This window comes from Opisthocomus hoazin, chromosome 7, assembly GCF_030867145.1.
Source record: "Opisthocomus hoazin isolate bOpiHoa1 chromosome 7, bOpiHoa1.hap1, whole genome shotgun sequence".
Lineage (NCBI taxonomy): Eukaryota > Metazoa > Chordata > Aves > Opisthocomiformes > Opisthocomidae > Opisthocomus > Opisthocomus hoazin.
The window spans coordinates 67,555,812-67,625,373 of NC_134420.1; the positions used below are offsets into that span (position 1 = coordinate 67,555,812).

A 69,562-nucleotide genomic window follows, 5' to 3' on the forward strand; every position below is an offset into this window, starting at 1 on the left:
GTCCTGGCCACAAAGAGCTCTGGAGCGGGCATTTTGACAATAAACCGTTCTCACCATTGTTCTGGCTCCCCCTTTGCGAGAGCAATGACTCAACTCCACCCGGACTGGCAGGGAGCCTCCAGCTTCTCAAAAACTGGGTAATGAGATTACGGGAGCAGCTTGCAAGGCGTTTGCTCTTCGCTGAAGAAGAAACCTCCGTGCTGTAAGAAAGAACTTCGTGTGCCTCGTTGGGGCCTTCTGATTCAGAGCATCTCCTGAGGGATGGGTTGGAGAGCATCCCGTAGGAAGCCTGGGGTGTATCAGGTGAAAAACCACAGAGGGACAAAATACAAATCCAAGAGGCACACATACAATTTTAAACCCCTCTTGGATATTATTCTTCAGATACAAAGTAACGATAAATGAAAGGCAAAAAGCTTGCATTTCACCATTTTATGGTGGCTCCACAAGCAGAGAAGTAACACATTACGTATTTGCTCTTAGTAAATACGGAGATTGTAATATTCAAGAATGTGTTTGCTCCAAGCTGTTTCTAGTCAGAAATCATTTTCATTGAGAAAACCCATGTATGGCATTTAATCCTGTAAAGACTTTGGTTAGGATGTGCCCCTTCTCGGAGAGGAGAGGACACTTCTCTGCAGCTTTCACTCCTTCTTGCAGAGAAGATGGTCCAACAAGGGCATGTGGTCCTAGAGGGGCATCAAAATTTGTCTCTGCTCATGCAGTAGCGGTTGACGAGGGAGGAGTAGGGATGAGGAAAAATACATGCAAATCCCTTGAGTTTAAAAGTAAATTTAAAAGATTGTACTGACGGGGACTCCAGGGCCTGTCAAAGTGAGGGCTGCCACCCCTACACCAACACCACCAGTTCCCTTGAGAAGAGGAGCCTCACGGCTCCCCCAGGTATTTATGCAGAGATTTATTAACTGCAGTTACACAACACAAACTTCAGGATTCATCTCCTTGAGATATTTATTGTAATTAAAAACAAACTGATTGGGAAACACAACACACATTCCCCACTACATTTCCCTCCATCTAGTTTCAGAAGAGCAATTCTACAGGATACAAACAGTCCTAGGCACCGCGCAGCGTATTAGATGATGTTCAAACCTCACACCCAGCCATACATTCTTCACCGCAGTAAAGCAGAGCAGGAGTAATTTTACATTTACGAAAAATAGAACTGAGTTACACGGAGGCTTCCAAGAAGGACTTAGATGGGAATCGGATTAAAAGTTAGAGAAGTAAAAAAGCAAGTACACGAATCGAAGTAGGCAGTTCTTCACAGTTAGAGGTGACAGGAATGGTGGTTGAAGAAAATCAGCTCCAGAGAGCAGCTGCTCACTAGGTGGAAAAGGCCAAAATACCCAGTTTCAGCATCTAAAGGCTACACAGGGAGAGAGCTACTCGACCAGGATCGTATCCACGCTTTCTTGGATGAGATCCGACTCCAGTATACATTCATCCAAGTGGTCTTGGGACAAACCAGAGCTTTTCCTCACGCTCTCACTGTCACAGTAAGGACGAAACCTGGGGGTTGCAGGGCCCTCCAGCCGCTGGCAGCGGCCATATTTGTGCTGTTTCCCCCTGTGCGAGTACATGTGCTCGAGCAGCTGGCTCTTCCGGAAGAACATGCGGCCACAGACGGTGCAACTGATTTTTCTCTTTCTCGAGAAAGAAAAGTTGCAGTTCAACTCCACCGGTTCGTGGTCCTTGGAGATCAGGGAGAGCTGGCCGATCTGCAGAGGCTCCAGGTCGCCGCAGCTCAGGTGCTCCAGCTGATGCTCATCCTCCTTGAGGAGGAAGGCCCCGAGTCGGTGGACATCCCCAGCCTCCCTGTCCTCGGCCAGAGGCTGCACCTCGCCCAGGTCACTGCTCTCCAGGATGGAGGCCGGCACGCCAAAGGGCAGCGAGCCCGAGACGTGGGTGTGCAAGTGCTGCCGCAGCCCGCCCCGGGAGTCGAAACGCTCCCCGCAGTAGTGACACAAGTGCACCCTGAGGCTGGCCTTGGCAAAGACGGGGCCTGCGACCTCCGGAGAAGGAGGGGTGCAGCGCTGGGACACCGCGGGCTCCGAGTCGCACCTCTCCTGCTTGACGGAGACTGAGAGCTTTGGATGGTCTTCTGCTGGCTTGGCGAGAGCAGTGGGCTGAGTGGAGGGGCGAGCGACCTGCTGGTCCAGGGAGCTGTCGTCCAGGCCGATGGCCAGAGAGAGCTGCAGCTGCGGGTGATCGCCCTGGGCAGCAGACCCGCTGCCCGCCTTGGGCAGGCTCTCCTTCGCTCCCAGGCGTTCCTTCGCCGGTTTGTGTGTGGTCGAGATCTGGATGCCGTACAGGTTTGAAGACTGGACCGGCTCTGGGGAGAACACTTGGTTCATCTCGATGGCGATATGGGAGAGGTGGTCTGCGTGGAGAAAGCGGATGCCCTCCTCCAGCCGGCTCTGGCTGACGGTCTGCTTCGGCCCCTTCCCGGTGTACATGATGTGCAGCAAGTAACTAAAGACGTCAGGCTGGATGTCTGTAGGTTGAATCTTTATGCATTCACTGAAACAAAGACAGATTAGTGAGTACATACAAGGCTCCAAACTACGGTCCTGATCCATCGCCTGCCCGTTCAGGCGCTCCACCGCTTGCTGTCCGAGCGTGCGCGCGGCTGCCTGCCTCCCGGCTCACAGCGGGCAGCGCTCCCCGCCGGGACCCGCACAAACCCACGTGCCCTGTTTGCGCAGCAGAGTGCCCGAGCGTGTGTTTGTCCCTGCGATTACCAGGGCCATGCGCACAACCGCAGCCAGGGACGGCGGCGAGAGCGGCCAGCCCCGGTCGCGCCGTCACTCGCACGCAGAGCCCGCCGCCGCACGGCACCGCGGCGATGCCATGCAAGCTACACGGTGCCGGTGTGTGCCACTCCAGTAACGCCAGGCACAGAATATTTGTGTGTTTAAGCAATAAATTCAGCCGCCGCCACTGTGTAATCTTTATGAGCTTTGCACTTGAGTGTCAGTAAACAGCATCTATCAGAAAGGAAGTTCACCGATCTCCTCACTTCCAGCCGAAGGGCTACGCTGCCGACGGCTAACGACCGTCCCGCAAAGGTGCTGGGGCCAGGACCCTTGAAAAGGAAGGAAAGTGAAGAAGGGTTTAATTGATGACAAGCAGCAAGCTCCAGCTCAGAGGCGAGATTAGACCTCGGCACCGCCGTCATTACACCTGCAGAACCGCTCCTGACCCGGCCGGGTGAAGCATCTGAACAGCAGCTTGAAATAAATCGATGATCTCAGCCCCTTATCTGCAAGAGCCTGAAGTGCAGAACTGTGATAAGGCTACAGCTTCTTGATTGCTCCAAGCCCACGGTCCCACCAGAAGGACAGCCCCACCCAGCAAGCTCACCTACAAGCTAAGGCAAAGCCATGGACAGGCTGCGTACGGGCGGGAGGTACCTGGCGATCCCCACACTGCAAACCTGCGAGGTCCTCACTGCAGGAGGACGCGGGATGTTTATTTTCTCTGGTCACGCAAACATCTCAGCCTCCAAACACAGGGCCTGATGCTGGCGTGTGCTGACTAAGAGGGTGGTTTTAAAGGACGGCACATTCTGGACTGGGAACGTTTAGAGAGCCGAGGCGTTGTTGGGTTAGGAAAATACCCTGAGGCCCTCTAACACCCCCACTCACGCTCCTTTAGGCTGCAACCCCTTCAGAAAGGGGAAAACGCAGGAAGCTGAGCAGAGCAGTTAACGGGCAGGAGGAGAGCTGCGCGTCCTTACCTCGTCTGGTGAATAAATATCATCTTGAAGTAGTTGGAGAAAGCAGCGAGCACCGCTCTGTGGGCTTTGAAGTAAACATCTCCAATGGCAACCGTGCAGTCGCAGAGGAAGCCGAACTCCCGCTGCATGTTGAGCTGCTGCAGGAGCAGGACGCTGTGGCCGGCCGCGTCCATGGCGTGCCTGCGAGCAGAGCCCGGCGCTCACCGCACCGGGAGCGGAACCCCGAGAACCCCGGAGCTCCCGACGCCTCGCACGGCGGCTGCCCACCGCCGAACCGCGACGGGCTCCCCGTGAGTTAATAATTCCTCCCGCCGGTACCGCCGCCGGCCTCCAAACCCGAGCCCCGAAACCCGCCCGGGACCTGTCCACGCTCACCCGTGCGCCGGCGCGGACCTCGACCCCCCGCCCGCCTCCGCAGCTCCGGCCTCGGGCCGTGCGTCCCCCCGCTCACGCAGCCAGCCCCGCGCCGCCCAGCAGAGCCCCCGCTGCGCGGGGCCCGGGCCGCCTGGCGAAGAAACGCCGATATTCGCCGTTTCGGATGAAAATTACGGCGCGGGGTTGGGGGGAGCGGCAGCGCGGACCGTCGGGAGCGTCCTGTCCCGTCCCCAACCCCCCCGGCCCGGCCCCCGCGGCTCCCCTGCGCCCGGAAGCGCCGCGCTGAGGCCGGCTGGGCCCCGCCGCCCGCCCGGCGATGGGGGGGGCGCTGCCGCCCCGCGCTTCCTCCCGCCGCCCCCGCGCCGTGTGCGGGGGGGGGGCCGGGGGGGGCCGCGCTCAGCCGCGGGACGGCGGTTGGTCTGAGGGGGGGGAGGGCTGCTGAGGCGCCTGCAGAGAGCTCACCCCAGGCTTGGGGGGGTTTGGCTGCTCGGGTCGCCCGGTGCGATCCTGGGGGGATCTGCCGAGCCCCCTCGGTTGTGGAGTCTCCTGCTCTGGGGATCTTCAGACCCCGCCTGGACGCGGACCTGTGCAGCCTGCTGTGGGTGACCCTGCTTCGGCGGGGGGGGGTTGGACCGGGTGACCCACAGAGGTCCCTTCCCGCCCCTGCCACGCTGGGACTCTGTGAGGTGGAGGCAGGGTGGGGCTGCCTCGCCGACGCCCGCGGCCCAAGCGCGTCCCTCAGCCGCCGGTGGGCCCTGCAGACGCGCCGCTTCTCCCCCAGGCCACCCTCGGTCCCTGACCGGTGGTTGAACCGGGGGTGACGGGGGGCGAGGGCGGCTGCCCCCCCCCCAGCGCTCCGCAGCCAGCCCTTCACTGGGCACTTCCCGTGGGTTTTACCGCTTTGCTGTCCGAACACAGAATAGAATCATAGAAACATAGAAAGGTTTGGGTTGGAAGGGACCTTAAAGATCACCTAGTTCCAACCCCCCTGCCGTGAGCAGGGACATCTTCCTCTAGACCAAGCTGCTCCCCCAGTCCCCGCGGCCTCCCGCTGCCGCCAGGTCCATCTGGTGCCCGCGGGTGGTTTTTTGGCAGGAAAAGGCAGTGGAAACGGCCGTTTGGTGTGCTTTCGCCCCGTTTTTGGTGCGGTTTCACAGATCTGTGACGCCCGCCTCCTCGGCGGCGTCTCTCCTGGCTCTGCGGAAGGCATGCGGCGCCTTGGAGCATCCCTCTCGCTTTTCTCGTGTCCCTCGCTACTTTCCAGTTCGCTTTCCTGCTGCATATTCACGTCGCTGCAGATTTTAACCGGGCTGTTCCCCAATCTTTAAGACAAAGAATGCCCCTGTCCCACCGGCATCCAGCAGCGTACGCGGCCCAGGCCGGGGCGGAGGATGGAGATGGGCCCGGAGAACATGAACCGTAGGCCCCGAAGCGTTGTGCTCCGTGCAGGGTTTGTCCCACTGACGAGTACAGCTTTCTATTTTTGTTTTTCTTTCCGTCAGCCTGTGTTTTATTTCTTCTGTTTTAAATAAGAAGCTCGCTGGGCTCGGGGACCCTCTTTCCCTCCCGTGCTTGCGCCGCAGCGGGTCGACGGAGCTGCAGTCCTGCGGCTGCTACCGGTGTTGGTCGCCGCTTGTCTTCCCCAGGAAGGTCAGCACCAGGCGGCTCCAGGCTTCGTACTCCGTCCTGCGTTATTTAACATATTTATTAACCCATGTACAGAGCGAGTCGCTATTTGCAGATGGCATGTTATTTATTTAAATGATTAATTATTTACACGTTATTTAGGTTGACTCCAGTCCAAAGAGGACTTTGAAGAGCTTCAGAGAAGCTGGAGACAAAACGGCGGCAGCGACGGTGAGAAACGAAGCTTGGTGTTTCGCCGCAGCGCACGGGCAGCGATGCCGCGCGCCCTGGCAGATGCCGACGGGTACAGCCCACGCTGATGGCTCAGACGAGAGGCCGGGCCACCATCCCGGCTATCTTCATGATGCCGATTACGCTCACTCCTCCTCTCTGGCTAGAAAATAATACTAGTAAAAAAATTAATTAGAGAGGCGTGGGAGGGGGGCGCTGGCCTGTGCCGAAGGGGGGCTGCCCTGTGCCCCATCCCGCTCCCCGCGTGACGCGTGTGGGAGGGCTGGGACGCGGCGAGGGGCTGCCTGGGACCCGCACGGGTGCTCTTGGCTTCTGTTGCCCCGAGGTGAGCAAGGGGCTCCAGAGAAAAAGACCCTTGGACCGCGAGAAAAAAAGCCTTTTCTGTGTGATTTGAAAGCCACGGCTGTGTCGGCCAAGGAGGCTGTTTATTCAACTTCCGATAAAACAGGAAAACCCGCGACGAAGGAGCTGCACGGCGGGGGTCCCTCCGCCTTCCGCGGGCGCTGGTGCCTCGCAGCCGCGGAGGGTTTATTTTTTACCCTTGGGACTGCTGCGGGCGCCGCACCTCTGAGCCAAGGCTGCCGCGCAGCGAGGGGGAGAGCGAGGGGCTTTCTGAGGCACAGTTTGAAAGCTCCGCTTTGGTTCAGCAGCGTCAGAAAATCCCCAGGCAGGCCCGGGAGGAAGGGGCCACATCCCACTGGGAAACTGGGGTTCTGTTAACTGGGGCTGTCCCTTTGCTTTCGCAGCGGAGGGGTGCCGAGGAGAACCTCGGGGGTCACTGGGGCAGGGGCCACCGCCGGCACATTTCAACATCGTGGCATTGGGTTTTGATTCTTTTAATTTGCGTTAACTTCTCCCGTCTTCGGATTTGCAGTCAAATCTTTTAACTTCGCTGCAGCTACATTTTTCCCTTTGGCTTGTCTGGAGCCAGGAGGGTTGGACGTGATGTTCTTGGAGGTCTTTTCCGACCTTAACGGTTTGAAGCGGGGTCTTGAACGGTTGCGGCGAACATAAAACCGATGGCGTCTCCGGAAACAGCGTCCGAAGGAAGGAGCTGTGCGGATCAAACGCTCCCGATGCCGGCGCCCAGCGACAAGTGTCACTTTGGGGGTGGAAAAGTCGAGCGGCGGGAGCGGGAGGAAAGCGTCGCCCGGCCGATGCCTGCTCGCAGCCCCGTGGCCAGTGGCGAGGGGCAGCCGTGGCGTCGGGGAACCCCACCGGCCGGTTCAGGGGAGCCGGGTGCTGTCGGGCCAGGAGAGGCCCGGCGAGCGGTGGGAAGCGGGCCTGGGAAAGCTGCTAGGGAGGGAAAAAAGAAAAGAGGGGGGAAAAACAGAGGCTCGGTCGCCGGGATCTGTGCCGAAGCGTGGCGGCGGCCGCGGCGTGCGGCTCCGGGAGGGAAGGCAATAGTTTCTGGTGCAGCTGGCAGTCGTTTTTCTCGCGATTCGAAATCAAACTGTCACGGGCGGGAGGCAGCGCTCGGCCGCCGGGCACCGGCGCGGGTAAGCGGACTTCCTCGTCACCGCCGGTCGCGGCCGGTCGGGGGGGACAAGGCGAGGAGGAGGGGAGCGGAGCGGAGCGGGACGGGACAGCCGGGACCCCCCCGGGCTTCGGGGGGCTTCGGCGGGGGGGGGGGCGGAGGGGCCGGGCTTGCGGCAGACGGGGAGGGGGCGGCGGCAGCGGCAGCCCGGTCCCGGCGCGGCGGGCGCGCCGCCTCCCCGGCGGCATGGGAGGAGAGGGGAGCGCGGCAGGGAGCCGCCCGCCGGGCCCGGCATTGGCGGCGGCGCAGCAGCGCTGGCAGCGGCGGGGCCGGGAGCCGCCGGCCGCCGAGGGGAGGGGTCCGGCTCGGTGCGGTGGCGGCGGAGCCGGCGCTGCGGCGGCGGCAGGCGCGGCGGGGCGGAAGTCCTTTGTTGCAGCCGCGGCGGCAGCAGCAGCAGCAGCGGCGGGAGCGGCGCGGGCAGCTCCCCCTCAGCGGCCGCCGGCTCTCCCCGCGCCGCGGGTAAGCGGGGCTGCGCGCCCCTCCGCGCCCTTCCCCGGGGGCCGCCGGCGGGCGCTGGGGAGGGGGGAGGCGGGAGGCGGCGCGGCGGCCGCAGCTCCGCCGGCGGCGGGAGGTGGGAAGTGCCGGGCGGAGGCGGAGGCGGCATGGCCCGGCGCGGCGCGGCGCGGCCCGCCATAGTGGCGCGGGGGAGAGCGGCGCTGCCAGGTAGGGGCTTTCCAGCCGCGGCCGGTCCCTGGCGAGCGGCCGACGCGGTGACCTTGCGCCCGGCGGCCTGGCGCGGCGCGGCGCCTCCCGGGCTGCGCGGGGGCCGGGCGGCGGCGGGCCCGGCGCGGCTCTCGCGGGGCGCTGCGCGGGGGCCGCGGCGGTTGCGCTCCACCTGCGGGGGGGACGGGGGGGGGGGGGGTGCGGCGGCGGGGCCCTGCGGAAGCGGGCGGGGAGATGCCGAGGCGCTCGGCGGGGCGCCGGCGCGGGAGGACGAGACGCGGCCTAGGGAGGTGCAGGGGCGTGAGGGTACACACACACTGACACCGCTGCCCACCCTGCTGCGGGGCCGCGACCCGCGCCGAACGTCCCTAGCGCCGCTGTCGCCGCCCAGCCCCGTCCCCCCGCCGGCCCATCCGAGCGCCGCCGTCTCTTTCTTTATTTTATTCTTCTTTTAATGAAAGCCAAACCCGCCCTCCGAACTTGGAGCGAGTTGCGGTCGCTGGGCGGGGAGCCGAGCGGGGCCGCGGGCGGGAGGCCTGCGTGCGGCGGGGAGGGGGAGTCGTTTTGTCACGTAAAAGCCAGCCCCGCGTCGCTCCGGGACCCGCGTCGGGAGTCCCGCTCCTCGGAGGACTGCTCCTTCCCTCTCGGACAGAAAGGTAGTTAAAAGAGCGGAGGAAAGGGGACTGAAGACGCTGTGGGTTTGGGCTGGGGTTTTATTCCTTTTTTTTTTTGTTCAGGGTTTTTTTTTTGTAACTCTGATTCCCGAGCTGGGCCTGTTTGTGGGCTGACGGGCCGGTGAGCGCGGGCTCCTCTTGACACGTAGGCACGGGTGAGCGGGTGGCCCGGGCGGGACGCGGTGCAGTGCTGGGACGCTGGCTGCCGGATGCTGCGGTTCGCTTGCGTTGGTTCCCTTGCGCCGGAGGATCGCGAGGCACAGCGCTTACTGTGAAACTATCCAGGGCTGCAACGGTGTGGTGTTCCTTAGGCGTTTAATTACATTAAACAAACATGCCTTTAATTAAAGGTGTTTGTTTAACATTCCTCGTTACAGCCCTTGGAAAAAACCCACACGGCGGCCATGAGCAGGGGGGGACGCGGGCTTCTCGTTTTCACCGAATTACAGCTCGAGCTTTCATGGCGAGCGGGGGAGAGGCGTTGAGGCCATATGGCCGTGGGGAAAACCGGCCAGGCGCGAGCGGTTGCAGCGCTGGCAGAGGTTTTCCCGGGCAGCAGTGTAGCGAGTTGACAAGATTGCGGGAGAGATTTTTGGGTGACTGGCCAGAAAACTCGGGGAGTAACGAGCCGTGTGACTGCACTCTGCTGCTGTTGGAGGTAGCAGGGAGCGGTTGGGCCCCGGGCGGGTTTGAATGGGCGAGGGGTGGCTGCAGGGGGATGTGGGCGATGAAGACGTGGGCTGGTGCTCCGTGGGGAGCTCGGGGAAGTAACAGAAGCCCCTTCTTCCTGGTAGCTGGAAAGTTTTGTGTGGAATGAGATCGCAGCCTTCGGCTCTGCTTGCGCCAGTCTTTTCTTCGTGCCATGTTGTCACTGGCACAGGAATTTGCAGCAGTTATGTTCAGAGTGCTCATATCAACCAGTAGCTTGGGTTTTCAGATGCTTTCTCACTGGAATGTGTCAGGTTAATTGCTTCTTTTACAGATTTCCATTGCTGCTGACAGTGGAGAGCCCTGGAAATCTGTGATGGACAAAGCCATAGGAGTTACTTATCTGCTGTATGCAAACAAAATAGCTGCTCGAAATTGGGATGATGACAGTTTCCTGATAAAAATCCTGGTGTCCTTTCTCTTGGTTGTTGCAGCTGGACCTCTCACTAGAGCCCTTCCGGACCTCAGGCGCACGTGGTGTGAGAAGCCCCGTGTGCATCTTTCGGTCTGGCCAGTGGTTGCCCGGCGGTTGGGTTGTCCTGCCCTGCCTCTGCTTGTGCACGGTCGACACCGTCACCCGGAGGGTTCTGCTGCAGACACAGCGTGTGGGCACAGCCGCTGACATAATTTGCATGAAGACCGTTTACATCCTTAAATTTGTCTGGTAATTTTTGATTCGTGAATGCTGTGCCATTGCAAAACTCTCTAGAATCAGCTGGCTGATGCCCTTTTTTCTCCCCCATATTAAACATTGTTGGATGGAGGCCTTAGCAGCTTTATTTTATTTTTTTAATGTGCTGCAAGTAAAATGTGAAGCATTTAAGACCAGAAAGAGTCAACCAGATCTGTAGTCTGCCCTGTGTGTTGCAAGTTGCTGTGCTTCATTTGTGTGTATCCAGCAAGTTGTTACGCCAAAGTAGGACTTGTATTTAGCCAAGGGTGCTTTCCTGGAAGGCAGAGATGTATCTTCATTCGAGGGTCTTAAGAGATGGCTAAACTGCCAAGGTGGCTCATGGAGTTGAAAGTTAGGGTAAATCAGAGAGCTGAGATAAAAAGGCTCATCTTCCAGCTGCAAGGCAAAAGTGGGGTGTCATAATTTTTTTCCCCACTAATTGATTCTTTTAAATGTATCATTACCGTGTTGCCTGACAGCTTTTTACAACTGTAAAAGTGTCAGATAAGAGATAACTCTGACTTTCTAGAGTAATCCTTGGTGGCTAGCAAGTTACTTTAAAAGACTGCATAAGCTCTCTCCCATACTTTTGCTCCATCGATCTGATCTGCAGTTGTTTGAAGTTGAGATGGGGCTTTAGTGCAAACTCCCTTTTCCTAATTTATTCACTCATGCTTTTCTGCCAGCTTATTCCTTGTCTTCTGAGGAGTGTTCTTACCTAAGAACTTAATAACTAATTCTCACTTAGCAGCGGAGAACCATAACTTGCTAAATTTTGATGGCTGTTGCTTGTTTGTGGACACGGATGCTGAATCAGCAGAGAACTGCCTGCTGAGGAGGGATGGAGAGGCTCCGACAGCTCGTGGGTGGGGGCTTTGTGGAGCATCTGACCTTTCCCGGGTTCAGCTCTAGCCCAAGTCTCTCTGTACGTTGGCCACAGGTCTGTTTAAAATGAGTTGATTCAGCCATCAGGATGTGTCTGGAGATGAGTATCTACATCATTGGAAACGGCTTCATATCTAGCGCGCCCGAAGGCAGCGGGTTGGAAGGGCTACGGGAGGAGGATAAATTACAGCTTCGGTCCTTCGGAGCCTGAATAATGGAGCTTAATTAGATTTTCCCAGGCAGTACGTGGAATTCCCATAATTGTTTTAATTTATGATCAAGGCTGTGCTTGCAATGCAAACTGCATCTTATCCATACCTGCTGTTGAGGTGGACGGTGGTCTCCTGGCCCCAAGTTCTTTGCTGTTTTTGCAATGTTTGTGTGAACTGAGGCACTTTCTTGGACTCTACAGTATCAGAGCAATCTCGGTGGCTTCCTCTTGAGTGTGTCTAGATAGAAGTTCTAGCCCGTCGACAGCTCCGTGGTCGATGTGCTAGCTGAACGCCGAAGAATTTAGAATCACGTGGAGAATTTCTCCACGTGATTCTAAATTGAGATTGCTCTGGACACGTCGTGTAGGGTTTTCTCCTGAGCATCCAGATGCTGTCATTTCGGAATCCGGATTCTTTGGTGGATCTGACCCACAGAGGCAAATCAGCTCTTTAGGGAGGAGAGTTCCTGGGAACCTGTGCCAGGGTGGGATGCGGTGTCAGGCTGTGATGGGGAGTTTGCTTTCTGCTGCCCACGCGCTTGTTTCTTTGGGTAACTGGGTGTTGTTTTCTTGAGGTTTTCCAGTCTCGTTTTCTATTAGCACCAAATTCTCCACTCATTTGTTGTACTTTTGTCCAGCCTGCTCTTGGTTTCCAAAGAAAAGCAGCCAGTAACTCAGCATGTAAGCACTCCATTTTTGCCTGCTCAGCAGTGGAAATGCTGGGTTTTGAAAACCACCTACTAATTTTAGGAGCCGAAAGACTCCTAAATTCTGAACCTTGTGGTATGGCTTTTTTAAAGACAGAGAAGTTAGCAAAAGAACTTTGCCAGTTCTTTGCTTGAGGACTTTTTTTACTTCTTTAGTTTTAAAACATCTCAGAAAATTTTAAATGTGAGGAAATGGCAAAAAACTTGGAGCTATAGTAAATATCTGTTCTTTCTTGTTAGCAGACTTATAAACAGTGTATTTGGTTAGTGTAATAGTGCAGCTTACCTTGTCATGGTCACATCAGAATAATAATAGTATCTGAGTGGTGACTCAGAAGAAACGAAAAAATCTGGTGGCTGACAAACAAAGCTTGAATCAAAGCATGTCAGTGTGAAAACAAACATTTACCGGGGAAAAAAAAATGCGTACGGAGACTCTGAGTTTGCACTGAGTGAAATTCACTCTGAGTGAAAATTACCTGACTCAAGTATCTTCACTTTTCATTTTCGGATCAGATGCTTTTATAGCACATTTTTTCAGAACACCTCGGCATTGTTCACTGTTGCTTGCGGAGTGGCCCGTTGCTGTGCTTACTGCAGAAACCGATCATTGCTGGAGTTACTTGCGTTCGTCATGGACTTTGCTGTGGTGTTTGTGACAGCAGTATTTGGGTGTTTCCCAAAGGCAGTGTGCTAGTCCGTCGGGCAAGTGGCTGGCATTTCTTCTCTTTCTGAAGTAGAAAAGAGTCAGAGAGGATCAGGAACACTTAAAAATTTTGGATTGACAAACTTGCCTGTGTAAAGCTTTAATTTTCCAAGATAAGTCAGTGATTAATACATACAGAGGATTGCTCCCGTTGGCCTCAGTTGCTGCCGATGGGGTTTCCCTGTATGAATAAATTGGGCATCCAAAAAATGCAAGCCAGACTTGGGAAAGAAAAAATAAAAGGTTGAAATGACCTGTGCTGGCACTGACAGTGGTGGGATGCTGTTCTCCAAGGCGGCGTTCGTTGCCCTGAGATTTTCCTTTTTGTCCCCCTGTCTCGTTCACTCCACGTCCTCCGAACGCTGTGCCAAGTGAGCAGGGGTCTTGTGTTGTTGCTGCTCAGATCCATCCCCGTAGAGATCCAGAGGATGTGCTGAGTGAGGAAGGGAGCCTCTGCTAAGAGGAGGGCTAGAGGACTGTTACAGTGTATATACACATCAATGGCAGCTGAATTAAGCCTGCATTAGTTACAGCATTTCTTGTGTATACACTTTGAAACATTGGGTTTTCTGTAAAAAGGACCTGTTTTTATTCCAATGCCTGCTTTTTTTCCAAAGCACATGTCAAAAATAGTTTGCAGCATTGAACCACCCACTTGGGTGATAAATGCAGATCTCTGCCATTTTAGTAATTAAAGTAACAAAATAATGGTAGATGATCATTTTCTGAGAGCTTGCTCTAGAAGGGAGTGAGTTTGTCAGCAAGCCCATGGTATTTGCAGATGGCAAAGGGATGGCAGAATTGGGAATTCAGGGTTCAGTTCCAGCTCTGACAGGGTGAAGGCTGTAATTGTTTTCCCCTCATTCCGCAGCAAAAGCATGTCTGGTTTTTTACCCCTTCTGCCCTGGCCCCTGCAGCTTGGCTCTTCCCAGCCCCTTGCCCAGGCAACTTCCCTCCACCGTTTAGACCCTCACTGCACCCAGTTTTAATTCCCACTGGTGCTTCTTAATCCCAGTCCCCTCCTCTCGGCTCAGCACTCCACTCCCAGCCTGCCTCTCGCCACCCTCCCAGTTTCCAGAGGTTTTCCCTCCCTTACAGTTCCCAGCCTCCCTGCATTTCACTAAGTCCGCTCCTGGGTCTGGCGCTCATCAGCCAGAACCGGGCGTCTTTTCCACCCAGGTGGCAGGAGGGATGCTAAAACCCAGCGGCAAGCTGTGGTGGGGAGCAGTCTGCAGCACGCCCTGCTGCCGGTCCCTGACTTTGTGAGGGTGGCACAAGGAATCATGGAATGCCTCGGGCTGGAGGGGGCCTTTAAAGGCCATCTAGCCCAGCACCCCTGCAGTGATCAGGGACATCTTCAGCTAGACCAGGTTGCTCAGAGCCCTGTCCAACCTGACCTTGAATGTTTCCAGGGATGGGGCATCGACCACCTCTCTGGGCAACCAGTGCCAGTGTGTCACCACCCCCATCGTAACAAAGGTCTTCCTTGTATGGGGCCTGAACTTACCCTCTTGTAGTTTAAGACCATGGCAGAGCCCTGCGCCAAAGGGCGACTTCATCCCGGGTGGGATGGTGCAGGCAGGCCCCTGTGTGCGAAGGAGCTGCAGGAGGATGAAATGGTCTCAGCAAGGCTGCAATCTGAGATTCCAGTAACTAACAAAAGTCTCAAGGGTGAACAAACTGATAATTTTTATCTTCTCCCCCTGATGCTTATAGCTTAGCCAAATTCAGGCAGATATTTATCTTGTGACAACATATCCCAGACCTAGCACCTTCTCCCATATGAAGTCTCTCTAAAAAGATTTTGGAAGAGAAACTTTTTTTATGTTTAAAGTAAAAAATAATAATCTCCTTATATGAAACCTTTTTCTTAGCCTCATTTATGGAACTGTTTTGGCTGAAATTTTCTGTGGAGAGGAAAAAGAAGATAGCAGCCCAAAGCAGACAATTCAGAAGGAAGGTTTTGCCTTTGCTGGTTGAAATGTGTCAAAGTTTTAAATAGCCCAACACCGGCTCTCACAGTGGGAAGTGTTGGCAGCTGTAAATACGTAGCTACGTACAGCAGGTTAATACAGCACCCAGAGGGAGGATGCCAGTGCTTTCATTGCCATAAATAACTTCAAACACTCTGTATTTTAATACCTACCTGTAGTAGTGCTGCGATAGAGGCCAGGTGCGTATCTGAGCACCTTGCCATCCTGGTCCGGTGGCCTCATGCTCGGGCTGTTTTTTTTCCGGAGCGGTGGTAGGAGGTAGGCACTGCCAGTGGGTTGTTGTCATCGTGTGTCAGGATAGTGCTGAAAGCTCTGCAAGAGTTCCCGTGTCAGGACGGGAAATACATTTCACCTTTTGCAAAGAAGAAGGAAACTTAGAAACGATGAGTTTGTGTGCCATCGCTGCAGTGGCTGCCGGCTTGTTCCAGCCGTGGGGAAGTGTCCCGGTCTGCGGGTGTGTGCGGATAGTTTGTGACCTTCTTTTTTTGCTACAGGCTTGTACTGCTGTTCTGCTGTTGGAAGATACTTCGAAAAGCAGCTGTCCTGAGCCTGTTCTTATTTTGATAGCAGTTACACCAAGAGGCCACTGGTGCCGCAGACTGCATCTTCTCACTTTCTTGTTGGTTTTCACTCTTCTGATACGGAAGTTGAAGTCAATTCTCTGTCATTATGCAGCTGTTGTTCTTAATACTTGATACAGTATGCTGAAGGATATTTAAGTATCTAATGAATTACCTCAAATCCAAAACACGTTAGCACTTGGAAGAATATGAAGTGCCCTTTTATTATTACTTGATGTTGAGAGCTTTGCTGTTTTTCACACAAACACCTGAAGTCACAGTGACTTAGTAATGAATCGTCTGCAGAAAAGACATGAAGTTGTCTTGGAGGTTCTCTCTCTGATTCAGAGACTCAAAGCCACCCTTTTGCGAGTTAGTAAGAAAGCCATTACATTAATTTCATGCGACAAGTTGTATTTCTGCAGTGGACATTGCTGGGCCAAACTGGGCAGAGAATTACTATGGCAGGGTGCTCACCTGGAGTTTTGGGTGTGGAGGATTGGGCGGAGAGGAGAGGAGCAGCTGCCATTCAGATGCTCGTTGTCGGTGTAGTTCAACCCAAATCTCAAGGTTCCTGTTGCCAGACAGGGTCTTGTGCTGGTGGTGGTCCATCAGTACTGCTGTGTGAATGGGCAGTAGGGAATGTTGCTGGGCACGGTGAGCTTGCTTTCGTCTAGAGAGCCTGAGTGCGTTTCTTCCGTGGCACTCCTTCGCGGAATGAAGAAGAACGGTGACTTAATGTTAGGTTTGCTACTGAACAAGCCCAGAAACGCCTACGACTTGCAAATTCAACACTAATTGTGGAATTTAATTTCTCCACCTGTTTCCCAGCCTCTAGGAGATGTAAGCTGTCGGGGGAAGAAGAAGAAATGGGGAGCATTATTGTGTGTATTTTGTCTAAATCTTGGACAGTTGAAAGAATGGTTGCAAATCAATCCGTGTATTTTACTGAGTCATGAAATGCTATTTAATATATGTTGTTTGCTAGCCCGTGCTGTATTTGTACAAATCTCTCATAGTTACTTACATTGCAATAACCTTTCAAAATGTTAAGAACGCTCGTTATTGCTTTAGGTTTTTCAGTTAGGCCATTCTTTGTGCCTTCTTTTGGTTTCCCCCCCTGCCCTGTGCAGTTAGTACGCGTTACGTGTATCCGTAAAGGTTTCCCAAAGTGAGTCATGACTAGCGCTGGATCAGGCCATGCTTGGTGAAGTTTATCTTCTGCAAATCAAATGGCCACCTCCTGTGTACAATACATTTTCCTGGACGTTTTTGCTAACGTAAACCATTATGTTTTCTCTTGAGGACAAATCAGTCCTTTCACTCAAAGCAGCTCTCGCCACTCGCAGACCTTTCCCTCTCGTCTTTGTCGAGGCTTCGTTTCGCCGCGGCTCCGGCTCGCTGGCTTTCGCAGTTCTCCATTGCTGGGTTCTTCTCTGTCTGGTCTCCCGTGTGCGTGTGTGGGTTGCCTTGCTGGGCGCGTGGGCTGGGAGCCGTTGGCGGCGCGGCGGTGCGCACCACTTCCTGCGCAGCTCGCCTGGTCGCCCTCCGCGGCGGGCTCATACGTGGGGTGTGCCATGGCAGCCGGGCTGCCCGCTGCTCCCGAGAACACGCTCGCAGTTCCTCATTTGCCGGATGCCTCGCAGAGAAGGTTGAGACTGTCCCGGAGCTGCCCTGAAGAGTGAAAAGCGTGTGGATGTAGCTGGTGTGGATGCTCCACTGATAGGTCTTCTCGGTTGCCTTTAATGGGGAGGGAAAGACCAGTTTGACTTGGCCTGGTTTCCAGTATGTGTTGCATCATATGTCCGTTGGACTGACAGGTGAAGAAGGCAAGTTGAGACTGAGGAGTGGTTTCTTGCAGTCAGCTTACGTGGTATAGGTGTTGTCCTAGGGCCATCTCACAGAAGTCTGCCCGGTGAAGCTTTTGAAGTTCTGCGTTCAGAATTCGTATCTGAAAATCTTGGCTGTAGGACTTTAAAATACATTTGCTAAATTATATTCCAGCAGCGTTGCTCTGATTGACATGTGTGGTGGTTATGTTGATTAGTTTACTGGTCTTGTGAGTCTAGTGGTGAGGACGTGGAACTATGGATGTTTTCACTGGCATCAATACTGGTAGCAGTTACCAGGAAAGATCTCCAGACGGGAAGCTGTACCACCAACAGTGTGAGAATAGGAAGATGGAGAGAAGAAAAAGATGGCAGTTCCTCCCTACATTTAAGGACGTTTTGCTTTTTGTGCTCATGGTTTAACAGATGTCTTCTTCTTTGTGCAGGGCTGTAATTGAAGTACAAGATGGCAAGAACCAGCCACAGCAACTACGTCCTTCAGCAGCTAAACAACCAAAGAGAGTGGGGCTTTCTGTGCGACTGCTGCATCGCTATCGATGATATTTATTTTCAAGCACATAAAGCAGTTCTTGCTGCGTGCAGCTCCTATTTTAGGATGTTTTTTATGAACCATCAACACACTACAGCCCAGCTGAATCTAAGCAACATGAAGATTAGCGCAGAATGCTTTGATCTTATTTTACAGTTCATGTATTTAGGAAAAATTATGACAGCCCCTGCCAATTTCGAGCAATTTAAAGTGGCCATGAACTACTTACAGCTATATAACGTACCTGAATGTCTGGAAGATATACAGGATACAGACTCATCTAGTTTAAAATGTTCGTCTTCTGCTTCTAGCACCCAGAATAGTAAAATGATATTTGGCGTGAGAATGTATGAAGACACGCTTGCTAGAAATGGCAGCGAAGCAAACAGGTGGGGCATGGAGCCGCCAAGTTCAACAGTAAATACATCCCATAACAAAGAGCCTGATGAAGAAGCTTTGCAGCTAAGCAGCTTCCCCGAACAACTGTTTGATGTCTGCAAAAAGAGCACCACGTCCAAATTCTCTCACGCGAAAGAGCGCGTGTCCCACTCGCGCCGTTTTGGGAGGAGCTTCACCTGCGACAGCTGCGGGTTTAGTTTCAGCTGTGAAAAGCTGCTGGATGAGCACGTGTTAACGTGCACTAACAGGCATTCTTACCAAAGCGCCAGGTACTACAGTGCTGAAAAACTGGACTTTAACGAAAAGGACTCTACTTCTAAAATAATCTCCACACAAACGGAAAAATACAAGGGGGACTCGAGCCAAGCTGCGGATGATTCTTCGTCTCCCGTGTCGAACGTCACAAGCAGAAAAAGCAGCACGGTTGCCTCTGAGACATCAGGTGAAGAAGGCAGCAGAGCCTCTGAGAGGAAGAGGATTATCATCAAGATGGAACCAGAGGACAATCCTGCAGATGAGCTGAAGGATTTTAATATTATTAAAGTGACAGATAAAGACTGCAATGAGTCCTCCGACAACGATGACTTAGATGATGAACAGGAAGAGCCGCTTTACAGATACTATGTCGAGGAAGAGATCAGAGAGAAGAGAAATGCTCGGAAGACTTTAAAACCGCGTTTATCCATGGATGAGGATGAAAGAAAGTGTTTGAAAAGTCCACGGCACCTTAACAGGAAGGCTCCGTCAGTGCAGGAAGATGTGGAGAACGCTCCCTGTGAACTTTGTGGGCTGACAATCACCGAGGAAGATTTGTCCTCTCATTATTTATCCAAACACATAGAAAATATATGTGCTTGTGGCAAGTGTGGTCAAATACTGGTCAAAGGCAAGCAGTTACAGGACCATGCCCAGACCTGTGGAGAACCCCAGGATCTGACCATGAACGGTATCAGGAATTCTGAGGAGAAAATGGACTTGGAAGAAAACCCCGAGGAGCAGTCGGAAATAAGGGACATGATGTTTGCAGAGATGCTGGAGGACTTCAGGGACAGTCACTTCCAAATGAACAGCCTTCAAAAAAAACAGTTATACAAGCATTCTGCCTGTCCTTTCCGATGCCCTAATTGTGGTCAGCGTTTTGAAACCGAAAACCTAGTGGTTGAACATATGTCGAACTGCCTGGAGCAAGATCTGTTCAAGAACTCCATGATGGAAGAGAACGAGAGGGATCACAGACGTAAGCATTTCTGCAATCTTTGTGGGAAAGGATTTTATCAGCGCTGCCACTTGCGGGAACACTATACCGTTCATACCAAGGAAAAACAGTTTGTTTGTCAGACATGTGGGAAGCAGTTCTTAAGAGAGCGCCAGTTGCGGCTCCACAATGATATGCACAAAGGCATGGCCAGGTATGTCTGTTCCATTTGTGATCAAGGAAACTTCCGAAAACATGACCATGTACGGCATATGATATCTCACTTATCAGCTGGAGAGACTATATGCCAGGTCTGCTTTCAGATATTCCCAAATAATGAGCAACTGGAGCAGCACATGGATGTTCATCTGTATACATGTGGAGTATGTGGAGCAAAATTTAATTTGAGGAAAGATATGAGATCTCACTATAATGCCAAGCATTTGAAAAGAACATAAGTGTAAACATACTGTTAAAGCATTAAGGTGGCAGCAGAGAGAACACCAAAGCAAGGCATACAGTATAGTAGACAAAAATTGAGAAAGAAAAAAAAAATTGAAAATAAGTCTCTTTTTTTATTTTTTTTTTTAAGACCCTCCTAACCATAGGTGTCTATTTAGGCTCATTAAGTATATAGCTTTGAAAAGCATCGTGTGTTTAATTATTACATTTTCACTGTTTCCTAATATCAGTTTCTGTTCTTAATTTTATTGTTTTACTAAGTAGATATACAAATCATTATTTTTAAACTGTAGATTAAAAGCACAATGTTACCCCTTCACTGACTGCTATTAAACAGTTCTCGGATCCACGTCCGTAAGATGAGTGCTTTAATATTTCCACGTGTTGTTTCTTCATGTGAAAATTTTAGATCACAGCGATTAATGTGCAAGAGCATAATTGTTCATAATCCCCAAATTAATTTTCAAAATGAAAAAAAACCCCAGTGCCAAGGAATAATCCGTTGCTCTCAGACTCCACTGTGAGGGCAGAGCTGGCTGTCCCGGTCCTCTGCTTCTTGGCTTTGTCGGAACGGGCATCCCGGGGGCGAGAGCGCGTAGGCTGAGTGAAACCTCGCAGACTGGGAGCGGTCTGCGCAGAGGGGAAGGGAGTTAACGACTGCCGGGATAACCGAGGAGTTCCCAGCAGAGCGGCTGTTTTCCAGGCTTGGAGTCCTAGCAGGACTGTACGACTGACGCTGGCCTTCCGTTGTCTGTCCGTCCCTGCGCGGGTGTGTGTAACCTGCTCCTTCCGACGCGCCAGGGCCGAGTGGCTGCGGGGCAGTGCCAGGCGTGCGGAATGGCGCTCTGCCTGGGCGGCTGCCTTTCTCAGCCTGGCTGTGAGCGGTGCCTTGCTGCTTGCGTTGGAAAGCTGGAAGCGGGATGGGTGCGCAGATAGGCCCGTTGCTTGGGCGGGGAGGGACGGGGGAGTGCGGCTCACGTGAGCCGTAGTGGTTTTGTTGCTTGTTTTCGTTATACTTTCTGAATGTTCTGTTTTTCAACAAGAATATAACAAGAAAAGACTGCAGAGTTTGCTTAATAAACGTGAAGACGTTTTATGCCTTTTAAGATTCCTTTCTGATTCTAGTATAGCCCTAATCTGCGTAGCTTGTCTCGTAATTGAATTGAATTTAAAAACCCTGCTAAGTGCCAGCTGACATGAATTCAGTGAGGCAGTCTGGCCTTTCAGAGGAGGACTGGCTTTGACTCTTCGGCACCAGCTGTCTAAACGTTTGTGAAGTGCGTGATTTTCATTGGGGGGGAGGAAAGGATCCTAGTATGTCACGGTGGAGAAAACTATTACAGAATAAAACCTAGCAGTGCTTTCTCCCAGCAGATCTCATTGTGTCAGAGGGCAGTAATGCTGTTTCCCACTGAGCCGTGGAGGGAGGAAAGCAGTTTAGATCAGCAGTTAAGGCGGTCGGACTGGATCGTTGCGGGTGCCTTCCAGCTGAAATACTCTATTCTGTCACCTCATGTGCTGGTGGTGGGGTTGAGAATCGGAGGCAGGAGCTGAGGGTCTGGTGCAGGGCTTTCATGTGCTTGTCACTGTCAGAGTTGAGTTTTGATTCCTTGTTTCTTGGGGATTGTGAGGGGTAGTGAGTTTTAATGTTAGACTGTTCAGAGAAATTAATACAGTTCAGAATTTCCACTGTAACTAGTATGAGTTGCCTCACATTTGTTCAGTTTTAAATGCGCACTAGAGTTTCTCTTGGTTGGTAGGCACATGCATTTCTGCAGTGGTGGAGGAAGACCCTGCCACCAGACCCTAGGCCTGAGCTGGCAGCTGGCTCCCAGGGCACCGACTGCTTTGGGTCTAGTTCGGCCCTTAGCCTTTGGCTGTAACTGCTCAGTCCTGCGTTTTCTTGCGTGATGCTGAAGCCAACCAAGTCCTGAATAACACTGAGGCCAAAAAGACCAGGGACATGAAGGCACTGCAGCATTTCAGTTAATTCAGAGCTTCCCCCTGCTTAGGATTTATTCCACGTTCCCCATCCCAAGCCAGACTGAAGCTCAGCGTGTAGGAGTTCAGAGAAGCAGCGGGATGGGTAGTTTAACACTTTCTAGCACTGGAATCGGTGCTAAGGTGATTGTAAGACTGTTCAAAAGACAAAATATTGAACTATAATGAGCATCTTAGTGCTCAAGTAGGTAGTCAAGTGCTGTAGTGGAAGAGGTGGGGGGGGAGTTTATACACTGCACACAGCAATTCTCTGACATGCAGATTATCCCTTACAGTATCAGCTACGGCTGGACTGGGAAAAGCAGCCGAGGGAAGCGAGGGAGAACTGGGGGAGCTGGCAGAAGAGTCTTGTGGCGCTGGGGGAGCGGGAGAAGAGATCCTGAGTGGGAAGGAGTGGCGAAGGCTGGGGGGAGCAGGATTAGAGCTGTGCAGTGGGAAGCAAATCCCAAAGGTGGCATGGAGGGGGCGGCTGGAGGAGTGGATAAAATGTCCTGCAGACGTCGTGGGACCGGGGTGAGGATGACTCAGCTTGGCTGGGAGAGCTGCCGAGTGATGAGCTCACTACAGCACAAACTCGGAGCATGGATTGCATACCCTGTACAGCCAGCCCCTGTGCTGGAGGGACTGCAGTGACACAGCTAAAGACCTTGTTGAAAAGGAGGAGGTGACCTCTGCGAACTAAAGAGATCATTCCTGAATACAGTGAAGGGCTAAGGGTGATTTATGGAGACCCCGGCTCAGGGTCAGGAGCAATGTGTTGGTCTGAACTTGACCCCAAAATGTTTCACGAAAGAAGGTGCTTCCTAGTGTAACTAGACCTGCCAACCACAGGAGTTAAACAGAGAAACTGGGAATGATGGTCTTTACTGCTATCTTAACTTTATAAACACCCTGGAGTACCTTTGTTTTTCAGTTTTCAGCTGTGTTGTAGTAGCCTTTCAAAGGAAAGTTTGTTAAGCCTTTCCAGCTGAACTTGAATGAATGTTTTTTCCTGTTCTTGTGAAACAGAACCCAGGGCCTTGAAGTTCACATGTGTGAATGTCCAGACTAAGGCTCAAAAGGAGCGTGAATTGCACAGCAGGGGAGTTTAGGAGTGGATTTACTCCTTTGTAGGCAGAGAAAACCAGAATGACTGAAGTAGCCCAAAAAGTGATCAAGGGGAGTACAGGAGAACAAATCAAAGGTTACTAAGGCATAAACAAGACAGCCTGGCTTGCAAATAGGTGGGGAGAGTGTTTATAGTGAGCTGTGCAACCATGCAGGGGAAGAGCATGGGACTATTGAAGACAAAGCCTGGAGTGACGGGGCATTTGGCAGCTGTGAGCGGGCTGAAGAGGTGGGTGCTGAGGTAGCCTGGGGCTGGTCACTCCTGGGGACAGGGGTGTTCTCCCAAGAACAGGACAACATCTGCAGGAGCGTGAAATGATGGTGTTTCAGTGCTCCTACCGTGGCAAAAATTACTTACTGTGGAGACAGAACTAAAGCAAGCCTGAATAAACCCCAGCTGCAGTCACGATATCCTAGAAGTCTTGCTGTTACTCGAAAGATAGTGAAGGAGAAGCAAAAATACTTAATTTAGAGTTCTGTTTCCTCTAACAAATTTGTTCTTCTCAACCATCATAACATAGTTCCTTTGCATCTCCTTACTGTGCTACGTGGACTGTTAGAGTGTACAAGCACTTCAGGATCTTTGCGAGTGGAGGTGTAAGCGTACCACATTGCACAAGGCGTAGCCAGAAAGAAAAAGACTTGCTGGGTGCTCTGATTTGTATTTTTAAGTGATTTGCTATTCTTATTTTTGGAGGACCTGCCTCTGTTCTGTTGTTTTCCTCATTTTGGCAGTGGTGTGGGCTGCGACTCTGAAAATAATTTAAGTAGCCAGCCTAGCTTTTAGCTTTCAGGATTTACTGAAGGTTAAAAAGAGAGAATTCGTGAAGACCTGGAATGAGCTTTAAAATACCACAAAGCTGTCGAGCTTCTTTTTCGGTTTCAGAGGAGACATTTCAAATGTTAAAATACATATATATGCTTGTAAATGCTTATTGGCAACTTACTAATTTGAAGAGTATTTACATTTGTGTATAATGATATTTGTAGCGAACAGGTCTGTGGGGAAATCTTGGTTTGAATATGTTAGAATATCACAGAATTCTAAGAATTTATGCATTTTTAAGGGAACTTCTCTATTTTTTAGTTAATGGAGAAAATACAATTCAGCATGTTTTTTATTCAAAGCTGAAGACAGAAACTGTACTGCCCTGGAGAATATATTAAAAATACATTGTTATAAAAGTGAATACTTTGACTATGCTATTGTATTTGAACACACTAGTGCTAAACCATCAACTATTGGTGAGGACGTAAGCATGCTCCTGAAGGCAGTGCTGCCTTGAGCCCTGCCAGCCCCTTCCTCCTCCCCACCTAGTTTCAGCTCTCATGTCCCGCGTGTGCCACCCTCTCCATTGTCAGAAAGCACATATTTATGTAGCTTCACAATGAACTGAATGAAACAACAGGCTTTTTTTTTTATATTCCCCGTAGGGCTATTTTTTGGCTGGACCAGTTCCCCGCTGTGCTTCCCTCTCAGCTCTGTGTCAGATCTTGTGCTAGCACAATAGAAGGGGTGGCACAAGAGGAGAAATGAGTGCCTGGGAGGGGGCTTGTTCGCTTAAATGAGCTGTACGTCCCAAGCTTAACTTGGTCTCTGTCTCCCCCAAGCATCCTCGTGGAAGCTGAACTCTACTTTCCTCTCCCATTTCCTGATAAGGAAGAAAGGCAGCCCAGCTGCTTACATACAAATGAGACACTTCTATGCTATCTGCCCTCTTTATGAGTACTGGAAACCTTCCTGTGTTCAGCTCACCCCTCAAATATGCTCTGGAGCTTTCTTAGTCTCTTGAAATGGACCATGTACTGCTCCACGCCGCTGGGTTCGTGTGGTTGTCCTGGCCCGAGGCCGGGAACGAGCCTGGCCCCTTGTCTGGCCAAACACCAGGAATGGCTCCCACCCTCCTCTGGCCTTCGTGCCCTCCAGCTGTGGGCCCAGATGCAGCTGTGCTGCCTGTGCGCTCGGCAGCTGGGCCCCCGCTCGCCTGCTGCCCCGTGCCCTTCGCCGCTCACAACGTGCGCTTTCCTGGGCGTCGCAGTACGGGGAGGCGGTCGTCTCACTGTTGGTCTAATATTGAAAGCGCGGGATAATCCCTTGTGTAAGTTAAGGAGATGCTGGCAGTGTTGGTTGCTGTCCCTGTGTGCCTGCTTCTGACTTTGAACTGCTTCCTAATCTGAAAGGGTTAAAAATCAAATGTTCTGACTTCCCTAATTCTCAGTTGGTTTGATGCTTGTCACAGACTTGAAGACCTACAAGATGAAGCGTGACTAATTTGACTTTACAAAGTCTGCTGAAGGCTAGAAATTAGGAATGTGTTTTTAAAAGCTGACATTTCTGTAGTTCTCAGCTATAAACCAGTTTTCTTTGTTTTCTTCCAACTTCCAAAAAACTCCTAAAATACTGCTGTGCAGTGTATTGTGGAGACGTGTTAGTAGGCTGAGATTGTGAAGGGGGAAGATGCCAAAAACCAGGACACATTTTATAAATGAAGTGTCTTCTGCCACTTTTACAGTCACTTCTATCATTCTGGAATTAATTGTGATTTTATTTTTTCATGTAGAAAGACAAATCTTAATTTGTTACAGGGCAACAGAGCTCATGACTCAAGAGTTGGTTCATCATGACTATAAATACTCAGCCCTGAAACAAACAGCCCATGTTCCTTTTCATGTACTTGAATAACCAGTGCCAACTTTACAAGAGAAATGCTATCAGATCTTTTTTTGGGTCATTTTTGCCCTCAAATGTCTTGTAAGGTTTTTTTTTTTAATTTAAGTCATAGGAAAACAATATTGTGCATCATGCTTTTAGAGAAACTGTTTTCAGTAGTCTGTGCACATTCCCTATATATAAGTAGTTGAAATTATGTTTTCAAAGTTTCATATTAATGTATTCAAGGGAACGTAATGAAATTACAAGGTGAGAAATCAGCAGATCATCCAAGGCCAGATTTTGACTGACTGACTGCTTTGCGTAGCTAGCGTGGCACAGAATTTCAGAAGTGGTCAGTATTTTTAATTCTCACGCAAGGAAACAAGAAGGTGTAATCCTTCCCTGTGCTTTCTGGTAAACTAAAACTATACTAAATCTTGCTGCAGCTACAACCACAAAAACAATGCTGCATCTAGCATTTCCTGTGGGAGAAAACAAAATTTAGCCCTTTCAGAGCTGTTCAAGAACTTCCCTCTGACAAAGTCCTGATGCTGCTGCTGTTTTCCGCTCAAACCCTTCTGTGATTTGCATCAGTGAGATTTTGGGGTGCACTTTTTTTTTGGTTGCAAGTAAGAAATGTTCTCAGCTAGGAATGTCTTGTGGTTCTGTAGACATCCCAAGGCTCCTGACAGGGAATGAGAAAAGAGCATTCCTCAAAGGCTTCCAGATTCTGGAAGCTGTGTGGATTGTGGGAAATCCACTGGAAATCAGGACTGTCTGCAAATCCTTAGTTTCTCAACCTGCCTGTCAGGCAAAGTGCCACCAGTGTCAGCTGTTGCCAAAGTCTCTGCAGCAGCAGCGTTGCCAACATGAAAGAGGCAAAAATTGGTCTTTCCCCGTCTCTTCTCCCTCATCTCCCCTGATGACAAGGTTGCTATTTTAAAAATTCATCCTTTTGGCTCTTCTGTTTGCCTTCTGTTTTTTGAAATGGGAAGGTGTGCTTTCTTCCTGTTCTAAAGCAATGACTAGGGCTAAGAACTTGCCTTTTTAAATAGTTCTCGCATGTTCAATTGAACCTGCATAACTCAATAATACCTATTCTCTCCTTTTTTAGGTAACCATCCCACTACATTGGGTATGGTCCCCAGAGGGACTTCTGCTTCTGACTCCCCAGGCAATGAATGGGAGAATTAATACAATGTCCTTCTCTCCATGGGAAAAGCCCCAAGACCATGAAAATTTGTGGAAACGCAGATACGCTGGCTAAAAATAGAGTTCGCTGAATACCATAGATTACTTTTGGTTTTGGCAATAGATACACCAGACTTCTGGTATCGGTTACGCTCCTTGCGTTTACACAAGTCGTCGTCAGAGCATTTATTCAGGATGCTAAAGATGATGCCTCTGTTTCCTCCCTGCCTATGGGGTTCCTACTGGTAGAGTCTCAACTACCAAACTACTGAGGTTCTGGTTTCTAGCAGTTGGTTATTTAATTATTTATACAAAGTGGAAACATTTTAAGAGATGAAATCTAGAATTATCTCCCCTTCAGGTAAAGGACAGATATAGTAGTATTGCAGAAGCAGGAAATACAGGGTAGGATCCCTTGGAACTGATGAAGAAATTGTCTTAGTACGTCCCGCAGCCCAGGAGAGAGTGTGGCTCTTGGAGCTGCATTGCTATCAGGTAGATGAAATATAATTTGTGTACACTTACATACACTGTAAAACATGACACTGGCACAGTCTGCATGCCTGGAAGTATGAGGATTAGCCCCACCTAGTCTGCTTTTGGACGGGTTGTGTTTCACTTAGATTTTGGTGGCTGTTGCTAACGTGGTCAGTTCTGCCAGAAAAGACAGAGGTCCTGATGAACAGTAACTTAAAAACTGGAAAATAAGTCAATTAAGACACAAGAAATCTTACAGTAAGTGTTACGGTTCTTTCAGCTTTAGTTTGCTGTGCAAAGAGTTAAACAGTTCAAAGGCAGTTTCCTTTGGAGAATGTTTATTTGATCAAGTTCAGTGTGGCTTAGACCCCAAACAGAAATACTAGCTTCAAACAGAGCACTACTATGAAAGCAGGAATAGTCTGTGGCCTTCCAGACCTCACAAGCTATGTTGGTTTGTTACACAGAGTCAAAACAAAGATGTCCCTTAAAATACATATACATTAACTCAGTCTATTTCACACACCACAATCTTTTTATCTCAGATCTGCTTTTCTCCCCAGTCACTGGGGCTGTGCCAAAGTCGCCGAGATCCTGCATGAGCTATAGACTCCTCGGGGGGGAAAGCACATATGGTCTGATTGGACCATCTGAGCTACTTAGATCATTAGAGAACAGGCTTTGAGCACTACTGCTTCTGTTTACTAAGCTCTAAGTACTACATCTTTCGGATTTTGGAACAGTGCTTACCTTTGCTCCTTGATTCTCTTCACATTGCAGAAAGCAGGGTGAGAAAGAACCCAGCAGGCGCTTCTCTTTTGAATGGAGCCTGGAAGATCTTGTTACCTGAGGGCTGTTCGGGTTTTTTTGGTTTTCTCAGGTCCTTAGCTGGCTGAATCTTCAGACTTCTAGTAAGTGCGCCAAGCATTAAAAAAGCATTATTAATACGTGATGAGATACGCCAAGTTCAACCACTTAATGTAACAGTAAAACCCATGCAGATGCTATTAGTACAGGAATCTGATACCGTGCCAAATCTGGAGAGTTACCTTTGATCTATCTCCAGATCCTCGTTTTATTTGTAAACATCCAGCTAATCACAGACTTCCTCTGACTTTTATTAAGTGGAAGAAACTGCATCCTTTGTAACATCTCTGAAGGGCTTTAACGTTGCAGCTGCTCAGGGGTTTGTGTGCTGGGGAGGTATGGGCTCCATCTGGTGGCTAACGGGAAAGGTGCGTGTTTCTGTTAAAAAAGCTCAAACGTTTCCACAGTTGAGCAGAGTTTACTGTGTGAAGAGTGAAGCAGATCCTCTTGCAGCGGTGCATTGCTAAATCAGCTTCTGTTTTTAGGGTAGCTAGAGGATTTTAGAGTCTGGGAGGAGGGCACAACATTTTACCTCTAATCTAGCTTACTGTGGGCTAAAAGCTATTACTAATGCCAGCAGTTCTCTGGTGTTCACCGTTCTGTATGTACACCACACCACCACAGTTGGCACTGATTAACAGTATTTTTGCAGTCTCATCGGAAAAATGTAATTTAATACACACAGGCAACCCACCTTCCCACACTCAGAGGTGGTCCCACACAGCATAGGCGGTGTATTTGAGGGTGGCAGTGTAAAGAAGCTCAGTCATGCTGCGTGAGCTGTGTATGATCTGTAAATAAGAGAGATCTTTAACTGTAAAATGCAAGCTGGCATCTTAATAAACAGCAGTGTTAAACACTAATGTTGCCTAGGGAAAAAAAATGTTCACGTGCATACTGTAGTTAGAAGACCTTTTTTTCTCCTTTGTTAGTTTACAAACAAAGGCATTTCGTGACTTGAGCCAGTCAAATAAGAGCTACTTTGAGATAACAGCATCAGTCCAATGAATTCCCCTCCAAGGTCTGAAGAATGTAATTAGGGAGACACATGGACTTGCTGCTACAACCAGCAGTACTTTGAAGCCAGAAGTTTGGCCAAGACCTGCTTCCCCATGTTCACATCGCCCTCCTGGCATGAAACAAAAGCCATTTGTCCTAGATTGCTTTTTTGCCCACCATCAAGTCTGTGACGTGGCACAGAGGGCAGATACACAGGCATTTCTGGGCCTGGCAGATGCGGTGAGGGCCTCACCGCTTGTCACACGGGGCATCCTATAATGTGCACAGAGGTGTGCAGCACCTCTCTCGAGGCTTTTCTCTCAAAGGTGTGCCAGGAGATTCAGCCCTGAGCTGGCCTTGAGGATGCTCTAGCAGGTAAGTAATGCAGACAGCTGATAAATCTGGCTTCACGTGCAGCCTTGGAGCCTTTCCTGCTCTGCAGTCCAGACACAGCCACTTGGTCCAGGGCTGCCTTAGTGTGTACAGAAACATCAAGTGTGAATTAGCCAGAAGCGGGACAATTGTATACTTTGTACAATGTGATTTACATATCCAGAGAAAGAAGTCAGTCTACCAAGAAAAAAAACCCTGAGGATTGTCTTTAAAAGTTACATCCACATGTTCCCAATTTCTTGACTGTTCGTGTCGGATACAAAGCTGCTCATATTTGTCATAAATTAGTTTGGGTGAAAGAGACTTACAAGAATTGTAAATATTTATAAAATTGATCTGCATTTAACCTAAAATAAGAAGTTGGGGAGTGGGGTTAAGTAAATATGTAATAGTTACCTCTGCGTCAGGCAAGGGAAAAAACCCAACAAAAGACAGAGGCAAACACAGAGCAGTAAGAAGTATTCCAGGGTGGGGGTGTTCCAAGCTATGAGAAGTCCAGGCTGAGAGGAAATCATACTCGTGCAATTTTTTGAGCATCCACTGTGCCAAGCCATAAACCACTGCTGGAAAGTAACACATACAGTATCAAAAATAACTTCTGGGAGGCTTGGGAAGCTAAGTTTTTCTTCAGCAAATCTTTTAACTGTTTTGACAAGGGAAGGCAAAGGAGAAAGAAAGAAACAAAAGTTTCTGAAACGAGATCAAAACATTGTTTAAGGTTGTGTTTTGGTGGGGTATGCACTGAGAGAAATGAACCGTGTGGCTTTTAAACGGAGTTCCTGACTGTGGTGGGTGCTCTGAATATAACTGAAGGATGGGTATTTAGAGCAAAACCACACCATAGCGAGGTGGGAGGGACCACATCATGCTAGCAAATATAGTTCTGGCGTGTGGGCTTCTGACTTTTAATATTTTTCTTGCATTTCTTTTCTGCATGGCAGTAGTGAAATAGGGACTTCTAAGCTTCTGAACAACTGAGAGAACCAGGTTTGAAGAAGACATGAGGACGAACTGGTCGGCAAAAGATTTCATAAAAACTCAGAACCGCGTGTGCCAGATCTGAATTGGCACCACCTTTGCTTTTTGACATACTGCAGCAGTCGCAAAAGGCACCAAAGCACTCAAATTAGAACATGCAGTAAAAGTTGTTCTGGACTCTTCTCTGTATTATAAAACTTACTTCCTTGTGACTATTATTTACACCTGTTAAAGACAGATTTGCAGTCTCCTTTCATGGAGCAGACAGCCAAAAGAGGCAGATGCCAGGTGTTAAGGCCTGCACTGAAATGGGTTTGTGGAATTTGCTGTTCACATGCTGGAGTGCTCCTTTTCTAAAATGAGGCTTCTTAGAGTTTGTCAAAAACTGTTTAGATTTTTTAGTTCAAACATTATAAGTGTAACTTATGTATTTTCAGACAGTTACAATGCTAAACTATCAAGTGTTGAGAAAAAAAAAATTAATCTGGAGTACAAGGTGAAAGAAAAAATCTTAAAAACTGAGGACAGAGGGTCCCTGAGGAAGGACAGGATGGTGAGAAAGATCCAGCTGACCTGATTCCCCCTGCTGCCGTGATCATCATTTGCAAGCTGAAGAGGACCTTCCATGGAGCACAGTGCTTGTATGTGGAGAGTAAAGAAATGGTGTTCTGGTCTTATTACAAGAATGGTGAAAAATGTTTACCAACAAGGAGAAGAGTAAATGCGAAATATTCTTCACAGGGCACAGGGTGCACCTTGTTCTGGATGTAAGCCTTGCAAAAGCTGGCTTGAAGAGGAGAATCAGGCATTCATGTTCAGATTTGAGCATTTTAGGAATCCAATGTTTCCAGCTAAATTAATGGGGGGAAAAAAAAACCTAACCAAAAAAACAAGGTAGTAAATGTTTCAAATCAGGGCCAGCATGGATGAAAAAAATACTCATTTCTTTTTCTTCCGAGACAACAGAGGATCAGATGGAGACCTGTAAGCAGACTAAACATGCTGATCTATATTCTGCTGTAGTTAACGCATCTCACTAATTCTACTCGTGACTATAAAGGGATGTTTCATTGTTCAGTATAACTGTTATCTTAAGAAGAGTCTGTCTATAATTTTATTTATAATTGACATCATTTTCATTATTGTTGTTATGAAGTGTGTAAAATACTGTCTGTATTGCAGCTTGTACAGGGCATGTGTCTGTGCTTGCTTCACTCTTTTTGAGTTTGTAAAATTGCTATACAAATGCAAGAAAAGATGTTCAGATATCTTTGAATGTAGTTGCTAAATCTAATTACATAGCCCCAAACATTTCAGCATATAGATGTTGAAGGTGTCGGCTCTATTAACCCATAACATCTCAAACATTAATAGAGGCATTTTAAAAGCTTTCCGTGCGAATAGTGGAATGCCGACATTTCTGTCCCAGTGGCTGTGCTGGAACAAAGGGGAAGATGGTGAATATCTGGGCAAAGCCAGATACCACTGGGGGCTCTGCAGGGGGAAGGCACAATACAACTGGGAAATCTAATAGAAAATGGGATGTCCTTTACATAGGGAACAGGAAGGACCTTCACAGTAGAACCACCCCGAAGCAGAGGAGAGGAGGGAAATATGTTTATAACATCACCTAAAGACAGGCCTTCAATATTATACTAAACGTAGGACATCTAGAACAGGCTGTGACTGTTCTGTAACTTAGCAATTATTTGTAGTCTATGTAGAGTATCAGTGAAGACATTCCAGGCTAGTTTTCATCATCTTTAAAGCTTATTCTGTGCTTTGATACAGTATCTTTAATAAAATATTCTTACAAATCTGTTTATTATTCTCATTTAATTCCATCTTATACCCGAGTTAACAACAGTCCGGCAACAGCATGACGTTCCAGTTACCACCTGCTTCATCTGTTCCTGTGTTTTTCCCATTCACCTGCTAAGAATGACAGAGGGAAAACTGAGATGAGTAAAAATGAAATAATAGTAGGAATGAGAAATTTATAGGACTGCTACAGTTCAATTATTATAAAAAATTCTTCACACTAAGCATTTCAGTGAATCTGAGAGATCAATCAAATTATATTTATCTCTGAGTATGAAGTATTGGTCTTTGCTGCCTGTGTTTACAGTACACAATTTCCCTTGTTTAAGACTTACCATCGTTTTCCAGCTTTACAGTTACTGCCAATAATTACAGAATGTTGCTTAACCCCATTCACAGCAGTTCTAGACAAAATTTTCTGTTCTCATTTATTCACCCCCTGGACCATATAGAGTATCCTTTTAATATCTTCAAACAAGACCAAGCAGAGTTTGACTTCAAGTATACTAGAAGATAAGATTAGAATTAAAAATAATTCTGGCAAGGTGCAGACATGATCTGAAAATGTAAGATGTTACTTAGCAGGAACAAGTGCAAGCTGGAATCATTAGCTGTGCAAGTAAAGGAACAGCTGCTTAATTGCAAGTGAAAAGAACTGATGTGTTATTTTGGATGAAATTCTGAAAATTAGTCTGCAACATCATGCTGTTGCAAATAAAGGTAAAGACTGAAACGTCTAGACTGGAGTATAACCTGGTCCTTCAGAACTGCTAAAGTGTGAGCCAGTAATGTCTCCAGTTTTGATCATGGCAGTTGAAAAAGAAGATACAAGTTGCACGCAGAGAATCCAGGAAGAAGCAATGAGAATGTCTAGAAGCCGAGAAAATTTTGCCTTTGAGCACAAATTGAATGATTTTAGGTCATCTTACAGAAGAGATGGTAGAGTGGAAATACGATGATTTTCACAGATATAAAAGCTGGTTGCAAAGAAAAATGGAGTAACATTTTCTTATATCCACAATCAATAGGAATAGAAATAATTGCCTTAAATTGCATGAAAGGAGATTTTGGTTGGACACAAAATCACACTAAATGACCTGCTGAGGTTCTTTTCTGATCTGATTCTATGATCACTTGCAAACTACCTGCTTTAAAATCCCTTACTTATTACTGTGGAGCTGGCACTGGCTGGAAGAAAAGGAGGCTGCAGTTACAGGGAAGTAAAGAACTGACTGCCTAAAATGCACAGCGCACCAGTTTATCTAGTTAGCACTAGTGATACTAAACTCGGCTTTTAATCATGCCTCAGCAAAACTGTCAGAAGTCTATGTAAATAAATGTGCTTTAAAACCACTTACTTATAAAATAATTACTCCTTCAAACAGTAAGCATTAGTTTAATCAGTGTTGACAACTTCCATGATTTTATTGAGTCTAATCAATCTGAGGCAGCCTGTTTCTAGTTGTGAGATGGCATAATCAGCTATTTTACTTATTAAAAAAATTTGGCTCTGCAAATTACATGGAAAAATCCTAAAAGTGTAATCTGAATTTACACGAAAGATTAAGAAGCCAGAAGGTGAATAAAGCCATGTGTGTTTTTTAAACTCATAATTTTAAACTAGGTTTATAATTTCAGGAGATCTGACTCACGATTTTTGAACTTCTGGTTTGGCAATACCAAATTACTGTGCCCTATATTCTGCCATTCTGGATATTTCCATATTACTGATCATGCATTTGCGTAATTCGCCAAAAACACGCTATACTGATTTGCAGAACTTAATTTTGTTTTTGTGAATAACAAAGGAACACTTATTTAAGAAAGATCGTGTATTGTGGCTGCCTTTCAAATGAACAAGGAGCATCTCTGTGTGAAAGCGGAGGTATATAAAAACAAAATAATGCAAAAAATTACAAAGTTCCCCCCACATGCACTGTGATTTTTAACACAACAGCACCTTGCTGGTAGAATCTGTTGGCATTTCATACACTGGTAGTTCTTGTCGGAATTCTAATTACTAGACATACATTTCACAAACAAATGAGATGAATTTCAGTGATGAAAAGGTGTTATGACAAAGTAGTATTTGTTCTTAGAACAGCTGTTGCTTATACTTCTCCAGACTCATTGCTGTATTATAAAATCATTTATCCTCACCAATACATTCTGATTTATGCAATTTTCTGGATAGTTTTACTAGGGAAATGGAAACTCGGGAAACAGATACCAGAATTTAAGGTCCTGAGCAGACCATTGCATTTCAATTCTGTCATTTTAATGATCCAAGTGGCTGATGTCTGTTGAACTGTAACTTGTGTTCACTCCTGTTTTTATACTATGTTGCCTTATGAAATATGTGTGTGGGGGGGAAAATCTTCCTTTTATCATGATAAAGATAAGGGTTGAGATCTCAGTTCTGCTCCAGATACTGAGCTCTTGCTTCACCAAAGAAATCTAAATATCTTCACTTCTGGCTGGGTGGTGTAAAGGAGAATAGCCTACAGCATACGGCATAATGCTGCCAAACAGGAGACATGGGTGCATGATCGATCCTAAACACAAATAAATAGATCAGAAAGAGGCCTGCTACTTCCAGACACGCTGACGTGCTGTTCTGGAAGTTACTCAGAAAATACAGCTTAGCGATTCAGGCTTAGCAATTCAAGCGAATGTTTTGTTAAAGGGAAAATCAAACCTGTGCTGAAGTCCTCACCATAAAGCTCACTCTTTAATTTCTGAACCAGTCTGTTCAGCTCACCTATAACATGACTGCATATGAAGCAACATAAAAGAAATTCATGTAGCTCTTCCCATAGGAGAGGATGACTGCATAGATGAGTTGGTTCACAAATTGTGTTGCAAGTCTTAGAGAACTGCTGACAAAAAGCAGGCTTCTGCTGAGAAGAGAGAAAAAGTCTAATGAGGTTTCAGAGTTTGCTCCCTCCAGTTAGACTGGACTTTCTCAAAGGACATCGGTAAGAAAGGAGAGACGATGGCAAGAACAGCATGTGAACTTCTGATTAGGAACAAAAACTCAAAAAGCAGCTCAGACCTATACATATCGTCGTACAAGAAGAAAATAGCACTTATGTGCTCGGCTAGAAAAGAAATACTTCTGCAACAGGCTAAATGAAATATTTGGTAGCCTGAGTCTACAGACCTTTGGATTTTTCCTGAGAATGTCCACAACTGTGTCATTTACACCATTAAAATGGTATGCTCATAGATTCCTCCAAGATCTTTTCCCCAAATTTACTACAGCAAAACAACAATTCAAATGATGAAATAAATAGGGAGTACTAGTACTATATAAATAGGGAGTACCATTGAACTAGATGATCTCCAGAGGTCCCTTCCAACCCCTACCATTCTATAATTCTATACTATCAGGGTAAGCAGTAATCCAGTCAATGCCAACACCTCTTTAGCAGGTTATCGGCACAACCATAGCAGGGCCTTACTAGTTACTGGGCCAAAGAAACTCCAGACAAGTTTTGTTGGGAGCTGTTGTACATATTTTGTGCCTGGGCTGATAAAACATACAGCTAAAAGCTTTGGACCAAATTAATGAAATGTTACTTCTAAATCTGACAAAACCTGTTTCAGTACAGCTACACTTAAAAGAGATATCAAATTAATTTCACTGTAGACTGCTTATTGTGCTAATGAGTATTGTTATGTTAGTTCTTGGTCCGTTTGTTCTCTCCATCTCCTGTTTCTGTACATCTGTTTTTGAGGCAGGAATCCTCTTTTTACTCGGAAATAGCAGGATGTGAGTTTGTACTGCAGCTACCAAAACAGGGTTCTCGTCTACTACTACTGCTCCTAAGGGACAGTCCTCACAAGGATACAAATAACATCAACTTTTCAGCTGAAACCGAATTTATCAACCAACTCTCTCTGTACTGCTCTGGAATTTCTCCCTGCTCCATATGATACAATCAGCTGAATGAAGTAGCAGTGAATTACAGGAAGAGATAGTTCAGTGATGAATCAGTCACTGGTCTAACTACAGGAGAAACCGGCACCCTTCCCAGCAAAGAAACACGCGTACGGTACATAGAGCAGCTCCTGTTGGAAGCAGGCAGAGCTGACGGTCTCCATTTTCCACTGACTCCTTTGGGATTTCTCCAAGGGCAGAAACCCACGTGGAAAAAAGACCACGATCTGTGGAAAAATAATATTTATTGAAGCATGTACCATATTTATTGTCAGAAATTGAAGCTCTTCTGTCTGAAAACTACATAACATACATACTACACAGAAGAGGTGGAATCCTCACGTCTGGTGAAAAGGCTTTGAAGCTGAAACAGGGATCTTTTTGGACGGGAGCTGGAGTATCTGTACACACTGCGTGAACACAAATCATTCTGGGAAAAGCTGTAACGTTTTCTGTGAGGGCTGCCATAGCATAATGCTGAAGGCTGGGGACAAAATTAACAAAAGACGATTTTAGCAGACAGCGTATTTAGTCGTTCTCTCACGTAACACGTCAAGTCTATGGGTAGCAGACTTGTGGCCACACTTCTGAAGTCGCTATCGATGAGGAGCTACACACTAAGTCTCTGAGGAAAAAAGATCTCAGCATGGTATTTTGCTCTCCTTACTAGAACTGCAATATTTTGAAGCGTTCGTCTTCCAAGTAAGGAGGAGTAATTTGGCAGAACCACAACAGATTTTCACATTTAGTGCGATTCTCATCAAAGTGCTTTCCTCGCCCTGACTTGATAGCTTTGCAGCCTTCGCTACAACCCGGGCGTGACGACATTTCCAATTAGCGCAACAGACAAAGAATTCGGAGGCGTTTCAAGAGCGGTCCCCACGCCGGCGGGCAAAGGCAGCCACACGGCCCCCCAAGCCCCCGGCTGCCGCCTTCGGAGGGGACAGCCGGGCGCCGAGCCCGCCGGCAGCGGGGCAGGCCGCCCGCCCTCCCGGCAGCCATGGCGGCAGCGGGCCGCAGGCCCGGCCGAGGCCGCGGGGGGGGGGGGGGGGCGGGGGAAGCGGCCCGGAGGGGCCGTGCGGAGGGAGCGCTGTCAGCCTGCCAGGTTCAGCCGAAATAAGGCTACAAGCTGCCTCGGCCTCTGCTCGCCGCGGGACTTTCCCCGCGCCGGGGAAATGGGGGGGTGGTGCGAAGTCACAGGCGCTGAGGAGAACTTCCCTCAGGGCGGGGGTCGCCGCGGGCGGCGGGAGGGGGCTGGCGGCGGCCGTTTCTCCCTGACGAGGCGGGGGGGGGGGGGGGGGGGGAGGCTAGGGACGCGTGAGGGCTGAACTTCTGCCGCCTTGCGACCAAATAAGGGTAAACTCCCAGCCCGCCGCCACGCCGCGCGGCACCGAGCCTCCCGCAGTCACCAACTCCGGGGGCAGGCGGCGAGCCAAGCGCGGCCCCGCCGCCTCACCGCCCACCCGCTCGCGCGCTACGTGCCGGCGCAGCGCCCGCACAGCGACCACCCCGCCCAGCCCTCCGCACCGGCCCCTCACCCGGCTGCCCGATCCCCATTGGGTAACGCTGACGTCAATCCCCGACACGGCGTCTAACGCCCACTGGAACTTTCTAGCAGAGTTGCGGGCGCGGGGCGGGGCGAATAAGGAGCGCGAGCGGTGATTGGCCGAGGGCGGTGGCGCACGCTGCAATCCGAGACGGATCGAGAAAAAACAGGAAGAAGTCCGGTCTGGCGGCGGTACAAGGGGGAGGGGTCGGGCTGACGGGTGGGCGCCACGGTTCCGATTGGCCAGAGTGCGGGGGGCGGGTGCTCTCCGGCGACTGACGGAGGCGATTGGCCAGTGGCGGCAGGCGGGCGTCTCGACTGGCCAGCAGCGTTCTGGCAGGTTCCAGAAGGCGGGGAGCCGGCTATAAAGCGGACGGCGGCGGCGCCGGGCTGGCACATCGCGCCGCAGACGGGAGCGGGAAGCGGAGCGGGCGGAGGGAGACGGGAGACGCGAGCGAGCAGCTGATCGGAGGAAGCCTGTCATCATGTCTGGCAAAGGGCCAGCGATCGGCATCGACCTGGGCACCACGTACTCCTGCGTGGGGGTCTTCCAGCATGGCAAAGTGGAGATCATCGCCAACGACCAGGGCAACCGCACCACGCCCAGCTACGTGGCCTTCACTGACACCGAGCGCCTCATTGGCGACGCTGCCAAGAACCAGGTGGCGATGAACCCTACCAACACCATCTTCGATGCCAAGCGCCTCATCGGCCGCAAGTACGATGACCCCACAGTGCAGGCCGACATGAAGCACTGGCCCTTCCGCGTGGTGAACGAGGGTGGCAAGCCCAAGGTGCAGGTGGAGTACAAGGGTGAGATGAAGACCTTCTTCCCGGAGGAGATCAGCTCCATGGTCCTTACCAAGATGAAGGAGATTGCTGAGGCCTATCTGGGGCGCAAAGTGCAGAACGCTGTCATCACAGTGCCGGCTTACTTCAATGACTCCCAGCGTCAGGCCACCAAAGACGCCGGCACTATCACTGGGCTTAACGTGATGCGTATTATCAACGAGCCCACAGCAGCTGCTATAGCTTATGGCTTGGACAAGAAAGGTACCCGGGCTGGAGAGAAGAATGTACTCATCTTTGACTTGGGAGGGGGCACTTTCGATGTGTCCATCCTCACCATTGAGGATGGAATCTTTGAGGTGAAGTCCACAGCTGGTGACACCCATCTGGGTGGGGAGGACTTTGACAACCGCATGGTGAACCATTTTGTGGAAGAATTCAAGCGTAAGCACAAGCGCGACATTGCTGGCAACAAGCGAGCAGTGAGGCGACTGCGTACGGCTTGTGAGAGGGCGAAGCGCACCCTCAGCTCTTCCACACAAGCTAGCATTGAGATTGACTCCCTCTACGAGGGTATTGACTTCTACACCTCCATTACTCGTGCCCGCTTTGAGGAGCTCAATGCTGATCTCTTCCGTGGCACCTTGGAGCCGGTGGAGAAGGCTCTGCGTGATGCCAAGCTAGACAAGGGCCAGATCCAGGAGATAGTGCTGGTGGGTGGCTCCACTCGTATCCCCAAGATCCAAAAGCTGCTACAGGACTTCTTCAATGGCAAAGAGCTCAACAAGAGCATCAACCCCGATGAGGCTGTTGCTTACGGCGCTGCCGTGCAAGCAGCTATCCTCATGGGAGACAAGTCGGAGAATGTGCAGGATCTGCTGCTGCTGGATGTCACCCCTCTGTCCCTGGGCATCGAGACGGCTGGTGGAGTGATGACCGCTCTCATCAAGCGCAACACCACCATTCCCACCAAACAAACTCAGACCTTCACCACCTACTCGGACAACCAGAGTAGCGTCCTGGTCCAGGTGTACGAGGGCGAGAGGGCCATGACGAAGGACAACAACTTGCTGGGGAAGTTTGACCTAACGGGCATCCCGCCAGCGCCCCGTGGAGTCCCCCAGATTGAAGTCACTTTTGACATCGATGCCAATGGTATCCTGAACGTCAGCGCCGTGGACAAGAGCACGGGTAAGGAGAACAAGATCACCATCACCAATGACAAGGGTCGCCTTAGCAAGGATGATATCGACCGTATGGTGCAAGAAGCAGAGAAATACAAAGCGGAGGATGAAGCTAACCGAGATCGGGTGGCAGCCAAGAACTCCCTTGAGTCCTACACTTACAACATGAAGCAGACAGTGGAGGATGATAAACTGAAGGGAAAGATCAGTGACCAGGACAAGCAGAGAGTGCTCGACAAGTGCCGGGAGGTGGTCTCATGGCTCGATCGCAACCAGATGGCCGAGAAGGAAGAGTATGAGCACAAGCAGAAAGAGCTGGAGAAACTCTGCAACCCGATCGTCACAAAATTATACCAGGGAGATGGAGGAGCTGGGGCGGGTGGCTCCGGCGGCCCCACCATCGAAGAAGTAGATTAAAGAGGACTGAAGTACAGACTGGTTTATGGACAGTCACTCCATTCTTTGCTTTGTATTTTTTTTTTTCTAACGTTTAAGGAAAACATCGTTGCGGATAACAGTTTGTTCTGTTGGGTGTGTATAAAGGCAAATCTGTCAGCTTGATTTTGATAAAAGGGAAGGCACGTCCTGCTCTATAAGGTTAGTAATAGAGAAGTTTTGTTAATTCAGATACAGCAGTTTGTACTCTGGATGTTTGTCTCTGTTCAAGTGTCTCTTCTAAGGTAACCGCTCGACTGTTGCAGTTGGCAAGTTTCAAGTTATGCATGAAAATCTTTATGGAAGATTAAAAAAAGTGCCAAATTTGGCTTCTGGAAATTTTGGTAATAAATAAAACATTTTAAAGCATAAACCTATCCTCCTCCTCTATGTGAAGGGGCAGCGGGGGGGGTGGGGGGAGGGTGAAGAAGACCTTCCCGGTGCTGCCTGTGGCTCCGAGCTCTGTGCTGAGCCCCCAGGAAGGTGGTTGGAGCTGAGGATGGGTAAGTGGCGGCTGCGTGCCCGACAGCGTGACAGGGTGGTGGCTCGCTGGAAGGGGCCCAGCCCGGGAAGTGGGCTCGTGCGGGGCCTGGGGTGGGGGGGGGAGTGCTGGTGGTGGTGGGGACCCCAAACCCTGGGGGCTGGTGTGAGTGTGACCCCTGGCCCCGCTGCGGTGGGGGAAGAAAGTTTCCCCAAGCTGGGGTGGTGTTTTCGGGCAGGACCTGCTCCTCATCTGTAACTTGTGGTTTCGGGCTGCGGTGCCCAGCCGCTCCGGCAGTGGAAACGCAAGGCAGCTTATCGTGTTTGTGCTGCTGAAATAGAACAGCGGGGAAACAAGTACAATAAAAGTAGTCCTGCTTGGCAGGCGGCTGGGCTGGATAAAATAGAGACCGGTTTGCGGCCAGCTATATAAATGGCTGAGTTATTACTGGGTTGCTAGTGTGCAAGCTGAGCTTTCAATACTTTACTGAATGTGGTTTGTTTGTTTCCTCCCCCCCCCCCCCCCCCCCCCCTTAAAACGATCAAAAGTACAGCTGCGAAGGGTCCCGAGAACTGGGGGCGCCGAGTAAGGAGCTGGGATGTCGAACTTAACAGAATAGGCAAAATGTGTAGTAGTTAAACTTGTCTGGCTTTACTACAAACTGTCTCCAGAGCTCTTTGCTTGTTTCGGAAAGCAAAAACGCGCAGTGTTTAGAGTCCGAGGAGCTGCCAATTAATGAGCTCTAATGGAGGAGCCGGATGACACGCACATTTTGGACTGGCTTCTCCTTTAAGGGAAAAAACCGCAGAGCAGTGGGCAGCTGAGGGGAATCGTCTGCCGTGTTTTTGTTTGGTTGCTTGTTAGTAAGGGGGAACGTTGGCGTGCTGGGAAAAAAAGCAGGCGCTGCCCCGTGGGCTCCCTGCGCTGCAAAGAACTCGTAGGACTTCGATTCCTTAAACTTTCAGGTGACATGTATAAAAAAAAATAATGTAGAAAAAACTTTTTGTGACGAGAGGGCGGATGAAAATACGCTTGTTTAGTGTTTAGTAAGGGTCCGGCTTACTGCGTTACTTCTCTCGGCTGCTTTGCCAGGGCGGCGACTGCGTATTTCTCTTCACTGGCTGCAGAACGGGGTTACAGTCGCCACGGGGGAATGCAAGGCTTGTAAAAAGCTGGTTTCGTCGCTGTTGGCACAAACTGTTCAAACCCACTGCGAGTTTGCTGAGCGGTTCGTAGGTAAATGCCGTCATGGGGAGACCTGTGACGTCGGTTATGGCTGCTGCAGCAGCCAGTGAAACCCCAAAGGGCTGCACGTAGTCGGGGTCGGGGCTTCTAGTGCCTGTGTACGCAGCATTTTCCTGGGGATCGGCCTCTTGATTTCCAGGCTGTAACATGAGACCTCTGAGAAGATACCATGACTTTAATTTCTTTTTTTCTAGGAACTAATAGGTAAATATGTTTGTGAATAGCAGTAGCTCATCTGTAAGTGAAAAGCTGTTGCTGCAAACTGCAATGCTTTGTCAGATACACTCTTCCTAACCAAAATCCCCCTGTTATGGGATGACAATAAGGATTAGGCACACCCATGTTTATTGTAAACGCAGGTTAACTATTTTTTCTGTTAACTGACTGGTAATTGCCCTTGCCGCATAGTTTCCTTTACTTTTCAGCCCTTGGTGTGCATTCCTCAGTGTCGCTTCCCAGTTATTAAACACAATTTTTTTGTTGTTTCTCCCAAACGTTTAAGTGTATTGCCGAGCTAATGCAGCCGGACGCGCACAGCAGATCGGTTGTCACGTGCCTGTGCTATAGCCTGGCCTTTCTCTCACCTTGGCCGCTGCTGCGCGGTGCCCAGGCCAGCAGTGGGGCTGGCAGGGAGTAACAGGGGCCACAGATGTGAAGGACCCGTCCAGATGCTTGAAATACTCCAGGGGCTGAGGACATGAGCAGGTGGACACTGGAGTAATTGTATTTGTTTTTTTCCTAGGAAGGGGATTTTTTGTTTTTAGTATGGACACAGGTAGACTGTGGGGGGGGGATATGTAAAGAACAAGAAACTTCTGCTGACTTACGTGATTGGAAAAAGAGTTGAGATTCCTTGCATTCATTCACTTGGTTTAGAAAACAAAGAATAACTTCAAGCTGATTTTCAGCGTATTGTAATTACTATAGAGCAAAATTCTGGTCCTATTTAAGTTAGTGGAGGCATACCACTGACTCCAATGGGTCCACATATTTCCCCCCAGTTTCTTAAAGAAAATAAATGTCAGAGGGGAAAATGCTGTTCCTTATTTTGCAAATAGGTGTATTTAGCGTGTACATGTAGTTCTGGGAAGTAGTTGCATGTTTCAAAGGAGTTTGGCAAAGTTAGCAAAATAATCTTGTCTAAAATCTGCAGTTTCATTGCTTCCACGCTCAGTGTCTCTCTTCCTTTGTTCTGTCCTGACTCACAGGGAAAGCCAACTCTTTCTGCCAAAATCATGGGCCTGGGTTTCTGAACTTTGCTTATTCTTCAACAGGGCTCGGCAAAAGAGCAAGCCCGTAAGAAGGAGATAAAGTAGTTGTAACTTCATAGCACTTGGGTGACTACAGTGCTGACTTCTGATGGCTCCTTGTATTTGCTGATCGAGTTTATATGGATGGTATTATTTTATATAGAGGAACACCCACAGCATTAATGCTGGAGAATTTAATCACCCAGATGAAAACCCTTAAGTGCCGTAGCACCTCCCTCATGGTGCAGCCAGGTGTGTAGCAATGCAAAGCCATCACTTCTGTGTGCGACGCAGGTCGCCCTGCAATTCCCCAACGCCGCTTTGCAGGGGAGAGGGAAAATCCCAAAAAAGACGAAGCCGAAAGCATCGCTAAAATCACGTGCGGTGTGAGAGCCCTCGGAGGGAGCTGAGGACGAGAGAGCCGTGTGAGGGCAGCCCCCTCGGGAGCTGGAAGGCAGACTCGGCCGGGTGAGTCAGCCCATGCCCAGCTGCCTCCGGAGTGTCTCTTTGAAGTCCTTCATAGAGGCCTTAGCAGACAGGCTGCAGCCCTGCGCGTCCCCTTGCGATGCCATCTTAAAGACAGGAATGAATATGTCCCGGCAGCCTGCCTTTTATCTCTCCAGAGGCACCGTGTGGGGCCCTGCAGGCTGGGCAGCCTTTCTCTTGGGAGCTGCCTGTCATTTATTTGAAAGGTTCTCCTTGAAGGTTTGGGGCATGGTGGGGCACAGCCAAAGGGGGACAGCTCTGAAGGAGATGTGACCTCTCAGGACTGCACCGTAAATTTTGTCTTCCCTGATGACACGGATCCATACGAGGAACAGGAAGAAAAGGGACAAACGTTCAGGGAATTCACATTTCCAGTCTTGGCACTTACATTAAATGCAAAGCACCACATTAAAAAGCATGCGCTTACACCCAGCATGCATACTTAAAGTTCCTTTTTCCAGTCTTGTCAGGGCGTTGTAATGTAATAGCATTTCAAGCTCTACTTATTTAAAAGGTGTTCCACATTTCTGCTCCTTTGCCCTGTGCCTGGCATGAGTTTCCCTTACTGTGTCCCTTTACAAAGCACGTGGTGGTCTAATCTCTGCCTCCGTCAGGGACACTGTACCTTGGCACATGGGAATCCTCTGATGTTAAACCAGCAAAGCATGCGGATGCTCTTACAGCAGCAAAATTGTCTGTAGTTGCTCATCCCAGGAAAGTTATCACCCCTCCCTGCCCTCCAGCGAAACAAGTTATGCTAGTAAAGCTTCTTTCGCACACCTATGTGGGTCAGGTATCACATCTCTCCGCCACTCTCATCCACATATTTATGCAGGCAGAAGCCTATAGCGTAGACCTGCCTTTGGAGTAGATTTTTGCTTGCAGCAGCGTGGTGATTATATAGTTGGGCAGGCCAGCATTTCCAGATGCAACAACATATTTCGCTTCCACATATGAAGCAGCAGTATTAAACCCCCCTGATCCACCCTTGCATGACCCATTTGCCTTTACTCTCTCCTGCATCAGTAGGGTGGAGACACAGCGAAGCTGGTTCCTCTTGTCCTCCCAATAACAGCACCAGCCAGGAATTTTAGAGAGGGGATAAATTCCCTCTAAGAGCCACCACATTTTTTTATAATCTTTATGTTAAGGAAAACCAAGAGCTGTATAGGAAATTTTTGTTCCTTTTCCATTGCTGAAGATATTCTCTCCCACCATTCAGGAGCTGGGCTTTGTGTGTTGGCCTGTATGCAAGGTGACAGATCGCTGCTGCATCCTGGACCAAGGAGCATGAGGTCATTCTTCCTCGTGCTTAGGTAGCAGTTAGCAGCACCTGTACCCTCTCTGTTGGAGCAGTTCAGAATGTCACTGCTCCAGATGAGGAGGTCATCTGGACCTGGATCTTGTCATCTGCAGGTCAGCAGTTAAAAATCTGTTTTGAATGGGATTAAGGAGACAAAACCCCTTCCAGAAGTGCCAATGCTATGTATTTCAGGCAGGACTCTATAGAAAACCCCATGGGTTTAGGGTTCTCGATTGCCTTGCTATTCACTGGCAAGCACCATGAAATATTTTCTGTCAATCCCTGTAAGAGCCTTTGCACGGCTGAACTGACAGTCTAGCAATCACATGTCATAGCTGAAAGCAGCGTGTTTTTTTGCCAGGCTGTATCTAAAAACGTAAACCTGTTTCTTTTTAAAGCACGTTTATTTCTTATTTGGCAGACTCCTTATTTTCCTGCCGCAGACCTCATTCACAACATGTTCGCAGATGGACTGGCACAGCCTGGTTAAAGACAACTGATGCTAGCGAGTCCTTAGTCCTAATCCAGCACTACAAGTGGAAGATAACTAAAAATTCTAAGAAGCTAAAAAGTCTCTGTAATAAGCTAAAAAACCAAAAGTAAAGTTCTCTGCATTAAGTACCTTCAAAGCTGACAGAATTGAATAGAGAAGATCTTGTCTATAGTGCATCTATATTAAATTTTCACTTTTTTTTCCTCCTTATTCTATAGCAGGGAGATGGTTATTATATCCTACAGAAGAACTAGAAACTAGGCTATGACGTTTTTGTTAAGCTCCATAGATTTCTGAGCACCTCAGAATATAGAATCAAAATGTTGAAAATACCTATTGAGTATGAGGTTCATTTAAATACTTCTTCCTTTCTGTTAGAGGCATGTTAATAACAAAAGGTTGATTGTTGGGAGCACAAGGCAAATGCCTAGCTGCGTGAAAATAGCTGACAACTGCAAATGTTCAGTAATCTCATCTGATAAAACCACGCAGAGGGAGTGATTGCGTGAGGATTTCAGTAAAAGAATGTGCAGCTGGTTTTTCTGGCTTTCCAAAAGCAGCCTGTGTTCCCGTAAGCGGCGCTGGGCAATCGTTGCCTCCTGGTTTTCTTTAGACCTTTGGTCTGGACTCGGTGGCTGATTCTGCCTTTGCCTGTCAAACACCTTGAGCCAGTTTGCCTCTGTGGATGCAGTCGCCCCTGAATGCGGCAGGTAGCCGGGCCACAGCACTCTGAATCCGGGGCAAGGCTGATGCTGGCGTCCCAGGAAGATGAGGACGTGAGGGGACGCGGTACCTCTCCAGAAGTTACGGAGCAGCTATCTAACTGCCCTTTGCTTTGGGTGGCTTGAGGAATGGGGCTGAAGTACAGCAGTGTTATGATGTGAAAACAGTGACAGTTGCTGAAAACAAAGAATTAGGAGCCTCAATTTTGCACAAATCTGCAGTGAAAAAACACATCAGTGCTCATAGTATTATGCCTAAGGACAGTATTTATTCCATTCATATAGTATGATCCTGTTTTTAATGAGCAGGCAGAAGTACTTTGCAGGTAAACGGCATAGTCACGGACTAAGTATTAGCTACTGTGAAATTGAATTCTGTACTTGTGCGTCTAATACAAACCATAGTGTGTGCACACAGAGTCTAGTACTCCTAGAGAAACCAGGGCTGACATTTTACTGCCCCTGGGAAGAGAGGAGGAAATTAATACGGTGGGTATTAATACTGTGTCCAGTTCTGGGCTCCCCACTTCAAGAAAGATGAGGAGCTACTGGAGAGAGTCCAGTGGAGGGCTACGAGGATGATGAGGGGACTGGAGCATCTCTCCTATGAGGAAAGGCTGAGGGAGCTGGGCTTGTTCAGCCTGAAGAAGAGAAGACTGAGAGGGGACCTTATAAATATCTGAAGGTTGGGTGTCAGGAAGATGGGGCCAAACTCTTCTCAGTGGTGCCCAGAGACAGGACAAGGGGCAATGGGCACAAACTGAAGCAGAGGAAGTTCGGTCTGAACATGAGGAAGAACTTCTTCCCTCTGAGGGTGACGGAGCCCTGGAACAGGCTGCCCAGGGAGGTTGTGGATTCTCCTTCTCTGGAGATATTCAAGACCTGCCTGGACAAGGTCCTGTGCAGCCTGCTGTAGGTGACCCTGCTTTGGCAGGAGGGTTGGACTAGATGACCCACAGACGTCCCTTCCAACCCCTACCATTCTGTGATTCTATGGTATGGGAGACAGGGACTTGACATAGCGAGAAGAGACGAGGCAGAAAAAGAGGTGAATGTCTGTATGGTGAGTCAGTGATATTTTTGTTGAGTTTATGCATGTGTTTATTTTCTGGGTGTGATATCCAAATTAAACATTAGATATACCTAAAGAATGGGTACATATGCGTACTGTTGAGTGTTCTCAGCTACTGGGATGCACACAGACACACAAACACCACAAGAAACAACATGGAAAGAAGCCTATTAAGGCTGCAAGGTCACTTGTTCAGAATTACGACTGTCAGAGCAAGCCTGTTTCTTCTTTCTTTGTGCTTATGCATCACAACCCAGTTTTTAATTGCACAATAACAGGTTTCTAAAATGTTATTTTCTTTTGTAGGGCACCTGCCTCAGTCAGTACACACAACAGGCAGCATATACTCTAAGAAAGTAATATATCCCAGTTCAATATACACCTTATTTACTGTGTGCTCTCCAGCCTCAGCTCCAGAGAAGAATTACCCCTTAGGATGTTGCCTGTGGATCTTATCACCATTGCATCTTGAGTACTTCGCAACATGAAACATTTAGTTTTCACCCCTGAGATGTGTATAGTTCTCACAGAGAGAAGGTGATAAAACAAAACAACAGAAGTCAAATACCATCTGTCTGTTACGAGTTCTTCTACTGGAAATGCCAAGGAACTGTTTTTTCAGACAGATTAGTATTATACACTTGTTGGACTGTTCAAAGTAGAGCTCCTGATGGCGTCGGTCACAGCTGTGGGTGTCTTGTCCTGTACTGCAGATTTCCATGAAGCCAGGCTGTTTGCTCAGAGAGAGAAGAGCATGAAAATAATGGTCATTAGGGTTAACTGCAGGTTGGTGTGATTTGCCTGGCATTCTGTGACTGAAGCCCATATGGAAATCAGTTTCCTACGTAGCCTTCAGCTGCTTCAACCATTACGCCTTAATTTCACTTCTTATAATCTTCTGGCTCACTCATTTTGCAGCTTCCAACTCTTGCAACAGCTGAAGCAGGGATCCAACAACCACTAATCTCCTTCACTATACAATGCCAGGCTTTTAATTTTTTTTTTCCCAGACTGATACCCACGGGGGCCATCAGCATGGGTGGGATGTTTGGTGCTCACCTCTGCACCCTTAGCTCGTGCAATACCTGGGCTGAACTGATCTCCAGCAAGCACTTGGTTAAGGGTTGTACAGTGCTGCTCCTGAGCATCCCAAGTCTCCTGCTCTGGCAACTCAGTCAGTCTCGGGGTTCCTCCTAACACTGTTGTCTGTCCTGGCCCCTGTGCTTGGCCAGAGTCAATTCCGTCCCACTCTCCACAAATCTCTTCCAGATTGTCTTCTTTTTCCCCTAGTTACCTGTCTGCTGCACTGATGCCCAGGCTTTCCCGGCCTGCGTAGCCAGCTCTGTCTTTAGCTCTCAGTCCCAGTCTTTACATTCACAGTTGTTCTCCCTGTAGGTAGTTCTCACTCCTGGTTTCTCCCCATCTTTCATCTGGGCCTCTTGAGCCAATTTTCTCCTAACTCTAGTACAGCCAAAGGCTTGTCTCACCTGCCTGCAGCGCCATGAACGCTAACACAGGAGACCAGACTATCTGCAACAGGTCCTTTACTTTTCCCAGTTCTTTTGACATGAATTTGACTGGAGCCAAGATAAGCCGACGGTCTCCTGAGCCTGGTGACAGTCCGGCTCTGTAAAAATGAGTCGATGAGCCATCAGTTCCGTACCTCCCACTTTCCCCTGATGGGGAGCCTATTTCTATAGTGCTGCCTGGCTGCCGTGGGTGAGATCTGAGGTCGTTCCCAAACCTGCTTCTCTCATCCGTTTAAATATGTAACTTGCCTGCCAAGTCATGGGTACTTGGCAGCCTGCAATAGCAACTGGAAACACAACATACACAAAGTGGTTGTATTTAAAAAAGAAAAAAAAAGAAAAGAGATGGCTGTAGAGAACAGAGCCAGAGCTGTATTTTCAGGCTGATTTGAGATTCTTGCTTAGCTGTCCATGGACTGATTGTGTTTGCAGAGAGACACCTTTACAGAGTACTTGCAGGAGAAGAGATGCAGTTTTGGAAGGCTATGGAAACGGACGGAAGTTAGGGGCAGGTTGTTTTATGGAAATTTTCTTTCCTCGCATTGTATTGTCCACGTGTTCTTCCACGTGGTCATGAACATCTCAGTAGTGCTTTCAGGAGTATTTTCCCTAGCTAGAAACTATTGCAAAAATGAATGACACCATCTTTAAGAGCTGAAAGCATAGGAAGTGTTCCTTCTGTCTTACTGAACTGACCTATCTAAGAGTCTTAGGTCAGGGATTTTAATCCCTCCAAAGTACATACAGGCCTAGTGCAGCTGCACTAGCAAAATTTTCCTAGATTGTGGCTGGTTTTCACCTTTTAGCTGACCTGATCTATTGAGAGGTGTGCTCTTTCCCATCCCCTTATCTTTATCTGCATCTCTGCTGGCCCTTCTCTGACTCCACCATGAACTGCTGTAAAATGCTAACTCAGCCAAAAGCTTCTTGTTTATTTTTGTTGGGTGACTATTTTTGACAGTTTAGGGAGTTGCCTTGCTCTAGGGACAGAGAAGATACAGAATCAACACAAAGATAAATGATGGGAAAACTTTGATGGGAGCAAGAACGCCTCTGCCATCAACAACTAGCTATTAGGTTGGCTTAGCTGTAACGCAAAACCTCACCCTTCATGGGGAACTGACTTTTTTTGGCAAAAAATGCTATTGTTAATACAACTTGTACGAATTTTGGGTGTGATCTAAGCAGTACCAGTTATACACAACAGTGTTGCACTGTGAATGACTGGTATGAGAGATTTTCTCCTTGCGAAAACAATGCTTCACAATATCTCAAAGGTCAAAATCCCTCCCTCAAAATCATGTCCTTAAGCAACCTGCCTTAATGTACGGGAATTATTTCCAGGGGCGACTTGCAAATCTTGAGCTGATTGCTCGCATCGGGACCTAGGTCATGTCCCAGGAGGTTTGTGACCTGGTAGGTACACTTTTAAACCTTGTAAAGCCCGAAGCTGAAGTATGTTTAACATTCACAGTGCTGTACAGACATCAGTGCCCATCAGAGTGACCGGGCGCAGTTGCCTTCACTGCTGCCAGTCCTGGGCCAGTAACTGGGAAAACCTCTGCATCTCCCGACCGTTGGAGAATGGAGTAAGCCCAGGTGAGTGGCTGCAGAGATGTTATTGCATGCAAAAAACACTTAATTTCCCCGTTTGGACTAAAACATTACCCGGGGAAGCTGTTCAGCAGCGCTGGGCAGGAGCAGAGGACACAAAGCGTGAGTCCCAGTCCACAGTGCAGGCTGGAGGGGGTTTGCGTGCGGGATCCATGGCTCCCAGGGGACAGCAGGCTGTCACCAGGATACTGCTGTACACAGTGCCTGCCCCAGCTCCCAGCAGTGTCCCAGGCAAGCGCCATGCTGTCTGTGAGTCTCCACACCTTTCCCAGCTCCACCTTGTTGCTGCTCTGCATGCTTGCCTCTGCAGCAGGTCCCAGGGCCCACAGGAGGTCTCACAGGGTGGGAGCAGGGTGGCTGGGCAGTCATTCAGCCATTTGTGTTACTGAGAAGCAGCTGAGAGGTATTTTGACAACACGGGAGTTGTATTTTCTCCCTCCTGTGATGTGTTGGGAGGCTTTGCTCTGCTGTACCACCTTTTCTGTTTGTCTTTCACGGTTCGTAATCCCTTGTGTGTAACATAAAGGCGTGGCATTTGCACGGCCTTTTTCTTCTGAGAGTTGTAAACCAGCATGAGAAAGCTGGAACCGAAGACTGAAACAGACAAGCTGAAATAACCCCTTTTTGTCAAAAGATTAGAGCCATGGTTTCCTAACACTCATCTCTGTGGTCTAACCATCGCACGGGCTGCTGGCATGAAGTTACTCCGGTGTCCCGTACCCAGCACGCAACGAAGAAATTCGATTGAGCAAGAATTTGTGAGAGCCTTGCGGCTGGCTGGCCGAATGGTACCTGGCAAAAAGTCACAGAAGGTCTGAATGTCTCACTCGCTTTAACTTTGTAGGCAGAAGGGTTTCAGCAACAAGAGTCATTGTGCTTTAAAGGTGACCTGCAGATAATAGTGAAGGGTTTGTAAGTCTCTCTTGTTAATTAAGAAAGGGATTGATAAATCTTATTTATTTCCAGGAATTTTTTTTTGTATGGATTTTTTTTTTAATACAAGGATACTGTGAAATGCTGTTACTAGTGGTTTTGTCCAGTGTCCACTGAAGGGTCTATCTGGTGTTTATTTAAAATTCTCAAAGTGCATAACATATTCTATTTTTAAACAAAGGTTTCCTTTCTCCTGATACTTAGTCTCTACAATTACATAAGTACTAAAAAAAAAAAAAAAAGCGATGTGTTGTTTAATGTGTGGCTCCATTTGAATTCTCCATCTTTATTGATTCACTGGCAATCAAAGAACTGATGTTCCATAGCAAACTTTCAATTATTTATTCATAACCTGGAAGACATAAAGAAGGACAGCTACCCATTTTTCTTTCTCATGCTGTCAACCTTTAATCTCAGACAACTTCTGTTCAACTAACTCACGAACAAACATCTGCGTGAAAAGCGGAGTTAAGAAAGACAAGAAGTGGCTCATATGCACCGTGCTTGCGTTAGAAGTATTTTACTGAGCTCGGCTGAGAACCTGAGTGTGGATTTATGATGCATACTTTGTATTCTGTTTTCTTGCAGACAATAAAACTAACTCCAGGCGTGTGGTACTGGAAAGATGATACTAACACACTTGAATTTGCAAGGTAAATGAATGATGTTTAGTTTCAAATTATGCAGGTTTAGGCCTTGATACAGCAGTTCCAAGTAAGGTAAAATCAGAGTCTAATGTTACTTTACCCGAACATCAACTGCAGGGCAAATTCTTACTTTTTTTTTTTTTTTTTTTTTTGCAGTTGAGACTGGAGCTCCTTAACTGCTGCTTGGTGGCATCATGTTCATGGAGAAAATCAGAAATATGCATTTACTCCATACTGCTCTCAAGCTGAACCCACTGCAGAGGGATGGCTAAAAGTGTGTGGCAAGTCCTGCCATGTGTCAGAAAGGTGCACCAGGCACCGGAGCAGCAGTGCTGGGCGTGAGGGCCAGAGGCCACCCCAGGTGCCTATCGGTGGAGGTCTGTTGAATCCACAGACTGACGTTGCCTGTCACTGGCGTTACGTACGACCCTGTGCAATGGTGAGCACCAGAGGACTGCAGACCTCTAGGGAAACCATAGTTCTGCAGGGGACAAAGTGCACGTAGCTATGCTTTGAATTTCTATGGCAGCTGTGGATTGAGACGTTCTCATTTCAACTACTGGGGCAAAAAGCTCCAACATGCAAGCTACATCCCCCCTGCTCTCTGCTGAAGCGCAGGGTAGGGAGTGTGCCGGTGGTGGGTCAGTCCCACGCTGCCCGCTGCTGCCTGCTGCCCTGCCGGGCGTTTTCCATGCCTTTGTCACAGTGGAGCCAGGTTGCTCACCTCTCCCCTGGTCACACAACTACTGCAGGAACCTTTCATGGTCTATGTCTCAGCAGCTCCGGCCAACTTCTCTGCTGGGCTTGGGAACGCTGCTGACTCTGCCTGGTAGCTCTCCAGGGAGAGGCGTGAGCTCCCCAGTGACCTCTGCCTGTCTCTGCCCTCAGCGATCTCAAAGAAAAAATCTGGACTGGAGCAGTTTACATTTTAAACCTTCCTAAAGCCACTTGAGACACTGATTTCTTGAAGGGTTTACACGGGGCAGTGCATATGGTGGCAGGAGACAGAGCGGGAGGATCCGGGGAAGCCCCTTTATGCTTTTCTTCTCTCTTCTTGAAAGCAATGTCGCATGTTGACCTCGCCACAACATGATGCTTTCTTACTGTCAGTTAAAGGCCAAAACAGATATGCCTTTGTATCATGGGATGTTGACCTCTTTGTGCTGCTGCTAGTAATTTAAACTCATACTGCTGCATGCTCTTACTCTGTATTTCAGCTCCAATCCAGCAGCTGAGGAAAACCTTAAGGAAGGAAAAAAGCCTCACTTTCAGGAAATGCGTGTCAAGATGCTAAAGAGGTATTTCAGTTTGACTTGCCGAGCTCAAAAAGAAACAAGAACATTTGGGTGGGAATATTCCCATCCATTGTGTGAGGGTCATGTCTGAACAAAACACGTGAAACAGGCAGCCAGCTGTCGTTTCAGCAGGGTGGATGAGTGGTCTGAACGTAAAAACAGAGCCAGACATGCCTGGCATGGAATGCTAGCTCAGGCACTCGCCTGGTATGACTTTGGTAAAGTCATTCAGCATCTGTGTTGCTGTTTCCAGATCTCTCAGAACGAGGTAGCAATTCTCATCTACTCTAAGGAGTATTGTGAGGTAATTAATTCATCTCTGTGAGGCACTTCAAAGATTAATGTATTATTATTACTATTATTATTAATTTTATAAATTCACAACATGGTATAGCTGACTTTCATCCATTACTTAAAACCTCTTTGATCTAAATAACATAGTTGCAATTTATTATATTAGCAACTAAACGAGCAACTTCAGACGCAACCTTAGAGGTGAAATGTCCTGTTTCTCTCAACATCCCCAGACTGTTTTGTGGTTGTAATAGTTGAAAGTTAGTTCAGGATACCTGCCAAACACATTTCACTGCCTGTCCTTTTGAAACTGAGTGCAATGAAGAGATTACATGCCAGGTAGATAATCGTAATATTCTTAGACTGGAATTAACACTGTATCCTTCAATGTTATGTATTGGTCAACCACTAGCATCTTCCGAGATGACTGCAGTGCGACGCTCCCTGAAAGAAGGCTGGCTGACAAAGAAGGAAAATTGCATCAGCTGTCCAAGTGGGTGCAACATGAACACGTGACGTTGGATGATGTCAAATGTCAGTAACTGCTGGGATTTCGTATCAGCAAGGCATCGCCCATGCAAGTTAGAGAGCTATTTCTACTAACACCAGAATTTTTTTGGAGGAATCATTGATTTTCTTCTCTGTATGTTTTCAGATGCTGCTTTGCTTTTGAAAGAAGCAAATGTCACATCACATGCTATCATTTACTGCAGTTATGAAGTATGTCATTTAGAGCTTGTTTTGAGAATTATGCGTGCGTAGCTGGCAGTGGAAGGACCAGGGTGTATGAGAAGTAGAAGGTGAAATATCAGAGGTTTAAAATCTCTCATCTGTGGGGTTCAGTGGAGAGCAATACCAAATGCATTTTGTCCTCGACACGTGCAGAGAAATAATCCTATCACCTGTTTGAAAGCCTTCCACTCTGTTACCTAAAGGAAGCCCAGAACTTGGGCCTGACTATCCTGAAGGCTGTTCTCCATCTTACCCTAAGTTAAATTCCGTGTTAGCCAGCGCGTCTGCAACACGGCGTGCACCAGCCTGGGGATCTGGGCTGCCTTCCTGTGCTGCTGCTGATCCCGTCAGAGCTACAGGGCTTGTTATTGGCTGCTCTCACTTATCAGCGTGACTTCTCTGTCGGCTAAAAGTCAGGAGGCATCAGGCGGAGCGTTATATCTCAGAGGCATATCCCTGAGATCACCAGGGCCATGCAGTGGCTCCGTTGCCTTTGACTTAGGAATATATCTGTAGACCTTGTTGAACCTTAGCCATGCTGTCCCTTCAGAAGGGGAGAGGTGTCTGAGTTGTCCCCCTTTTCCTTTGAATGTGAATGCCGCTCTTCCAGCATGTTCAGTGAAGAAAACATGCTTCTTGGAGTTATGTCTGGTAATACCCAACCCAATCCACTCTTCAGTGTGTTTACTGGACTCTGTTAGTAATTCTCTAAAAGCCTTCAAAGTCTTAGTGTGGGTTGGAGTGCTTGCTACGAATAGGTCTCAGCCATATAGCTAATATTTGGTATAATGCAGGCCCTTGAGGAGAGGCTTTCTTCTTTTTCATAGTGGTCTGGTGGTGTCCATATCTGCAAATCTGCAGACTTCACAATGACCTCTCTACCTTCCATTTAGGAATGAGAAACTAGATGAGTTCCTCATGGCCCTGCTTGTCTACCTGTCTTTTTACCTGGAAAAAATTGCCTTGGAAAAGCAATACAAATCCTTGATTTCGTAAGTACAAGACTTCAGGGGTGTAAGTACATAAAGCTTGCTCCAGCAAATCTGGAATCACAGGACAGTCTTTCATGTCAGAATCAGTGGGATTCTGCATATGAGCAAGGACTGCTTGCTATACTGGCCCAGTCTATATATGGAATACTAAGGAGAAGACCCCCTTGGTCTCACCATTTATGTCTCTTGTCCCCTTGTCCTCGGTGTTTTGCAGGACATACGGTCTTCTCACTATGTAGAGAGACAGATTTTCTGGGAGGGTTTGAACCCTGCTTTGCCCCAGCCTATCCCTGAGTGGCGTGCACGGTTGTTCACGTGCATGGCATCACCGTCGTCTCCCTTTCAAGACGGTGGCTGAATCCAGTCCTGCTGCAATGGGGTCACCAAATAATTTTGCTCCTCAAGGTAGTCCTGCATTTTGACTAGATCATTACTACTACCACCAACATTAAATCTATATGAGTGCCCTGGATCAAATTACCACCCCTTAATGCCATTTCCCAGTAATAATGTTACTGGGAAACATCCAGTCATTTCTGCTTGCAGTACAGAGCACCAGGTAGTCACAGCTGAGTCTGCTGGGTGTTAATTTGTGTTGTGGGTCACATCGCTTTAAGACTTCATTTCTAAATATTTTGCAAAGCAGGTTCAGGTGACTCTTAGGTGTTAGAAACAAGTTAGAACATGAGGAATATACGCTAGGAAAGCAGTTCGCAAGTAAGGGTGTGTGACCACACTTTCTACCTTGCAGAGTGGAAGTGGGGATGCCAGGGGAATAGTTTCGGAGCTGCAGTGTTAGAGGGTTAGATGCCTTGGGAGAAAGCATTACAGAGTTACAAACCATGACTGTAAGAAATTTCAATGATTTTCTGGAGTCTGTAATAGTCTCTGAGAATTGATTGACTATTTTCTTAAAACACCTAATGATTGCTTACTTCACAGTTCATAAAGCCTTGATATAAAGAGGGGCTGATTCATCTGGATTGAAGAAAAAACTGTTGGAGGACTGCTGGCCTTAAGGAATTGATTTATTCCACATCTGTAGATTGCCAGGTGTTTCTCTCATTGTGCAACGAATAATTCATAAAGAAAACCGTCACTGTAGCTTCGTACACAAAGGCTGTAGATGCAGTTGAGGTGCTCCGGGCTGCGATTCACAAAATGATCCCCTCGCTCTTGGCTGGTGAAGGACAAGGAGGCCACTCCATGGACCATGACACCTCAGTATGGCTCATATCATCTACCGGTGTGGCACATGCAGAAATAGACTGAAACAAAGAGGAGTTTGGACCTATTGCAATATAAGATTGTTTTTCCTGGATCAAGGGGGCTCTGGTTAGTAGGCACCAGCTATAAGCACTGCATAAACCCTGCCAGGAGTGACTTTTCAGTGTACTCTGGCAAGCAGTGCTCCCACAGTGACGCCTCTCTTTTGGTGGGAAACATATGCTGACTCTTAGCTTCCCAAAGGGATATTCTACAATACTGTTTTATTTAGATTCATTACCTCCCCTGAAGGGAAGTGGCTTGCTTCTCAGGATTACCTGCATGCAGTGTAACATTGGAGAAGCTTAAAGAAGAGACGCTTACCGTGCAGAAGCAGGAATTCAGGATATTGATCTACTGAAGTATAAATACAAGGAAGGAAAATAAAATGACAAAAGGCTATTTTAGGTCCTATTTAATGTTTAAGTTCATCCTTTATTGTTTTAGCATCTTAGGTGACTTGGAGGAGCAGAGAGGTATTAATCACAGTGTGAAGAGCTTTCTGACATCGCCTCTTTTTTCCCTGTTCAGGACCGCCCATTTCCCCTGTTATCCACTTGGTCTGATTCCAAACTTGTTGTGTGCTATATTTCAAATAAAATGTAGCAGGGACTGTCTTTTGCCTCCTGTGGAGAAGAGTTCTGGAATGGTCTTCCACTAGGAAGTAGCGGGGGTAGGCAAGAAAACGACATTTTTCTGAAGGTGGAGCTCCGTGAGCTTGTGAAAGAGATTTTATAACTATGTAATAGAATCATGATGACATAAAATTACACTTGTGATAAGAACCCTTGGGTTTGTGATATGATGATGTATTTCAGAGAATGTGAAAGAAGATTGCATAGCCTTTTGTTTTCCTATATCTATCCTGCATAAATCCCCAGCTCAGGGCTGTTGCTAGTGCCCTGCTCAGGAAGAAAACTCCCTCCCCCTTCCTCCAAGGTGTATTTTAGTTCCAGAGGCTTTTTTGCTTTCCTGTGTAATACTGGCTTTGTGCCACAAGTAGAGACAGACTGGAGGCAAGACATGCCGGTACCACTTCAGGTTTCTCGTTAGTGACACCTAGAATTTTCTTCCAGTTAAACTGACAGACAGATGACTTGGAGACAGGGCTTGGTGACCCGCCTAGTCCTTTATCAGCCTCATGTTCCCATATGACAGACACATCCAACGGCTGTGCAGTCCTCAAGCTGCTCTTCTTGTAGACCCTGTGTGATAACCTAGTGACACAGAAAACAACGCTGGTTATTCCTGCTCCTAGGTGGTGTGTTTTGGGGTTCCTGCCATTTGGGCTGCCTATGAGAGATGCCTAACTCATCCATTGGGACTATTTTTGTCGACGGGGAGCCAGGCCTGATGGTTTGAATAGCTTCTTAGCTGACTCGAACCTAGACCGTGTAGAAGTATTGGTGTCCACAGTACCTCAAGAGAACATCTAAGACTGTCCTGGCTTCAGAAGACATTGCTTCTGTGCATTAAACTTTCTTTGAAATTAAGAAAGTATTGGAAGGGGTTCCTATCACAGAAAGGCAGGATTAATCTGGATATCTTTGACTTCTTGTGACTTTGTCTTTTGTTGATGCCGTGCCGATTCTTTGTAAATCCAAGCCTGAGGCTTTTCTGATTTTTTCTCGGTTCAGGAAGATCTTGTAACTATCTTCAAAGACAACTGACCAGTTTTCCAAAGCAGCGGGCATGAGGCATTTCCCCACCGGAGACAGCCTGGGACTATTCACCTCTGAAATATGTGACTCTAAGAACAAAAACTCAGCAGTGGTGGATGAGACATGAGTGGAACAAGGGCTATTATTTCTGTCCTGCATTTTCTTTCCCCTTTAGTTTCTGTCTGTTTCTGCTTCCAACCCTTTCATGTCTTTTGAGGAGAATCTGCTGAATTTTATTAGCAATTACCCTTGAGAACCCCAGAGTAATTGTCCTAATTTATTAAAGGTGGGTTGTGTAGGAAGCTTTAGAGCTGGAGGCCATCAGGGATAGGACAGATAAAACCAGCTCTCCTGAGCGTGAAAGCAGACTGGTAACTTATAGGCCGGCAGCGCTCCCGGGCAGCAGCAGACAGTCGGGTGGATTACAGGGGAAGCAGAGGAAGCAGAAAGCTCTTTGGTTTGGCATTTCCTTAGCGTTTGATCTGAGTTGGTTTAAAATACAGGCTTGCGGTGTCAGCCATTCCTGTTTAGAGGCAGTCCCAAAAGCGCTTCATGTGCCTTTTTGAAGAGGGGTAAGTGCTGTCTCTGAAGGAGCCAGACCCACTGCTCCAGGCTGCCCAGTGATGGAGCCTGCGCCTGCAGATATCTAAATGCATCTTCAGGGTCTTTATGCAGGCTGCAAAAAGGGTTTATAAGCCACGCGGGATCAAAGACGGCAACCTGCCGGGCTGTGGGCATGCAGCTTGTAAGTTGTGTGGGGCAAGAGAGACTGCCTGGGCCCAAGCCTCAGGCTTTGCGGCCCCACCGGCATTGCCGAGCTGCGCTGGGAGTGCCTGAACCCAGCCTTGCTGCAGAGGTGTCCCCTGACGGTGCTGTCATGCAGCGCGTCAGGCTGTGTGCCTGAAAACCAGTTCTCGGGAACCGTCACTCTTTCCGGCATTCCTTCTCTCCAGAGCACCTTCCCTGAGAAATTTTTTCCCTTTTTGTTTTAAACAGGACTATGATTTTTTTGGAGAAGGAAGAAATGGACGATGTGTTGGCGAAGTTAGCAGTGGCCAGGATTCACCTTGCCAAGGTGTACTCTAAGCTTATCCTCGGACGAGGCACGGCACAGCAGCGCTGGGTGCCTGGTGCAAAGTAAGCCTGTCCCTTTGGGACTCTCGCTCTGCCAAGGGCCTCCGCAGCCCAGGGCCAGGACCTCTGGTGGGTGGCACAAGTGAATGCCCAGGGTAATAAATGTCTTGCGAGCGAAGGAGTCACAGAGGGTAAGTGACCACGAGACAGACAAGTGTCCTGATCTCCCTGCAGCTCTATCTCATCTCATAACCGACTCCAAAAGAGTTTCTGGTGAGCTGTTGCCAACTGATTTGGCCACAGTGAGCTGCAGCAGAGCCCTGCATACCAGACTGGAAAGCTCTAGCCCTGGTATGCGGAAGCCTTGCTAGATATACAGAGCAGGAAACTTCAATGGGTGCAACATGAAAGTCAGCAGGGCAAAAAGCAGTGCCAGTCCTGGATCCTACCCCTGCCACTTCCACTTAACTAAATCTTGAAAGAAAATGGTTATGTACCTGCTTGTTGCCCCTGATCTCTGCATAAATTGCCTCTTATGCCAAGTCTGAGATAGCGTAAGACGACTCTAGCAACTGAGGAAGACCATGTTCCTGAAGTGCAGCAAGTGAAGGGAGCAGAGGCAAGAAGAGGCTGTGCTTGGGCTTTGGAAGTGTAGGACTCCTGTCTCTCAGTGGGAAAGATGGTGCCTGGCTTTTTCAGAGTGGCGGAGACCGACTACTCTTTAGCTGCCGTGGTGCCAGCAATGAACTGAAAGGGGAGAGAAACCCGTAATAGGAATTAAGAAAGAAACTGGAGAAGGCAGGAGAGGATGGGAGGGTGTTTGAAAAGGAAGAGAAACCAAGGGAATGATGAGGACAAGAAGAGGGGAGTTTTAACAGGAGATGAAGTTGTTGTGGTTTAACCCTGGCTGGCAACTAAGCATCACAAAAAAAATGGTTAGTGGAAGGAGAACCTAATGACAGAGAGAGCATATGCTGTGCTAGTGTTAGGGACTCTTTCCTCAGCCCAGTATGTTCCTGCACAATGTTTCCTTTCCCCAGCAGTAGAAAAGAGCTGTCAGTCCCTACCCAGTACCCCAGTCCCATGGGATCTTCTCAGAGCAGTTTCAGGCTAATTTTTTTGGTTGGTTGGTGTGAAACTGCTGCCAGTACCCCAGAGGAGTCACAAACATTCACGTGCCTTCCTGCAACACAGCTCTGGGCAACCTTCCTCCTGGCTGGGGTGCGGGAACCTGGGTTTCCTTCTAATCAAGAGGAGAAGGTAACCTGGGAAATGATGGAGTCAAAGGGGGGCTGAAATCGCTGTCCCAACAGGGCTTTCATCTTAGCAAGCCCCGTTCCACAAGGTGCTGGACCCTGAGAATTGGGAATGTGTTCCCTCTGCATCCTGGCACATCGGCATTTCAACAGGCATTCCTGGGAGCAGCTGTCTCTGCCAAGTCCCTGCTCCCAGATTCCTGCTGAGCAGAGGAATCCTCCTAACCGTCTCGCTGGTTGGACAGGGAGGGTCATGACAGCATTTCCTTATATCTGTTGGGTCACCCTAATGTTGGCACTCACGAGGCTCATTACGAGGAACTTATTGCAGAAAGTAACCTGAGTCCAAGAACTGGATGCAGCTGGATAAAACAGCCTGTTAGTTAGCTGCTATACCCAGCTAGTTAGCTCTGCTGCCTCTTCACTCACTCGTATTGTCTGGTGGGTGGGAATGTGCAGCACTGAGGCAAGCAAGAGGTCTAGCAGCAAAAAACCACCAGCACGGGAATGAGAACAGAGAACTGAAACGAGGAACTGTGTTCTTTAATATTTCCATCACACTGTGGGTTAGAGGCTGGCAGTGGGTTGGGCTGCTGGTGTCCAGGCTGTGAGAACACGAAGGCTAGAAAAGAGCTGCGTCTTAAAGCCTTCATGATGTAAGGTGCTGTACGAAGAGAGACCTCACTGTGTTACTCATAGCAGGGTGGCAGTAGCTGACTACAGCTGCCTTCAAAATTAGGCTGATGCTGAGCATGTTATAATCTATGGCACTTCCCATACCATACTGCAATTATATAAGTATAATATTTTCCAGGTTGACTCACTTTAGCTCTAAATGTTATCTGGATCCTCCCAGACCATTATATGAACTGCCAAAAACAAGAGCTAAGGGACAGAACTGGTTAACACTCTTAATTATAAAGGATGATGAGGAATTTTTTGAGCACACATGTTTTTGGATGGGAAAGGTCCTTTGTCAACATAGAAACTGTGGGGAGGGTTACTTCTGATGAATTTTTTCTCAAAAAATGTTTAGATTAAAAAGCTGAGAAACTATTGATAATGTACCGCCCCCAGTTTTACTAGATTTTCTTATAACCCAGCTATGAGTTCATGATGGTGTTGAAGCTTTAGCTTTTCACTGTAATTCACCATAGCAACATTTTAATGAAATCTTATAGTATGTTGGTAAACTGCTTTCCCTTCCAGATCTGCCAAATGACTGTGTTATATGAAATTATTGATTCTTCATGTAAACGTTTCCTCTGAAAGTTTAAAAAGGGAGGCTTAGGGGGAGAACATCTTCATCTTAACAATTTACATGCTTTGTAAAATGCAGCATTAAAATCCAATCTTGATCCTATCCCAGACTGGAATTTGAGAGAGTTCCTCCAGACCTGTTATTTGTGTGTGTTAGCATTAGTCCTTTTGTGCCTCCAACGCCGAGGAATAGGTGTGTCTGGCTTTCTCCTTTTAAGTTGACGGGGATTGTGCAACCTTTTTGTGGTGCCAGTTTTCTTATAGGCATTTGTCATAATGGGAAAACTACTGCACGCAGCAATGGCGCAAAGCCAGTTGGGCCAGCCCTCACCGATCCTTGAAGCTGCCTCCATCCACGGGCAATTAGAGTCAGGGCTGCGGCGGAAGGAGCTGCGAGACAGCGCAGGAGGCTGTGTGTCCTTCCCCATGTGCCCCTGTGCGCAGCAGTGGTTCCTGTAGATGGCTGAAGCCACTGCCCTCTTGCATCCAGACCCCACGCTTACTGCGCTCTCTGCCCTGGGCTGTGCTGTCCTCCTCTTTCGTGCAGGAACTCATCCCGTCCTCCTCACGGCTCTGAGAAATCCATATCACTGTGTTACTAGAAGGCATGATGCTTTTTTTGCTCACTTTTTCACATTTCTTGCAAGTCATGTCCTGAAGCTTGTTGCAAGTTTGATGTTTTCCTGACCCCTTCTGTATTTTCCTAGGTAATTAGCAACTGTGCCCTAGACATGGGAGGTGCCTCCTAGTTCAACACTTACTTTAGGAAACTTTACTTCAAGCGGGTCTCTTAGCTTAATACCTCACCTGAGGGAAGAAAGCACTGGGAGAAAGAAGGGTGGAGACCCCTGGCCTTATTTGAATCTAATTATTAGCATTATTTTCTGTTGCTGATATCCACATAGGTTTCTCTGGTAAACTAGGGACTAGTGCGAAGACACTGCACGAGCTGTCTAATGTTAAAAGGTGAAGCTGGGTTTCACATTTAGGCTTAGGTTTCTCCACTCCAGTATTCTGAAGACAGAATTCGTGGCTTTACCAGAATTCATAAGGAATGAAAGCATCAGAGTTGTTCCGGGAGTTCTGCTTTGGCAACCAGCCATACCATGCTTGCAGAGTCAAGCTTCTTTTCCCTTGCAAAATGTGTGAAGTGTCAGCAGGATTATGGCTGGTGGGTGTCAGGTAGGGAGATACATGGTCTTCTTGATCAAAAAATCAAAAAGTAAAAGTCAGAAGACGCTAAATAGACCTATAGGGCTGAAAGGTATTATTTTCATGGTCTGGTCTGCATTGATGTTTCTGGGGTGATGGTAGCTGGGGATATCCTGGATGTGTGGAACCCTTGATGTTACCAGGAAGATAAGGGACATGTCAGGAGTTGGTACGTTGATGTGGCAACAGGCTTTCCCATGCATCTGGCAGGACCGAGCTATATCTGTAGGCTAGCAGGGAAAATTTGCTTTCCTTTCCATGAGGGTGAGTTGTGCCATCTCCAGGACAACTGAGTGGCTGCTGGGGTGTGTGCATCACGCTCTGCTTTAACAGCCGTTTCCATGACGGGCAGTCATTTGGCTTTATGTGAGAATCCCCGGGCTCAAGTGGGTGGCGATAGCATCTCTCAGGCTTCCACTGGGCAAACTGCTGCTTCTTTAACAAAGGCCCTTTGTCATTCTTGGGCATGTTTTGGATTTCTTCGTGGAGATACATCAGGCATCTCATTCCTGGTTTTCAAATTTATTGTCTTAGCACTGGCTTGGCTTTGTGTCCTCAGTAACTCTGCCTGTTGCTCTTCCAGTGATGTCAGGAAGAGGTTTTTTATTGACTTCAGTGGGAACTGGGTTAGATCAGCGCTGACCACTTTTGAGGGGCCCATGCAGAGAGCTCAGTCTAGATAGCATAGCAGGGGAGCCTTGTCTGCTCATCACATCCAGCTTTGTTGTCTGTCAGATTTAATTATCTGAGCCATACAGCATTTTGCATTTTCTCCTCTGAGGCAATGCAGAAGTCCTACCTTTCTTTTGGACACTGGGTCTCCACATGCTAGTAATGAGGATCTACCAGCAACAACTTTATTGCCCTGGTGAAATGCCAGCTTGGCATGGCCCCATGAGTCATATGCAATGCTCTGTTCAGAGAACTGAAAGGACGACTGCTGCTATTAATTTTGTGCTCTTGTTCACTGCCTTAGGAGAAAAACAACGTTGCAGAAAGATCGGAGCTTCTTTGAGGTAAGAAAGACACAAAGATAAACAGAGAGTGTGACTGAATGTCAGCCCAGAGCATGTCCCTCCCTTGCACGTCCAAATGCTCCTTTGCTTTTTGGTTCCCCCAGAAGTATACTTGTAGGGCACAGTACGTAGAATAAAATTTTACCTCTAGGGCCTAAGTGTCCCTGTAAAATACCATCTCTTTGCCCTTCAGCCCAAGCCTTTTCCCCTTGGAGGCCTCAGCTGGGGAGTTTCAGTCCCTTTGTGGCTCTCGGACCCCAGGCAGTTCCCACCACAGCCTGAGGTCCCTCTGGGAAGTCTGGTCTATATGTTTCTTCTCATCATTGGCCTCACAGTTTTGTCTCTGTAGGTGAGAAATTTTACAGCCTTCTTTTATTTTCATTACCCTTGGCGACATTTCTAGATGCCAATAAGATCTTCTGGCCTGCAACGTACAGCTCCATCAGCCATTTATGAGACTCACTATGTAGCCGGGCTTCAGCAAATGAATATAAAACAGCTGGGACCAAATTATACTTTACACTTCATAAATTGGGAAACCTTTCATTGAAAAAGGGGAAGTATGTATTCAATTCCAAGGACACACAGCAGTCCCAGCGATGCCAACTTTTCAAGAACAGACTCAGCAGAGACTGGATTTGTTGGAGATTGATTCAGCTCGTGCCAGGGATCACAAACGTTAAACAGGAATGAAAAGCTAGATTTTGTTTTTTTAATCAGTGAGCAGACATGCGGAGGTGAGATGCGATGAGTTCATATGTGGTGGTAATATTTTCTGCGATCATAATGGTGTCATTCAGGGTGTGGATGATCTTGTCTACCTGCAGCTGCCCAAACAATAGCTGTCCAGTCAGACCATGCCCTTCGGCTACCTTGACAGCCACTGCAGAAAAGAGAAGCTCAGCCAGAGGGTGAATTGTTGCCTCTTGAGACAGATGAGTGTGATTGGAACCCCCGCAGAATGACTCATCCCATCAGTCCCTTTCCATTGATTACTGAGGGGAACTGGGTGGTGATCTCAGGTTATCATCTCCTTAATTTCTAGCAGCAAGACTAAGCCAAATTGTTCAGAGTTGAGCACGATGAAATCCATCTGAGCTAACTCTGGTTTTAGCCTCACCTGTCTGCATACCTTTAAAAAAACCAGCCCTTTCAAATCTGCACTGATGCATGCATGGTAAAGTTTGATGCCAAAAGGTTGCTGGCATTTTAGTGGAGCCATGCTGGCCTGCACTCTGGGATGCAGTGGGACTCTGTGCCTTGTCCCAGTGAAAAGGGGATCTGTGTTTCCAGTTTAGGGCTTCTACAACTTCTGCAGCTGTGTGGCTTGGCTTGTGTTCAGATGGAAGCACTTCCAGGTGATTCAGGAGGAAATCGGCAGGCTTCTTTCCTCCGATGTGTTCAATCCTGCCTTAAGAGACAGGAACAATGTTGACTTGCAGAAAGCAGGAGACCAGACTGCTGATGCAAATAGAGCGCGATTGCTGTATCTGAGGTACTCATCTGACACCTTGCTGAGTCCTTAGGGAACCTGCCTTGTCCAAATACACTGAGGCTACACCTGCTTTTGTCTTTCAAGAAAAGTCCAGGCCAAGCATCCTTCCACAAACAGCATGCTCCACCAGCGCTTGCCAGTGCTCAGCACGCTGCTGCCCTTACTGAAGGACAGTGCTCCACACCTCTCCCAGAACCACTACTGTCGGGGCAGAGACCCTCGACCTTGCGCGTGTGACGGCCTGCCGGACTTCTCCGAATTGTTCACTACCAAGTAAGGGGCTGTTTCTCTGCATAAACAGATCTGGTAGTGCTGTGAGGAAGGATGTTGGACAGCTAGCTCTTCCTCACTGGGAGAGGGGCCATTGGACTGAGGATTTGGTCTACATGGGAATTAGTGAGGAACAGGAGTGTAGGTCCTGAGAGATCTGAGAGAGCCTGAGACGTGCAGAGGTAGCAATCTTGGTTAACTGACGGCAAGGCACCTACTGCCCATTGTAGCGCTTTGTTAAAGCTCAGAAGTTTTCTGGGGAAAGCAAATATGCTTTAACATAAATTTGAACAGACATGAATCAAAACTTCTCAAAATCAAAATGGGATGTTTATTTTCTTCCCTCATAATTCATTCCAATTTCTTATTTCGTCTTGACTTTCAGTTTTTAGTAATGTTCTCATCAGACATTACTGATGGACTTTATTCCGACAAAGTCATTCTGTTACTACATTTTACTTTTAAAATATAATTTCAATTGTCATAGAAATAGAACCTTTTCTTCTGATTCATGATAAAACCAAAATTTTTCAAGCCTGGGTACGCTATGTGAGATTAATTCCATTTTTCATCCAGCCATGGTTAACACCAGTATCACTACACTACTTTTTAATGGGATAACTCATGTAAACAAGACTCCTGTAAATCAGTTTTGCTCTGTTGAAGTGTATGTAAGGCTGCCTCATAAGTCTTCTTCTTCTGCCTGGAAACTAGAATTTGAGAATTGCCTTCGTTTGTCTGGATCTTCCAGAGTTCTGGCAATCTAATAAATGCTACAGCACTGTACATGCAAAATCTTTGGACATATCTACAACACGTGGCCACCAAGTCCAATATTTCCTGAGACTGTGAAATTTGCTGCAAACGCTCGTGTAATTGTTTTGTGCCTGCTTGGAAGCTGGGTGCATCCTGAGCATCTCGGCATTGCAGCTGACGCAGAGAGTCATGTAATTCATGTGCAATAGGGCCAGCCTTTCCAGGGAGCGCTAAGCTTCGCTTGGACGTATGCGATTGATGTTGTGTGCACGCACGCTCCAGACAGAAACATGATGTGGCGTGCAAGGTGCTGAGGGTATAAGCGTGGTTATTTGTTTTTCCCTGGGGGAGAGCAGATATTCTCTGCTAAAGGAGGCAAGGTTCCTTGCTGATTTACCTAGGAAACAGTGCAAATCTGTACCCCTTTCTCCTGTTTTGCTTTGCTTCATTGTGTCAAGCAGATTAACTCGATGTTTTCTAACAGAGTGGGCATCATTTGAGCTCACTGTAGTGAGTTAAAATCTTTTATGAGCATGCCTGACGGGATGATGGAGGAGGAGAAGGAAGAGGAAGAACAAGAACAAGGAAGAATAAGGAGTGGTTTCTCCATCCTGACAAATGATCTCAGATTGCCACCTCTGAGAAGTCCCCAAAACAGGCTTAGAAGTCAGAGCACCATGCTCTCAAGAGCAATGGCAGAAGGTGACTGTAATCAGAGCAACTAGCCAAAGTGGTATCTTCTCGTGTGGAGTGGTGTGGTTTCACATTGCTAAGTAAATCGCTTGGAAACTGCAGCTGAAGAAGCCCAACTCATTTGTCAGAGGTGCGGTAGTTGAACACGCAAGGGCCTCCACGGGGTGACCTGGACTGTAATTCCTGGTTCTGTCACTAACTATTTTTGCTTCATCTTAATGCTTCATTGCACCATTTCCGAGGAGATTATTTTACTGACTTACTCTCAGAAGTGCTTTGATACCTGCAGATTAATATGATTATTGATTTTAATGTCAACCCGCTTTTTCTAAAGAGTTAGCAAAGCAACTGGGAGACATGACTTATGACAGTCTAAAAGTTGATGAAATTTTGCTTTTAAAGGAAGCTGCTCTGGAATATGTAATATATTAAGTCTACTTATCTTTTTATTTCCATCATCTGTCATATTGTTCTTGGATATAGCTAGCCTAATTTATGACTCATTGTGAAATAAGCATAGCAAAGAGAAATGCTATTATTTAAAATACCTACCAAGTCTTAATTTCATTTCATCTTTTTAATAATATATATACTTTATCATTGATTTTACATGATTGGGAAAGCAGATTTTAGATGTTCAAACTTAAAATATGCAGTTGGGATGGTAGTATCTTGAAACAAAATGAACTCATGGTAAGAAACGCTATCATTTTACCTGTAAGACTATCTGTATGTGCTAATCATTAGCATCAGGAAGAAAGTTTAGGATGAAATCCTGACTTTGTCATAGTCAATAAGAATCAACAAAAAAGTAATGGATGATTAAACAGTGGAAGAAAAACCAGAGGTAGTATTTTCATGTTAAGAGGAGAAATTTGAGACGTTAGTGCTGGTTTGGAAGTTTTTCAGAAAAAAATGTCCACGCTGGATAAAAATAATACAATTTTTCCTTGCAATGTGTGGTTCAGTTTTTAAAAGGATGAAATTTTGCAGCACAATTATGATGAGAACTTTACTTCTTCTGGAGTAACCAATAGTCCAGGGACTAGATCGCTTATGTAGGATGGCCCTGCACTGCCGTTCTGAGACAGACACCTGAACTGCAGATTCACAGCTATTATTTAGTCTCTTCAATTAGACTGGCACATGCTATATTAACGCCTAAGTAGCATTGTGGCCTAGGCTTGTTTTCCGTGTGTCAGGTGAGTCCTTTTACCATTGAATGAGGCTGTTGTGGCCTGCAGTTTCTCTCAAGCTTTTCATTAGACATCTGTTTTGGTACAGAGCAAAAATATTTCAAAATAACACCTTAGAAATTTTGTGGCATGGAAAACACATGTTCTCTCCCAAAGGAGAAGAAATATAAAAGATATATTTAGAACTGTGTGTGAGACTGCTATATCTTCCTCATATACATAATGTGGAATGGCACACTCTTTATCCAAAATTAACATTTCTAGGCTATACATTCATTTTGGGCAAGGAGGTGAGTGCTCGCATGGTCTGAAAAATGGTGACGAGACGTTGAGATGCTGCTTTAGTTGCAGGTTTCCTGAGAGCTTGGCTGGGCCAAAGCATGTGCAATTGTCTTCCCTGGCTGCGTGGGCAACTGCTGGATGGCGCATACCTGGCCGAACATGCACGAAGCGGCTGTGGTATCACTGCCCTGCAGCAGCATGGCGTCCCCACCAAATGATGCAGCAAGATGTTGGCTAATACCTGGAGTGGAGGGAGGCCACAGCACACCTTCCTTCTCATGGTCTCGGGAGAAACCTTTCAGCTCCTGCATTAGGAGTCCTCTGTACTCTAAAGGATGGGTACAGCTTTGTCTCTCTAGCTGTGCCACTCTGACCTGTGGGTTGACATCCCAGTACACTGGTCCTTGCAAAAGCACCTTGCTTTGTCACGTCCAAGCAAATGGGCATTGTACGGGGCCTTAGAAAGAGCGTGAGGGAGAAGTGTCCTTTGCCTCGTCAGCCCTGCAGCGCAATGCAGCCTGTGGTATTCGTTAATAACTGGGATTTGTAAACCGTCCCTGCAGTGCCCGGGGCAGAGATTTCACCGAGTTGCACGCTTGGCCTGTGGTGGGCCTGGGATGACAGGAGAAGACTGAAGGGTGGAGCACACCCTCACGTAGGCAGCCAAGCTCCTGGGTGGCAACCAGCTTTCCGTGCACTGTCACTTACCTGCAAGGTCTGCGTCGCTGCGGGGAGGAGGAAGCATTGGGCAGATACTGGTGTTGCTCAGAAGCAGTCGATGAGCTGCCCAGACTGAGGGAGGATGTTCAGCATGCTCCGTTTGCCCCTCTCCAGATTCAAGGCACGTTTCTCACAGTCTCCTTAAGTGGAGCAGCCCCGTGGGG

The 69,562-nt window shown here is 48.1% G+C and overlaps 4 protein-coding genes and 1 long non-coding RNA gene across 12 annotated transcripts; 3 read left to right on the forward strand and 2 right to left on the reverse strand.

The window, feature by feature from the left end:
* Positions 1-964: 964 nt before the first annotated feature.
* Positions 965-3,936, reverse strand: ZBTB25 (zinc finger and BTB domain containing 25). The gene is made up of 2 exons (XM_009942865.2): positions 3,764-3,936; positions 965-2,544 (listed from the first exon to the last, which is right to left on the reverse strand). Exons 1-2 carry the CDS (start codon positions 3,934-3,936, stop codon positions 1,407-1,409), a joined length of 1,311 nt encoding a protein of 436 aa, XP_009941167.2. The 3' UTR covers positions 965-1,406.
* Positions 3,937-3,971: 35 nt separating this feature from the next.
* ZBTB1 (zinc finger and BTB domain containing 1) lies at positions 3,972-32,252 on the forward strand. Of its 8 annotated transcripts, none has more exons than XM_075426878.1 (3): positions 3,972-4,053; positions 5,927-5,995; positions 17,610-20,143. In XM_075426878.1, the coding sequence occupies exon 3, from the start codon at positions 17,630-17,632 to the stop codon at positions 19,763-19,765; it is 2,136 nt and encodes a 711-aa protein (XP_075282993.1). In that variant the 5' UTR covers positions 3,972-4,053; positions 5,927-5,995; positions 17,610-17,629; the 3' UTR covers positions 19,766-20,143. The 8 variants fall into 8 exon arrangements, with proteins under 8 accessions (XP_075282993.1, XP_075282996.1, XP_075282998.1 ...); XM_075426883.1 differs by lacking the exons at positions 3,972-4,053; positions 5,927-5,995 and adding exons at positions 7,873-8,012; positions 26,645-30,392 and having other exon boundaries at positions 17,610-19,349; XM_075426882.1 differs by lacking the exons at positions 3,972-4,053; positions 5,927-5,995 and adding exons at positions 7,874-8,012; positions 30,399-32,252 and having other exon boundaries at positions 17,610-19,521.
* A 9-nt stretch (positions 32,253-32,261) lies between these two features.
* On the reverse strand, positions 32,262-37,824 carry LOC142362016 (uncharacterized). Its single transcript, XR_012764591.1, has 4 exons — positions 37,738-37,824; positions 36,513-36,683; positions 36,314-36,426; positions 32,262-32,370 (listed from the first exon to the last, which is right to left on the reverse strand). It is a non-coding gene; the product is annotated as an uncharacterized LOC142362016 (long non-coding RNA).
* A 307-nt stretch (positions 37,825-38,131) lies between these two features.
* On the forward strand, positions 38,132-40,526 carry HSPA2 (heat shock protein family A (Hsp70) member 2). The gene has a single exon (XM_009942861.2). It carries the CDS (start codon positions 38,231-38,233, stop codon positions 40,133-40,135), a length of 1,905 nt encoding a protein of 634 aa, XP_009941163.1. The 5' UTR covers positions 38,132-38,230; the 3' UTR covers positions 40,136-40,526.
* A 10,517-nt stretch (positions 40,527-51,043) lies between these two features.
* On the forward strand, positions 51,044-68,065 carry PPP1R36 (protein phosphatase 1 regulatory subunit 36). Its single transcript, XM_009942870.2, is given in 12 exon segments — positions 51,044-51,136; positions 51,870-51,934; positions 53,146-53,226; positions 53,930-54,051; positions 54,173-54,200; positions 54,202-54,237; positions 55,143-55,241; positions 59,165-59,305; positions 63,947-63,986; positions 65,285-65,481; positions 65,566-65,754; positions 66,992-68,065. Coding segments are annotated over 12 exon segments (1,332 nt in total). The 3' UTR covers positions 67,233-68,065.
* The last annotated feature ends 1,497 nt before the right edge of the window (positions 68,066-69,562 follow it).

What these genes read in the sequence shown, in the direction of transcription:
- ZBTB25 (XM_009942865.2), bottom strand. Translation starts at nt 3,936, where the DNA reads ATGGACGCGGCCGGCCACAGCGTCCTGCTCCTGCAGCAGCTCAACATG. An exon ending in ATATTTATTCACCAGACGAG is followed by an intron (nt 2,545 to 3,763) that starts GTAAGGACGCGC and finishes TCTTTGTTTCAG; the next exon opens with TGAATGCATAAAGATTCAAC.
- ZBTB1 (XM_075426878.1), top strand. Translation starts at nt 17,630, where the DNA reads ATGGCAAGAACCAGCCACAGCAACTACGTCCTTCAGCAGCTAAACAAC.
- HSPA2 (XM_009942861.2), top strand. Translation starts at nt 38,231, where the DNA reads ATGTCTGGCAAAGGGCCAGCGATCGGCATCGACCTGGGCACCACGTAC.